Genomic DNA, 55,884 nt, shown 5'->3' with positions numbered 1-55,884 from the left:
TGTAGAAACAACATAAAGATGGGTCTCATTCACTAATAATTGTGTGGATTATTTCGTATTTGTACGCACTGTAGAACTTCTCACGAAAAATCTCTGCCTAATTCACAACACGTTCGTATCATAGACTGTAAAAAAAGATGGACGACATACCTTCACTCTCTTCCATTGTTGAAAGGTGAAGCCACCAATGTCCCAAAAGGCGCTGACATCTTGCGGTGATATGGGACCTGATTCTGTGCGGTAGTAAACGGGGGACCCGAGTCTGTGCAGTAGTGAGCGTGAAGAGTAGCCGCATTATCAAAGCCCTACCCACACTCCCCAGAACAACTCATTATGTCGGTGTGAAATAAACAGTTATGGAAATATAGAAATTAAAGTTGAAGCTCCAATCTCCTCCTGAAAATCCCCCAAAAAAGTACATACTTCGAAGTCACTACTTCGCTCTGAGAAGCTGTCAATCACAGCTGTTAATCATGACGTAACACTCCAGTTTTTATAGCATTAAATAACTAACTAAGACCAAACTTATTTCAAAGATCAAACACTTAACCGTACATAATCGTGATAAAAACTACCTAAAATGACAGAAAACATCTTTGGAATTTTTTTTATTTGAATTTGATTGTTTAGTTTGCGTTATGTCCCATTAGACTAAATGGAGAGCACAGGGTTTACGACCTATACTGGGATCAACCACATGGGGGTGATCTAGATGCTTTGGCTTCATTTTCAGGACATGTGCGGCACGCTTGGTTCGTACCAAGCGGCAACCTCCTTGGGTGCTTCTCATTTCTCATTTGTGCATTCTCGTTTCCTTTCCTCGCTTCCTTTCCTCGCGTCTCAGCTCCACCCACAGTAGGATGTGAGGGAAGGATGCAAGGAAAGAAAATGAAGACGGAGGAATCGAATGAAAGCTTTTTTATATATTGGAATACTTGATCACTCGAGTGTAACTTCACTGCATTATCAGCTGCACTCAAAGGATCTGCCCTTATGTTGTATTAGTTATTTTAGAAATAAAGCAAGATACCCTGTTGAAATATGTGAGATGTGTGGTTTATATAAACTACAAAGGTAAAGAATAAATTAAAATTATTGTGACCGATGTGAAGGGGGAGGAGAATTTATACGTGCGTCACGTTTAGTCAATAAAGCTCTTCCGCAAAGGATACACCTGTGTATCCTCGCTCATGACTCCCCAAGAAGCCTCCTCACTCCTCGATCCTCACCTCTTCGCAGTGCAATTAGAGAATTGAGATGTCCTTCAAGATGGCTGAGCTCGATCGGTTTCCGGGTCATAGGATAGAGCAGGGGTTTTCAAAGTGGGGGCCGCGGCCCCCTGGGGGGCCGCCAGGGGGCGCCAGGGGGGCCGCAGCAAGTTGGGGAAAAAAGCGGAAAAAAGTAAAAAAATATATATTTATAAAAAATATTAAATATTTGCTAATATGAGTATTGTTATGAAATAACATTATAATAATTTGTTGCATAGCCTATCTTAACATTATACTTTTAATGTTAATATTTTAGAGATGAACTGATTGATCGGCTAGTGACAAGAATTGGCCGATTTTCACGTGATTTTCAGTCTGACATATATGCCGATTCAAATGCACTCGGGCGCCGCATGAATAACATGATCGCGCAACATCAGCATCACACATGCACACAGAACGCACATGTAGGAAACCTTGTGAATTACGGTCGTTTCAGACCGCGAGCTAGCAGCGCGATTTTTTTTCCGGCGTGCATGTTCAGTGAGTGCATTCACACCGCGAGCAGGAGCAGCGCGTGAGCGTCAAGCAGGAGCGTCGCGTGAGCAGCAGTGAAGCGGAGGGTTTCGGCGCCGAGTCTATTTTTGCTGCGCTGCTCACGCTCAATTAAAGTGAAGGCACACTTTTGATGGACAAAATAAATATGATTTCACACAAAAAGTACCTAAAATGCACATATTGCATGTATAGTTAGTGTGTTTGAACAAGAACTGGAGTAGGATTTTTGCCTTCATTTTCTTTTCTGACATAGCCTACTAAAGAAAATGAAGACAAAAATATTTATAGAAAATGTATTAATTTAAACTTGTTTTTATTAATCAGTTTGGGTAAAAGTGGTGTTTTATTATATATAGGCTATATTGGGGCTGGAGGAATTAACGCGTTAATCTTTGCGATTAATTTGAAATGTTTAACGCATTAAAAAAATAACGCATTTAACGCAGCACTTTTTTTTTGCCTCGTTTTAATGATTTCCTGTTGCGGCTGCTATTAAAAAGCCGAAAATATGTGGATCGGGTTTCATTCTCGAGCAGCTTTAATGAGCGGGTCTTTTCCGCTCCGTGTGCGCCGCCGCACTCTCCGTTCCGTGTGTGTGTGTGTGTGTGTGTGTCGGCCATAGGTGTCGGCGCGCTGCGCGTTCTGCTCTGTCGTTCACGGCCCAAACGCTCCAATCATGTACCGATCACGCACTGGAAAAGCAAGTCCGCTCAAATAAGGTGAAATTTCTCTCTAGACTTCTGTTTGCTGCGCTGTTATTCATGCTGGGCAACAATGTTAAAGGGATAGCTCACCCAAAAATGAAAATTCTGTCATTTACTCTCCCTCAAGTTGTTCCAAACCTGTATGATTTCCTTTCTTCTGCTAAACACAAAAGAAGATATTTTAAAGAAGGTTTGTAACTAAACAGTTGCTGGTCCCCATTGACCATAGTATTTTTTTTTTCCTATATGGAAGTCAATGGGGTCCATCAGTCGTTTGGTTACCGACTTTCTTCAAAATATCTTCTTTTGTGTTCAGCAGAAGAAAGAAAGTCATAAAGGTTTGGAACAACTTGAGGAAGAGTAAATGAGGACAGAATTTTTAATTTTTGGGTGAACTATTCCTTTAAAATGACCTGCTCTGATCACATGCTATGTGTAATAATAGCTTTTTTAGGACTATAGTTTATTTTTATAATTAGTAAAAAAAAAAATTAAATTGATTATGTTGATTGATTATTGAAAAAGAATAATACATTGATATATTGATGTTTAATATTATTTTAATATAGGGCTATTTTCTGTTCCTTTTTTCTGGTGATTGTAAGTTTTAATTATTGATGATTACAAGCTTGGAGGAAATGCAATTAATTGCAATTAATTACAGCAAATTGTGCAAGTAATTAGTTAATTTTTTCTAATCGATTCCCAGCCCTAATATATATATATATATATCTGATGTTCACCTAGATGTTTTATTTATTTATTTCTACACGTGCCGTAGTATTGTCGATGGGTTCAATAACACATCCTGCAAAAGGGGGGCCTTGGCCAGAACCTAGTGGTATTTGGGGGGCCTTGGCATGGAAAAGTTTGGGAACCCCTGGGATAGAGGACGGAGGAGCGAGGAGATGAGAAGGGATATTGAGAAGCACCCCTTGTCTCTCTCTTGAAGCCAACACGGATGTGAATTGAACTGCAATTCATCGACCGTCCGCTTGAGACTGGATGCAAAAGTGAGTCAAATCTGTATCTCCCCCATGTTAAAATACCCAATTTTACAGCAGAAAAAAAATATGTTTACAGCCTGGTGCAAAAAGTTGTTTTGGTCTATATACCTAATTTTGCCCTTCAGGACAACTTTTCAGGACAAAGGTTTTTTTTTTTTATAACTCATCCGTTTAAATTATATTAAGCTTTAAAGTTCTGCATAATTAAGGGCGTGGCCACTTGAGTGACAGGTGGATTGCGGCTGTTGTCACTGCTAGCCGTTTGTCTGCTGTCTGTTAGCATCACGACACGTCACCTCAGTTAATCCCAGCCGCTGAATTTGGCATCTCTGCCGTGTTGTACTTATTTCGTACACGCATATTATAGTATCGAGAGAGTGTTGTTTTTCAGTTGTTTTCCACTGTGAACATGCACTCATGGATGTCTGACAATTCCGTTGCTTTTTGGAGTTGTTTTAAAAACGTCTATAGAGACTACACTTGTTCTGCGGTACCGTTGCTCTTATGGAACAGATGGACTATGTATGCTTATTTAACTTTTTAGTGTTAAATAAAAAGAACCGTCAGATGAAATCCTGCAGGTGTCAGTGTTTTCTCTCTGTCCATGCACACCCTTGAATGAGCGTGGTTTTCTAGTGAATTTACTTGAACTTCTTGGGTAATATCTATGGTTTAATCCATTTGAGAGGCGGCCAAAATCAGAATTTAAAATGGACTGAATAAAGGTCTCTACGAAACTGAACTTGATGTGCGATGCTGCGCTGGGTGACATGTATCCGCATTAATCACTGTCACACACGCTCAGATCAATAAGTTACTGCATAATACATTTTTAATTAGCAGAATAATAATGCATCACGATACACATCACGATACACATAGCCTAGTCTCACTTTTAGTTATGTCTTTTAACTATTATAGTATTTTGAAGGGCAAAAACATGAACTTTAACTATTGGCTTTATTTCTTCAAGTCAGCTGTCACTTTACTGCAAGGCCAGTAGCATAGCATTAGCTCCTATGCCTAAGCTAACTCAATCATGTAGAGCTAGGGGGCGTGGTTTCAGCACCAGGCTCCTCAGCTCCACACACGTCCCGCCTCTTTGCCCATTTTCTGTTATCTGGGAGTGACGCGCTGCCAAGATGTCGACGGACAGCTCCGCCCACTTTAGGCTTCAAAAACGCTCTTCAGAATCCTACAGGTGACGCCACGGACACTACGTCCATATTTTTTTATAGTCTATGGTTTGTACGCACATGAATTTGTTCTTAACCTTGTTGTGATATTAGTGAATTCGGAGTATTCTAAATGAGCGGCCACGTGCACGAGGTTACCCAGATAGCACACGTACGTCGGGCCGACGTTGGCCCGATGTACAAAGTTCCATCGGCACGATGTCGCTCAGAGATCGTTTGCTCATCGGCAATATGTCTCCTCGACGTCGGCCTTTGATCGCAAATGATCTCCGGCCGATGTTTGAACGATGCAAAGCTGTAAATCTTTTGGCAGCTCTGCATGGGTTTTATAGGACCTTTATTTATAGGTCGGACCTTTCGGGCTACTCTTTACATTAGACACCATGCGCTGCTTTCATTGACGCACGCACTTACGAACACACACACACACACACACACACACACACTCAGAGCGGAGATCGCGCTGCAACACTCACTCAGCAGCACATAAACTGTAGTCAACATTGCCCCGAGACTTAAATTGATAAAATAGCTTTGATACTGAACACATGCAACTTTCATCCCTCAAAATGGCCATATTCAAGAAAAAAAAGTGGAGTAGTTTTACACTTCCATCTTACCTCGCACTCTTTCAAAGTTAAACTGATGAAACACATGCTCTGCTTCTGTGAACAGTAAACCCCGCCTTCTATGATTTGATTGGCTATCTATTTGGATGGTCTCTGTAAGGTAGACCAGCCTAAAATGTAAGTTTTAAACCTTTTTGCCAACCTAAAAACAGAGCGGAGCAAGAATTTCCAATATTGAATTTCCAGTTTGGCTATTTCTAACTATTGACATACTATTGTTATTATTGACGTATAATTATACACTGCAAAAAATGCTTTTCTTACTTAGTATTTTTGTGTTGTTTCCAGTCCAAATATCTAAACATTCTTAAATCAAGAAAAATAACATAAGAAATTCTATTTTGTTTTCAGATAAACAAAGTAATTTAAGTAATTTTTGCTTAAAACAAGATAAATTATCTGCCAGTGGGGTAAGAAAAAATAATCTTGTTTTCCAATTGAATCAAGATTAATTTTTCTTACCCCACTGGCAGATAATTTAGCTTGTTTTAAGCAAAAAATTACTTAAATTACTCTGTTTATCTGAAAACAAAATAGAATTTCTTATGTCATTTTACTTCTCTAGTAAATGCTTCTTGATTTAAGAATTTTTTGTTATTTGGACTGGAAACAACACAAAAATACTAAGTAAGAAAAGCATGTTTTGCAGTGTAGGACTTGTCCCCCTCAATGTCTATGTACCAGTGGCGGCTGCTGGTCTTTCAAAGAGGGGAAGCTCATTTTCGGCCTACATCATAAAAATTATTAATTTATTTATACGTAAATTCTATGTTCCTTTTCAAGAAAATGCTCTGTGAAAAATGAATGTAATCATATAATAAAGGTATAAATAATAATATAATAAAGTATAATAATAATGTTACTAATAATAATATATATTTTTTATTATTTAAATAATTATTTTTGAATTATTACTAATAATAATAATATAAAAAATATAATAAGTAATAATATAATAAAGGTGTAAATGTATAATTGTGTGAAATGTATTATAAAAATTGGCTAGCAATTTCGACAAGCAAATACCAAGAAATAGATTTGAGCAGTTTATCTTTGAAAAATCCGCGATGGGACTGAGCTCGAACAGCTTCAACATCAGCGACTTTTTATTGTATGAAATCGCTGTCAATCAAAAGGAGACGCAGCCTTTCGACAGACCCTCCAATCATCATGCGGAAGCCCGGAGTCCAGGCCAGCCCACTCCCCGTTCACCCCCAGAGAAGCTGAGCTTCCATGGGCGGGACATAATCGCAGCATTTATCCAATGACCGTCTAGTTTCGAAGCGCTGAAAAAAACTGTTCGAAGCAGCCCCATTGAAGTCAATGGAAGCTGGGCTTCAACAGGGAAATGCACTGTGACGCTACGGGAATGTATGAGAAGGAAATCGAGTCAGCCGACCTGTAACTGATTCTGAACGAACTCGTCTTTGAGACGAACGTTTTCTAACGCATTTTAGTCAATAATATGTTAATACAATAGTACATATTTGACCATTCATTTTTTGACATTATAAGGGAAGCCGAGCTTCCCTTGCAGTCTTAAAGAAATCGCCACTGCTATGTACATATACAGCCCTGGAGTTACTTGACTATCCAATATGAAAAAAGTAGGCTATACTGACATTGAAAAATATCTTCTTAATTTTGTGTGTAACTGTCTCTAGTATAATGAACAGACACAATTCAAGTTAAGACATTTTAATGACACCAGAAAGAACTCCAGGAGAAAAGGGATCAAAAAGGAACAGCAACAATGTAGAGAAGGATTCTTCCTGGCAACCTGTAACAGAGTGAAAAACAATGAGAAAAAGCAGTTAGGACTAAAGCTAAGAATAAAATTGTCATTACACTGGATAATATAATTAAAAATCTAACAACAATCAAAGGTACATCAGCTGGCAAACCATTTAATAGTTTAATAGGTTTAATAGTCTATTTAAAGGGAATGATTGTTGTGGGGAGTTTGCTCAAACTATGGCAGCGATACAGCGAATAGTTGTGCTAAAAGACGGCGCCGTCCGCGGAGTGCTTTCAAAGGCCAGTGAAAGCAGACTGTCAGTTAAATTGTAAGTAGATGCTAACTGTTTCTCATGGGTTCGTATGGTATTTTAAACATTTACAGGGGTAAGTCTGTGATTTTATTGCCATCCGAATCCATAATGTCAGTGTTTATTTTCACCCAACCCGCGTACATTTCTTAATTGCTTTTATAAAGAACACCGCTTTCTCAGTTAACGCAGTGAAGCAGCCCCTGCACAAGTGAATAATTGATTCTCGAGCCATCGATATCAGCAGATTCAGCAGCATCGCCACGGGTAGCACTGGGTAACGTCACACGTAAGAAGGAATATCTTTAGCAGCTTTCTAAGGTATACACGCCGGAACACGCCTATAAATGGTATACCTTTAGTTAAAGGGACACTTCACCCATTTGCATTAAGCTTTGCATTGTTAGAAACCCAGTCATACTATTGAATGGTCGTGCAACACTCTCTCATTTTCCCCTGAGACGGGAGAAATCTGTTATTTACCTCTTACACTTCCTCCTACAATGACGCAAAAATCGTCATTTTGCGTCATTGTAGGAGGAAGTGTTAGAGGGGGGGATTTCTGTTAAGACTACAGACACTAGTTTCTCATCTTTCCCAGGGTGGGGCGCGCTCACGCTACAGACCTATTACAGATCATTGGGTGGGACTTTACTCTCTGAAACTGAAAGCAATATCCTCCATCTTGTTTGAAGCTAAGCTAACAGGCGCTGTGGAGACAGATGTAAAGTTATGACAATAGCGGAGGAGAGTGCTCAATATGATATAGAAGAAGAGGATTTCGGAAGTCTGATGCTTGAATCAGGTGTTTGTGGCTACCTTTACAAGCCGCATTATAGCGAAGAGCAGCCGAGGCAGAAGACCTGCCTGCCGCGGACGAGGAGCCCGGACTGGCTCGAGTTAGGGCGGACTGGTGGCGCCGGTGATCTCACAATGCAGCTACGAACCGCTACGAACACAGAGATAGAGTCCGCCTGCGGCAAAGAATTTCAACGATGACAATTTCTCCTGGACGAAATCTCTGAATCAGACGAGGACACGGACGTTTGTGTTGAGAACTAGTTTCGCACCGCATATGTTCTGACTGAACATCCAGGCACCATGCAATAATTCACCTTTTCGAAAGAAATACAAACGAGGAGTAATGCACTATATGAGTTCGCCAACTAACTAGACATTTTGTGTGAATGTGAAATGAATTTCAAGCTCTGGTAGTAGCTAGCCTTGTAGACGGAAGAGTGATTTCTCTTATAGGCAGATATGCGCTTTCTGGATTAGTGGGAGTGGCTTGCGGAGCTGTGCAATGTGGTGCATTGTGGGAGTTGTTGTCTTTCATACAAATGCGTTCTGAAGTTATTTTTTGTCTTTTCTCGGTCACGAAGGCACCAAATTCAAAAATTATTTTACATTTCGACTACATATATGACCCACTTTAAATAAAAAACAATGTTCAAATGGGTGAAATGACCCTTTAAGTTATACCTTAAGAGTCTTCGTAGCATGCTAAGAGACAACGCTATCGGGAAACCCAACCCAGGTGTTTATGAATGAGACACTGAATTAATTGGTTTTAAAAGTGTTTGAATTAATGATTCAATTGAGTATCTTTTTTTTAAATAGACTGAAACATGTTATTCTGATGTATGTTATCGTGGTCTCCATTTTAAACAAAACAAAAATGATTTTAAACCAAATAGATTCTCAGTTTATCCTGAATTAGGAGCCGTTCACATATCGCGTTTAAAAACGTGTGGAAAGCGCTCTCTCCTTTCTACAAGCTCTTGCGCTCCCATGGCGTCTGTCGTTGCTATGCAACCATGAACTGCGCTCTCCATGATGACGAGGAAGTATCAGCAAAGGATTAATTGATTTCTAGCCCTTGCATTAGCTTTACTACTAGATATATTTATGGAGATGAGAAATAAAAACTCGCCCTGTACAGCTATGATCGGCTGTTCGGCCGAGTTTTCCATGTTGTTACGGAAAGGCCAAAGCTGATCGGTTGGTTTTTGTCACATGACCTGCGGTGCGCTTGTGGCATTCTGAAAAGTTGAGATGTTTTCATCTCGCTGTGGCATATGCGTGCCTGGAAAAACGAGCACGCCGCATCGCATGCGCGTCACTTCTATTATGGTATTACACTTTTACTATGGTTTGTTTGGGTTCATTCCAAATATCAACAGTTTCCAACAGCGTTTTTGAAATATTGCTTACCCCACCTTAATATCTGGCAGTTTTTTTATGTCCATCTATAGTTGCCATCATCTGAAGTCTTCACAAGTGAGGCTGGATCCAAACTGGAGCTGCTATAATCTCTAGTGAACTTGCTGAGCATCCTGAGATAGAAACAGGGAAGCAACAGGAGAAAGATTAGCATAGCTGCAGTTCATATTATTTCAGGCAAAAGATGATCATGTGCACTTTTTACTATTTCATCACATATTAACTGTAAAACAAGATTATGAGATGTGTTAATTGAATGCTTGGCTAAAGCAGGGCTCCAGACTAACTTTTTTTATTAGGAGCGCTGTAGCCCCTGACTTAAAATTTTAGGAGCGCAAGCAGAAAATTTAGGGGCACATCTTAAATCACCTTGCAATGCAATTATTCACATTTTCCCCCAAAATAACTGTATTACTGACAAATGCTTTGATAATAAATAGCCTTAACGTACAGAAATTACAATGTGCAGTTTTATTTTAAGTTCACAGGGCTCCAGACTAACATTTGAGGGCAGCGGCACTAAGTTCTACAGAAAGTATTTGGTAGCACTGTGGGATGACAAAGCACTGAGCTTAATTTGAGGTGTATAGATAAAGTTAACTTTAATTATTATCATTCATAATGTCTTAATATTAATTCAAAAGCAAAATGAGTGACAAAATATATATTAGGGAGTGAAAATAGCCAGTAAGCGTCCTCTGCAGCTATGTTTACAATAGTAATTTAATCTTTATCTTTTTTTTTTTTTTAAATAAGTGTGAGTTTCCCTACTTCTTGAAACTTTTAGTTTTATAAATAGGTCTTTAAAGGATGAACAAAAAATGTTTGGTCAACACATTATTAAAAATAACATTTAAATATGATAATATAGTTTTGAAGTGCTGGAAAAATATGTGTAGGCTACTGTTATAACCACAGTATACCATAGTTACAGTTAGTGTTACTACAGTAAATCCAAGGTGATTGTTGCTAATCTGTGGACCTAAAGCCTTCAATAACTTGTTCGCTCATTGCACATGTTTCTCCTGGTTTCCACGTCAGCGCTGTTTGATCTTATATGGTTTATAACAGAGAATTCTGCGTCAAATCTGAATGTTTCTCACTGGATCTCGCAGCAATGTTATTAATTCTGTCGCGAACTCAATGGATTTCTTCACTGGATCTCCACGATGTAACTGTTTCGCGTGATCGCGATTGGCCCGCGACTGGCGAGGAGCTCTGCGCTGTCTATTATTGGTTCGAACTATTAAACGGTCTGTGAAGCAGAATGAGTGCTGAGTAGCGCAGTTTTTTCCACTTTCATTTCGTTTTTATTTATTAACATGTCACGGCATACTCTATGCTTGAGGCTGAGATTGAGTGTTTAAACTGCGAAGTGCCTGCACTGTCTGCAAACTTCGTTTTCCCCGCAGTTCTGGGGTAGCCACTGCAACATTCGCAGCTCATGGAGTTCATCTCCTTACAGTACCTCAACCAGCTGAATTCTCGTAGCCAGTCTTCCCGAAAATAGTGGGTTCAGGCCTTTATCACCTTACAAACCTCTGACTCTGAATCATCATCATCCGATTGTGTCTGTCCGTGACATTGATATTTGTCTCCGTCTCCTTCCCACGGACGTTTACGCGCGCTCGATTATCTCTAGGACCCTCCCCCTCCACACATTAGCCAGTTACAGTGGCCATTCCCTATTCTTCTCACACTCATTGGCCTGCCACACATTCCAGATTCATTGACGCGCCCCTTCCACGTTTAACGTGAAAAAATAAAAAAATAAATTACTGGTCGCACATGTGCGACTGGGTGTAAAATTCAGTCGCACACTCTCAAATTTTGGTCGCAAAATGCGACCATTTGGTCGCAGTCTGGAGCCCTGTAAAGAGTTGTGTCTTTAGTCTAGATTTAAATTGGGAGAGTGTGTCTGAGCCCCGAACATTATCAGGAAGGTTATTTATGAAAGTAAAAGAGTAGCAAAACTCAAGAGCATAAAGATGTGAATTTGAGAACTTGTCCCCTGTAAAATACAAGTCCAAAGTTGAATTTAGAGATTTGCACTTGCAGAACGTGACTTAACGCATAGACAGTGATATTAAAATAAATAAATGATAACTCTGTAAACACCATACTAATTAAAAATAGACTACTATGTACAGTTAAGCGTTTTCCTCACATAGAAAACTGGTAGAAAACACTTAAAGGTTGCATGGTATGAAAATTTCACTTTATGAGGTTTTTTAACATTAATATGAGTTCCCCTAGCCTGCCTATGGTCCCCCAGTGGCTAGAAATTGTGATAGGTGTAAAACAAGCCCTGGGTATTCTGCTACGCCTTTGAGAAAATGAAAGCTGGTAATAATCATACATTTTTCTTGAGCGTCAAATCATCAAATTAGAATGATTTCTGAAAGATCATATGAAGCTGTGATGCTGAAAATTCAGTTTTGATCACAGGAATTAATTACATTTTACAATATATTCACATAGAAAACAGTTATTTAAAATTTGTTATATTATTTCACAATATTATTGTTTTTAATGCTGTCTTGGTGAACATAAGAGACTTCTTTCAAAACATAATTTTTTTACCAACACAATTAGTGTATGTTTGACATTAGTGTATGTTTGAAGTTTTACTTACTAATCATATGGTTCATAGCGCCTTAGAGATGATGATCAGCCCAACTCTGCTACGGTGGAGGCAAGGGCATCAACATTGAAGGATCTAGGAACACAACACACCATTTGTCACAGAGCCAACAATATTATTATATAATGGCAGGTTTATTACAAGTAAGAAGCTATAGCTAAGCTATATTATATATAAGCTACAGCAGAGGTGAAATGCTTTTCTGAGATGAGTTTCTGAATCTATTTGACCTGCATCTGGGCATGGAGTACCTACGGCCTGAGGGAAGTAGCTTGAACTGGCAGGACAAAGGATGACTAGGGTCAGCTGCAATCATAGACTGTAAAAAAATATGGACGTAGTGTCCGTGACGTCACCCGTAGGTTTCTGAAGAGCATTTTTGAAGCCTAAAGTGGGCGGAGCCATCCGTCGCCATCTTGGCCTTGCGTCACTCCCGGATAACAGAAAATAGGCAAACAGGCGGGGCGTGAGTGGAGCTGAGGAGCCTGGCCTGGCCATAGATATGAGCCTGGCTATCTGAAATCACCTAGCTCGACGTGATCGAGTTAGCTGATGATGTAAAGCCAATTAAAAGTTCCTGTTTTTGCCCTTCGAAATATTATAATAGTTAAATACATGGCTACAAGTGAGACTGTGTATTACTTCGAGAGTGTTTGTGTGTGACAGTGATATTTATGTGCATAACGTTACATGTCAGTCACTCTTTCATGGTCCGTCAGCGCGGCATCGCTCAAGTTCGTAGAGAGCTTATTCAGTCCATTTTAAATTCTGATTTTGGCCGCCTCTCAAATGGGTTAAACCGTTAAACCATAGATATATTGCCTTTGAAGTGCAAGTAAATGCGCTAGAAAATCCGCGCTCATTCATGGATCGATGTGCATTTATTGCACGGACGGAGAAAGCGCCGACGCCTGCATGATTTCATCTGACGGTCACGGTACATAAGCATATTATAATCCATCTGTTCCGTGAGAGCAGAACAAACGAGCCTTTATTGACGTTTTAAATTTGAAAACCCCAAAAAGCAACGGAATTGTCTGACATCCATTAGTGCATGTTCACAGAGGAAAACAACTGAAATACAGCGCTGGTTGTTCTCTCAAACGATACTCGACGACAACGACTGAATCCAAAGACGTGGGCTTTGTACCCAAGTATTAAATTGTATGAAATAATCCCGAAAAAAAGCACAAACACCGCAGAGAAGGCAAGTTCAGCAGCTAACATTTGCTGAGGTGAAGTGACGGCTAGTAACAGCAGACAAACAGCTAGCATTGACATCAGCGGGAATCCACCTGTCACTCAAGTGGCCACACCCTTAAATTTAAATATTAATCAACTAAACGGATGAGTTATAAATAAATTCACCCCCCTCACAGTTGTTATGAAGGGCAAAATTAGCTGTATAGACCAAAGCCACAGAGAGAACCAGGCTGTAAACATGTTTTTTTTCTGCTGTAAAGTTGGTAATTTTAACATGAGGGAGATACAGATTTGACTCACTTCTGCAGCCAGGCCAAGCGGCCAGTTAATGAATTGCAGTTTAACTCACTTCCGTGTTGGTTTCAAGAGAGAGACGGGGAGGTTGCCGCTTGGCTGCAATAGATAGTGCCTTCTTTGCCACTCTGTTGGAGTAGCTGCTAAATGTGTGAGAGAGGGGGAAAGTTAAAGCCTGCAATCTTGCTACACGTCCTAACTCTCTAATCGTTTTTTGTAGGAACCAAACCAGCAGATAAAACAGAAGGTTAAAACAGACTGAATAAAACAAGAATAAAACATTCTCATCAAAGTGGGGTCAATGTTAAAATTCCTCAGTCTACGGTAAAAATACATTCGCTGCTGGGCTTTGGCACAAACAGCATCAGTGTGTGATTCAAAACATAGCTTACTATCAATTATTGTGCCAAGGTTGTATTCTTGTATTATCTCAATAGGTTATGATAGTAAGGGGAAGAGGGGGCCTCTGTTTCCTAAAATCAGTAATTAATTCTTTAGTTTTGGATTTCCTAACGTTACCTACCTACCTGTATTTCCTACTTCTCCAGCAGTAGCTTTCTTCAGAAATGTTGAAGTCGTGGAGCTTTCCCTCTGTTATGGGTTATTTTGTTGCTGCTGAAATCACAGAACATTTTTTTTAATCAATATTTGTTTACCATTGATCTAGTTTCAACCATGTAACTTGTGTAAGTGTAAGTTCTCCATGTAAGTGACGTCACCGATTACATACGTTTATGTTTACGTTTGTGTAAAATAAATTAGCTCACTTCCAAGTAAAACCTTTACAAAACCTCTCATATACACATAAGAGGTGATTAAAAGCCCAAACTTTCATAAACAAAAGCTCAACCGAGTTAACGTTAACTTAGCTTAACCAGAGACAATTTATATGGCTTAACTTAGCTGCTAACGTTACCTTCTCTGAAAACGGTTGAGATGCTAACGGACTTTTTCCGAAGACACAAAGCCATGTCTATAAAAGTAAATATTCAACATAAGCGTATCAATTACAAGTAAGAGAAGTGTCAAGAACAGTTGTGTGTATTATCCGTGTGATTTTAGAGACTTATATCACCTGAAAGCAGTGAATTTGAAAACAACAGCGAGAGAGGGAGTTTTCCTGCTTACCAGTCGCAGTGGTCCCGCGGCGTTTCCATGGCAACTCTGCGCCGCGGCCGCTCCAGTGTTTGAAAGCGACTTGAAAGTTCACAAGCACAACGCGACATCGGCCTCCCGTATAGTGGGCCGACCTAAAGCCGACGTAACGGAGCTGGGAAATAGAGCACTGACTGACAAGAGATCTGCCTACGCCTGGCCGACGCCTTTGCGATGTTATAGGGAGGGAGGCCGACGCTCGATGTTGGGCCAACGTCGGCCCGACGTACGTGTGCTATCTGGGTAGTCATTTGCATAAAACACACCCAAACCATCTCCATATAAGGGCTTCCCGCAAACGCTTTCCTTACAGCCTTTTGTCACTCTCATCAAATTTGCCGCTGTTTGCAAAGTCGGCAATTAAAAATATTATTCCGGGAGTAAATCCGCTACATTGTTCCGCGAGTTGCGCCTAAAATTGCTATGATTGACAGTGATAACCGTAGCAACGGACTGGACAAAAATTTGTCAAAATAGACAAGTGTGCATTAAAGGGGAAATGAAGCAGTCAATCAAGTTTACATGATTTACAAGATGGATTTCCACTTTAATCAACAATTATATAAGAAACATGACAAATGTAAACATATAAAAGAAAAAAAAGAAAAACCGCTATATCTTTTGCTGCCAGGGCGCTGCCATTGTGTGCAGTATTCTAAAGTGTGACGTCACGGGGTTGGTTGGCTTTAATAAACCTGGCTGAATGTATTAATATCACGACGTCAAACTGTCTACACCACGGAGTTTTGACCGCGAACAACTAACGTTAGGTACAGTCATTATTAGCTAACAGCTGTAAGCATGAACTAGCTAACACTAACTTAGTGTTTAGCTAACTTTAGTGGAGTTTATTAGTACCAGACAAAAAGACGACGTCTAACGTTAACGTTACCCAGCTAACAATGACCTGGCGGTCCACCAGCGTTTTTTGGGCGGCACAAAGTCAGCGGCTTGACACGGTCGGACCTCCGGCGGTACACCATCGGCAACCCGACCAATCTGAAAATCCCGTCGGTCTGCCAGCGTTTTTTGGGTGGCACGCCACCAGCGGTTTTCCGCGGATGGGCCACCGTCGGCACATCAGTGGCAAGCCGATAGACGGTCCCAGGCCCGGCTCCACGGGGGGGCCAGGGTGGGCCTGGCCCACCCAATCAGAAGCTTGGCCCACCTTGGCCCCACACCACATAACAGCCAATCACAAAATTGTTCAATCTTCAATCGCTGCACAGTGCACACGCACCATGTTCCTATGCAGTGAAACATAACATCGCCGAGCAGAGAGGGCACTGACAACGCGCTGACCGACAGGACAGAGCAGGGTACTTTTAATATGAAACAAAGTCTCAACTTTCAAATTTGGTCATTTTTTTAACGCAATTTAAACAATAAATACCGTTTTGTGGCTTTTTAATGTGTCTGACAGATCGCTGTAGAGCCTCAGTTAAAGCTATAGCTTGGTGAACCGATCATCTCTTCCTTCTAGTTCATTTATAGTATTAAATAAACATAAATGAACATCAGAAAGAATGTTGTTTTAACCGCGGAAAGACGTCAGTAAACTCCGTTTTTCAAATTCAAATCCTCCGACGTTAATCTACTAACTCTCCTGACTGCTTTGTCGGACGCAGATGGCGGATTATAATTGGTCAGATCGCCTGTCAATCAAACTCCCTGCGAAGTTTGAATCTTCATGATGATTTGTAATCAAGAGTTACCACACTCTGTAGCCTAATAAAACACAACATGCACAGATTTCTCGTCCTGAGAGGAAAACCTTGTATTTTTAGCTCATGAAAAAGCAATAACACATGAACTAGACATGGGTGAGTTTGTAACAGAATTCTCTAAAATGGGTAGAAAGCTAATGTTGTAACTTAGTGATGAAGTAGATCTTTTTCAAGACCTGCCCCGTTTTCCTCAAATCTAAAGTTACTAAACTGATACAAGATCTGTCATGTGGTAAAAAATAATAAAAATAAAAATCTAAATATAGGCTACATAAGAATGTAAAAATAAAAATGTAAAAAATAACAATGGACACAAATCTGTAATGTTATACTACATTAACAGACGTGAGAATAATTCTTCAGAAAAACAGCATTTCAGATAAAATTAACATTTTTAGTTTGTAACAGTTTTCTAAAATGAGCAAAAAGCTGTTGCAAATAGTGATGTAAATAGTTATTTTAAACGACCTGTATGGGATCAAATTCCCGCCAAATATATAGCGGTCGCGTATAAAATAATAATAAGCGTGAATCAAAAATTAAAAAACACATGTAAAAATATATTGCACAAACTGAAAAAAAGAATGCAAAATGATCAGAATAGCAAACAACGTGGTCACGGATCAAAATATAATAAGCGTGAATAAAGAAATAACAAGCATGAATAACAACTTTAAACACATTAAAAGTTATTTTGCACAAAACTTAAACTTATGGTCATGCTTTGTTAAAAAGTATGGTTTTATTACTGTGTACTTTGTGCTTTCTTGCATTTTCTGCTCATATTTTACTCTTTTGAACGCTTGTGATGTTTTTCTCTTCGCTCTTCTTTCTATGTTCTGCACTTGCTCTTCCAAATGTTGCAGTTCGAGTTTCATGTAAATTAGGGCGGGCTTAAGCGTCACCATTGGTCCACTAGTTCTAGATTGACAGATACTACTCTAGCCAATCAATCGAAGAGGGGAGTTGACGTCACACTAATGCGACTCGTGGTACAAGCTGTTTATGTTTGTACAATTTCTTCAATTCCATTATAATATACTAAAATTTTATTTTTCTAATACTTTTATATACTGTTCAATTTCTTATTTGTGCTATAATAAATTAATTATTTTCGCTTGGCATACCAGCGTGATTGCGTCACCGCCATAGACTGTAAAAAAATAGGTCACCGCACACTTCAGTGGGTGGTGCGCGCCCGTGAAGCACTTCATTCTGAGTAAATATAACAACAAAGAAGCACTGCTGCACTCTCTTTTATTTCATTTTTCTTTAATCATTATACTCCTTTTCAGGAGTGCTACACTTACAAGGGAAGACGGCAGTTCAATTTAACTTTACAAAGACTTTCAAGCAGTAAAGCTATCTGAACTCTGGACATAAATAATTAAATTCATTTTTTTTTAGATACATGAGAATGTTAATGTGCACACTGGTAATTGGTGTTAAACAATATTACTTGGCTCATGATGTCAATATGTTAAGGCTGCTGTAAGCGAAACATCATTATGAAACACTACAATTCGTTGCAAAAAGTTAAAAACGGCCATTGTCTGAAGACTTTAGGACTTTGACCTGTCGCCGCTACGCATTGCCTACCTTTTTTATTAACCTCGCCAAATTTGACAAGATTATTGAAAATGATTGTGTTACAGAGAAGATATACAGAAACCAGTTGAATTTAATACAGTGATTTATTACAAACTTACTGTGTTTACTTACATAGCAACATAATTGCATATTACTTTAGAATTAATGTTTTAAATATAGCTTAAAATTTGAATACAGCAACATCTCCATCAGCGATAGGTAACGTTGTTTCTAGAGTGCCGCTGTCTTGCAGAGTTTAGCGTCAACTCCGATTAAAAACCTCACCTGTCTTAAATATCCTAAAGACGATGATTAGCTGGTTCAGGTGTGTTTGATTAGGGTTGAAGGGGCTAAACTCTGCACACAGGACCGACATTACACATCCTTGTTATTGATTAAATATGAAAGTAAAACGGCCAGTAGGTGGTGGCTGCTTGGAGAAGATCGACGCTCCCGGTGCCAGGTCAAGTGCATTAGAGGTGAATGATGGATCATCAGACAGGCATTAATGTAACGGGTCGTTGTTAGGATGACGAATTTAACTATACCATATTGCCAGGTATACGTATACCGGCAACAGTTTGAGTTGCAGGCACACATGCAGCTTAAAGGTGTCCTGTTGATGGTCGTCTTCCCCTGTATAACAAGTTTTTTTTTTTTTTTTTATAGTTTTTTTTTTTTTTTTTTTATTGAAATACAATAATAACAAAACATATTACATACAAGAGTACACATAACCATACATGTCCATACATGTCAGGGGTAGAGAATAAAAAAAGAAAGAAAAAAAAAATAGAAAGGCTTTTTACAAAAAAAGCTTGTACTTGTCAAACAGCTGTGTAGTTTTCACCCCTGTATAACAAGTAAGCATCAGTAGCCACAAGTCGCATTGGTGTGATGTCAACTCCCCTCTTCGATTGATTGGCTAGAGGAGTATCTGTCAATCTAGAACTAGTGGACCAATGGTGACGCTTAAGCCCGCCCTAATTTACATGAAACTCGAACTGCAACATTTGGAAGAGCAAGCGCAGAACATAGAAAGAAGAGCGAAGAGAAAAACACCACAAGCGTTCAAAAGAGTAAAATATGAGCAGAAAATGCAAGAAAGCACAAAGTACACAGTAATAAAACCATACTTTTTAACAAAGCATGACCATAAGTTTAAGTTTTGTGCAAAATAACTTTTAATGTGTTTAAAGTTTTTATTCATGCTTGTTATTTCTTTATTCACGCTTATTATATTTTGATCCATGACCACATTGTTTGCTATTCTGATCATTTTGCATTCTTTTTTTCAGTTTGTGCAATATATTTTTACATGTGTTTTTAAATTTTGATTCATGCTTATTATTTTTTTATACGCGACCGCTATATATTTGGCGGGAATTTGATCCCATAGACCTGTCCCTTTTTATCAAATCTAAAAATCTAAAGTTACTTAATTGATGTACAGGATCTGTTAAGGGGTAAAAAAAATATATATATATAATATAATATATATATATATTACAAACGCAACTTACTAATTAGGACTAAATTGAGCAAGTCATCGTGAAGATGCAAAAAACAACGCAAGTGCTCAAAATACAAAAAAAAAAAAGTTCAGGCATTGTTCAGAGTAGCATAAGCCCGACAAGCGAGGATTTAAAGGAAAAGGAAATCTCTCTCTCTCTCTCTCTCTCCCCCCCCCTCTCTCTCTCTCTCTCTCTCTCTCTATATATATATATATATATATATATTTATATATAAATAGCTATAGTGTTACTAAATACAAATAGTAAAAAAAAGAAAACTAAAAAAAATACACCCGGCCCACCTGGAACATCACTTGGCCCACCTTCCATCTCATATCTGGAGCCGGGCCTGGACGGTCCACGTTTTTCTGAGCACTTACATGACATCTTTAATTTATAAATGTATATTTGTTTTAATTTATTTTTACAGTTAAAAAGAATATGAAAGCACAAAATAAAAAAATGGTGAAACTGACCTAATAGCTGTAACTATATCAAAAGCAAGTGTTGGTGGTATAAAAAAAATACTGCCTATGAGCATTTTTAGCACGCGTTCAAATGAAATATGGGGCTTGAGTGTTCGTAAAAACAATTAAAAAAATCTGAAATTATAAAAAAGCCACAATTGTCCCACTATCACGTGCAGGAGTGGTAATTTGCACCTATGAATGGGTCATAGAACTTCAAAATGAGTTTTAAATTCATGATTTAATAATGAGATTTTTATTCAAGTAAGGTTCTAATTCTAAGATGTTTATGTTTGTAAATGCTGTGTGACTGTGACGCGTTATAATGTGCGTGCGCGTGAACACTCGAGTCGCCTTCAAACCATAGACTCAAACACTGGAGCGGAGATGAGTTGCCATGGAAACGGCGCGGCACCGCACTACCTCAACTGTCAGCAAAACTCCGTCTCTCGCTGTTGTTTTCACTGCTTTCAGGTGAGTTTAGCCTCTAAAATCACACAAATAATACACACAACTGTTCTTGACACTGCTCTTATTTATAATTGACACGCTTCTGTTGAATATTTACTTTATAGAAATGGTTTAGTGTCTTCGAAAAAGTCCGTTAGCATCTCAACCGTTTTCAGAAGAGGTAAGTTAACGTTAAGGTTAGGCTAACTTTATAGCTTGCTTTTGTTTATGAAAGTTTGGGCCTTTAATCACATCTTATGTGTAGATGAGAGGTTTTGATAGTTTTGTAAAGATTTTGCTTGGAAGTGAGCTAATTTATTTAAAATAAACGTACTGTTAATCGGTGACGTCACTTAAGTTAAGTTACATGGAGTGCTAAAATTAGCTGAAACTAGCTCAATGGTTAACAAATATTGATAAAAATTGTTCTGTGATTTCAGCAGCAACAAAATAATCCCTCTACAACAGAGGGAAGCTCCACGACTTCAACATTTCTGAAGAAAGCTGCTGCCAGAGAAGTGGGAGACACAGGTGAAGTGAGGAAGCTCTTTAAATAACTTCATCCATTTTCATATCTGGAGAAGATGTTATTTTTCCCAAAAATACTAGTTAATGTTATCACATTGGACTGAAACTTAGTGACTTTTTGTTCACAAAGGGTATAACTGCTTCTCAAATATTTGACAATTTTTGTTCTTTTTTACTACACATGTGGTGTTCCTGGTCAAAAATGACTGGCCTACAAAAATAGCTTATAAATCACTTGTTATGCTATATTATCACCCAATTTTGGATTCAATCTTTTGTCAACTTGTTCTCTTGCAATTAGGACTGGTTTTATATTTCTATTTGCATCTGATTAATCGTAGGCCTCATTTATCTGAGAGAAGGCATTTATGAATAATTTTGGAAATATTAAATAAAATATGAAAACATTTGCACTGTTATATCAAACTATTCTACTTTAATGTTTCACAAGGAAGTTTGATTTGTTTTGTGTGTCTATGAATGTCAGACGGATGAATTAATATTAGATGCAGGTCAGGGCAGGATCAAGTTTCTCTCTGTGAAAAAGAATGTGTGTAATACTCAAAATAGTTTGTGTGTTTTAATGTGTGTGTGTGTTTGGGTAGCGTCTGTATGCATTTGGGTAGTGTGTGTATGCATGTATCGACACATGCACAGGTCCAAGGGCTCGATGTTTGCAAGCACACATGCACATATGTGTACATGAACATAATGCACATGTTCATATTTTACTTAATATTTCCAAAATTATTCATAAATGCCTACTCTCAGATAAATGAGGCCTACCATTAATCAGATGCAAATAGAAATATAAAACCAGTCCTAACTGCAAGAGAACAAGTTGACAAAAGATTGAATCCAAAATTTGGTGATAATATAGCATAACAAGTGATTTATAAGCTATTTTTTGTAGGCCGGTCATTTTTGACCGGGAACACCACAAGTGTTATAGGGTTTTGAACACAACACAATGGGCCCTATCTTGCACCCAGCGCAATTGACTTTGTACGCCGACGCATGTTTCATTTCCCTCATTCCCTCATTTCATCTTTTCCCTCCACAGACGCACGTCGGTAAATTAGGGAATGAACTTGCGCTCCCAGGGGCGGTTCAGCGCAAAGAGGAGGCGTGTTCCGGCACAAACGTTCCCTCATGCTATTTTGCAGGTTTAGAAAACAATTCCGCCACTGACCGAAAAAAAATAGTTTAAAGTCAGTGGCGCGTTGCGCATGTTATTCATATGCTATTTTAAGGGCGCATGCTTGGCCGTAATCAATGAAACGTGAGCACAACGCGCACACACTTTGATTCTCTCATCTACACAGAAGCAGCAGTAAAGGAGCAGGGCTACATAAAGTCTATACTGGACTTCCCTTCATCTTTTACGCGCATTAATATCATCCTTATGGAAGAGTCCTGGTGGTAAGTTGGGGTTAGTCTTGAGCAGGAGTAAGTGCTGTGGGGTAAGAGCTTCCAGATCATTAATATCATTGGAAGGCATGGTAATAGGCCTACTATTCAGAATGGCTTCACATTCACAGAAGAACGTCTGAAGACCTTCCACATCCAAGTTTTGTTCTCTCAGTGTAGCACCCATGATTTTCCTGTTGGACCGGATGATTCTCTCCCACACCCCTCCATGGTGGGATCCGGATGGTGGATTGAATAACCGTCTAATGTCACGTTGGAGCAAGCTGTTCTCGATTTGTGAAGTATTCCACTCCTTTATTGCCTTTCTGAGCTCATGATCAGCTCCAACAAAGTTGGTCCCATTATCAGATCTCATCTCCTTCACCTGACCTCTTCTCGCAATGAAGCGACACAGAGCTTGAATAAAGGAGAATAAATTTATATTTGAATAAATATCACCCCATATCTTTTTACAGATGATCTTCCACGTTTAATGTTGAATGGCCCAAATAGATCCACTCCAGTTCTGGTGAAGGGTGGCTCGTCTGGTACAACTCTGTTTCTTGGTAAGTCCGCCATCATTTGTGTGCCTGATGCACCATGTTGTCTTTGACAGATAGTACACCGTGACAGCATTCTTCTGATTGACGAGGGAGCATCGAGAATCCAGTACTTTTGACGTACATGAGACAAGACATGATTACGTCCACTGTGTCCCAGCCGCTCATGCGAATCCTGGAGAATCAGATCAGCCACACGATGGTACTTAGGCAGGATCATCGGGTGCTTGGCTTTGGCTGGCATGGATGCTCGATTGAGCCTCCCTCCAACATGAAGGATTCCCTCTTCAAGTTGTGGATTCAGTCTGAAGATTCGACTACTCTTCTTCTAAGAGCAGATATCTCTTCCTGAAACCTACTTTGCTGACAATGGCTGATGATATCCGTCTCAGCTTGTCGCAGATTGTCCACGGTCAGGTAAGTCTGTTTGAGACTCTTTTTGTAGCTCAACATCTCCCTGTTCACCCGTTGTTGATCACTGGACAATCCATTCATCTCCTTTCTCTTCCTTGACAGGTTTACCAGGGTTCCCTTGAGTTGTATGAGCCTTCACAGCCTTCTTGAGGTGTATCCATGAAGAATAGTATTGAATTAGTTGTTGCATTGCATCAGTGCTTTCTTCTGCTGTTGTAGCATTCAGGGATGTGATTTTTCCGGATTAATCCGGAATTCCGGATTTTCCGACCTGAAAATGTGACCTACGTGAATCATGCAGATCTGTAAAAAAAATATCTCACAGCCGTCACCATGGTAACCTGGGACGGAACCACAATCGCCGTCCCCGCGCAACAGGGCCACACCGGGCGCTTTTTTCACGTCAGTTTGGGTGACAAATTCATCTGAAGCCTATTTCATAGGTTAATGTGAGGGACAGAAGTCTATTTACATCATTAAAGTTTACGAAAACTCGTTTTCCCTCCTCTGCGGCTGTCAATCATTCTCCATTCAGTATTCAAACAGCGCGCGCGCCTCTTCCGGTTACAGCAGCATGAGCATACATGCACGGTAAAACTCTCTCCAATATGATATTCACATTATAATGCTTGATCTGTAGAGAAAAGGCTGTGGATTTGCATAAAATGACTTTATTTTGTTGGAGTTTGTTGCTGTTTTTAAACGACTCGCTACCGTGTGCCTGTTAGATCACACATCACAAGGACTATGAATCGGCATCAAACGCACAATAACTGGAATTTAAAACTGTGAAGAAACAAATGATCAATAAACTGTTGGACAGATAGACACTAGGATTTGTGCGCTCGACATTTCTTCGCTTTGTGCCATGAACTTTTAAATGCGCACTTGTGCAGCGCAGCGCTGAACACTGTGACTCCATGTTGCTTTAAGCACATCATTCTGCACCCGCGATGCGCATACGCGCTTTGTGCGCTCTGTTTTGAAGCGTTTCATATTTTCCTGCTTTTTTGTCCTTAGCCAATCACATGCCTGAGCATTGACAAGTATGCCTTTCTTGACCTCAGGATCTTCAGCTGTGAGCTCTTCTAGGTGATCATGTTTGTCTGGCCATTCCCTTTCAGGTTTACTGAGGAAGACAGGCCCTGCAATCCAAACTTCGTTCTTCATGAAGACACTCACCTTTTGCCCCCTGGAGGCGCAATCAGCAGGATTCAACTGAGTGTTGATGTAGCTCCATTGCTGCACTTTTAATGCTTGCAAAATTATGGCAATCCTGTTCACCACAAATGTCTTAAATCTGATGTTCTCATTTGCTAAGTACTTGAGTACGGCAGTACTGTCCGTCCAAAACCTGGAATCTGACAGTGGCAACTGTAGTTCTTTCTTCAGCATGACATCCACCTTCACAGCTAAGGCAGCCGCCGTCAGCTCCATCCGCGGGATAGTTGGTGGTTTGAGAGGGGCAACCCTTGACTTTCCCAAGACAAATGAACAGCATATTTGGTTGCTACTGTTCTTCTGGACTAAGTAAGTAACAGTACCATAGCCTGTTTCGCACGCGTCACAAAAGTGATGCAGCCGAGCTTGCACTGTGTTCCCAAACTCAGGTGGTTTAAAGCACCGATCCACCTTAAAGTCAGTGAGCTGTTGAAGTTCTTCAGTCCACTCTGTCCATTGTTGTGCGAAATGTTCTGGCACATTGTCATCCCAGCCTGTTCTTAGTCTACACAATTCTTGCAGGATGTTTCTAGCAGGCAGTATGACTGGCGACAACATTCCCAGTGGGTCGTCGACTGAACACATCGTAGACAGGATTCCTCTCCTGGTAAGAGGCTTCTGCTCTATGTGCACGTGGAACTTGAACTGATCTGACCGGATACACCACTGTACTCCCAAAGCTCTCTTGATGGCGAGTGAATCCTGGTCAAGATCGAGATCTTTGACTTCTGTTGCCCGGTCCTCAAATTTTTAACAACACATTTCGATTGTTCGTCGTCCATTTTGTCAGTCTAAAACCTCCTGTTTGACAGATGGCCTTCAAGTCTTGGAGTAGTCTGACTGCTTCTTGTTCAGTGGCAACTGATCTCAAACAATCATCTAGATAAAAATGATTTAAGACTGTATCCACTACTGCTGCACCAAACATGTTCTTGTTGTCCTCGGCACACCTTCTCAATGCATTACAAAACACCTGTAAGCTCGATAAAGTCATCACCTTCTAGGCTACTCACTTCTAGGTCTGATACAGCTTTGCATGAGACTGTCTTTTGGTCTCCCATAGTAGTGAGTAGGATGTTCACATTTTTTCCTTGCAGGTGAAGGTCGTTCGCCAGCTTGTTAGTGCAGAAGGAGGCATTACTCCCTGGATCCATGAATGCATAAGTCAACACCTTGTTGCCTATCTTTGCCTTTACTCTCACAGGAACGATGGCGAGGACACTACCTGTACCCCCGACCCCAGTCTGAGAGCATGCTTCCCCTGCATCCACGAATCCACTGACAACGGTTTACTCTTTCTTTGGAGACTCCTCATTTTGCTTCTCCTGTGAAGCCTCTTCCTTTGGTAAGTCTTTAAATTTCTGCTTTATGTGTAAGAGCGTAGGGTGTGTCGCTGAACATATCTGACAGCTCTTCTTTTCTTCACAGGCATTACTCATGTGTCCTCCTATAAGACAACTGAAACCAAGTCCTTTGCTCTTAAGGAATTCAAGCTTTTCTTTGTGCAACTTTCTTTGGAGTTTCTTGCACTGTTCCATGGTATGATCTCCCAGACAGAAGATACAAGGTTTCATGAAGGCTTTGTCCATGTTTGTTCCCTTCTCCTGAGCTTTCTTGTTTCCAGCACCAGCAGCATCTTTCTCAGCGTTTTGTTCTTTTACTTCAGTGGCTAGTGTTGTGATATTTTTCTTTCCACTTGACCTTTCAGTCTGACGCTTTGTTTGTCCTGAGATTTCACCAAACACAGGGTGTGCTGCCATTTCAGCCTGTGTGTTGACAAATGACACTACGTCTTTGAACTTTGTCCGCCGATCTTGCTTTTTCTGAATGTCTATGGCGACACTCCTGAATCTCTCTCTCAGCCTGTGGGGGAGCTTTGAGATGATCATGCGCATGTTAGCAGCATTTTCCATCTCTTCTAAGTACTGCAGATCTGACATTGCATTATTGCAGTTTGTCAAAAAGAGGGCATATGCTTCAAGTGCCTTGGTGTCATCTGCTTTAATGGCAGGCCAGTTTAAAGCCTTGTCTAGATATGCCATGGATATCTTATATTAATCACCAAAGCGTTCCTTTAGAAGTCTCTTGGCTTCAGGGTAGCCCTGATCTGGATCCATATGAAAACAGCTGCGCACTAAGTCATTAGGCTGTCCATATGTGTGCTGTTCTAGATAGTAAAGCCGATCTTTGCTGTTTTCAGTCTTACTTTCTATGCGGTGCTCAAAGGCTCTCATGAAGAGACGGTTTTTTTTACAGGTTCCACTTGCAACAGTCATGCAGCAGCAACGATGAGCAATCCACTTAGCACTCACCAGCCATGAGCACAGCGCATGATAAGGCTAGTAGCCGAAAGTCGGCTAGTTTTTCCGATTTACAAAAAAGAATGTAAGCTGAAGTTAGAAGTTAGCAGTTAGCAGGTAAGAAAACCGTTCGCTTCCACAGCTCTCAACATCTGAATCACATAATGAGAATCAACGTAATGTAGCCGGAGTTTGGCCGGTACACTATTTTACCATATGTACTAAATCCTATAAGAACATGAATTCTAGTATGCTTTTAACCTTTTAAGTATTATTTAACATTTTAACCATTACATGAACTTCTAAATGAAATTATTTACCTTTTTAACATGAACTCTTATTCACATTACTATGAATTGTACTTTGGCCTCTACACTAATTAAGAAATAATTTTCTGTATATTCTTTCTCTTTTCTGCATTTCACCTCTGCTGTAGCTTCTTTCCTTTTATTAAAACCTGTCATTGTATAATAATATTGTAGGCTCTGTGACAAATGGTTTGTTGTGTTCCTAGATCCTTCCATGCTGATGTCCTGAACCGTAGCAGAGTTGAGCTGATCATCATCTCTAAGGCGCTATCAACCAGATGACTAGTAAGTAAAACCAAGCCAAAGAAAAATGTACACTTGTGGACAATAAAGGAACTAAACTAAAACTTCAAACATACTCTAATGTTGTTGCTAAAAATATATATTTGTTTTGTAAGAAGTATCTTATGCTCACCAAGACTGCATTTATTTAATTAAAAATACAGTAAAAACAATAATAATGTGAAATAATATTAAATATTAATAATATTAAAACATTTAAATAACTGTTTTCTATGGAGAAGCATCACATTATCCTTCAGAATTCATTCTAATATGATGATTTGATGAAACATTAATGATTATTATCAGTGTTGAAATCAGTTGTGCTGCTTCATATTTTTCATTTTCAGGATTATTTGATGAATAGAAAGAAAAAAAAGCATGTATTTGAAACAGAAATCTTTACTCTCAATTAAATGCATCCTTGCTGAATAAAATATGAATTTCTTAAAAAAAAAAAACTTTTGAGTTTAGTAGTGTAAACTACCATTTATATATGTTCGGTCTATTTAACAATTAATCCTGGAGAGAGAGAAAAGAAAATGGATTAAACTGTTACACTGGTTTTCACAGAAATATTAAGCAGCACAATTGTTTTCAACATTGATAATACTCAGAAATGTTTAGGACGTTTGCATTGTGAGAATGTATAGTATTCAAATATAAAAATGCTGACTTGTTAGGTCATGTTTTCTCATTAAAATCAGATGATTTCCTATTAATTCAGTAGAATGTAAGGGAATAACTCTAGAATAACCTTCCTGATAATGTTTGGGGCCCAGAAACATGATCCTAATTTAAATCTAGATTAAAGACACATCTCTGGAGCCAAGCATTCAATTTACACATCTCATAATCTTGCACAACAGTTAATGTGATGAAATAGTAAAAAGTGCACATGATCATCTTTTGCCTGAAATAATATGTACAGCAGATATGCTAATCTTGCTCCTGTTGCTTCCCTGTTTCTATCTCAGGATGCCCAGCAAGTTCACTAGAGATTACAGCAGCTCCAGTGTGGATCCAGCCTCACTTGTGAAGACTTCTAATGACACCAACACTCACAAAGACTTCAGATGATGGCAACTATAGATGGACACAAAACTGCCAGATATTATCCTTATATTGCATTGGCCCGGTTTCACACACAGGGCTTAGATTAAGCCAGGATTAGGCCTTAGTGAAATTAGGATATTTAAGTAGCTTTTTAAAATGTACTTTAGAAAAAAAAAGAAGGAAAAAAAAACATTACTGGTGTGCATCTTGAACCAAAACAATGGCACTGAAATATTTTAAGATATGTGAGTGCAAGTTGCTTCCAGTTAAGACAGTTCAAACATGCATTTTAGTCTGGGACTATCTTAAGCCTTTTCTGTGGAACCGGGGAAGGTTTGCATGACAGTTTTGCTGACAAATAAACAGGAATATCTCAGTACACGTAACTCAGAGAAACATTGTTCTAACATATTACCAACATTGCGGGTTGAAAATCTGCAAACTTACCCTTTAAAAATGTTGAAGGATAGCAATTAGGACTTTAAACTCATTATTTGTATTATTTTATGGACATTACTTTGTTGCCAGAAGATGCTCTCCAGTGAGTAGCAGTCGCCTCTGGCTGATTAAAGGATATTTTGCGATTGTATAACCTTGAACATGCATATTTGTAAAGCTGCTATGGAACGATTTGTATTGTGAAAAGCACTATATGGTTTTACTATGGTACAACTGTACCAACCATGTTATTATTTTTTATTTTTTTTTAAACCATGGTTCAAGTAGTAATATACATATGGTTATAGTCATGATTACCATAATTTTACTGCAATTACTACAGCAATATAATATTCAGCAATAATATTGCTGTAATAATTGCAGTAAAATTATGGTAATCATGACTATAACCATATGTTTTTAAACCTTTTTGTTGTGAAACCATGGTTCATTTTGTTAGCAACTATGGTTTTACTGCAAATGCTGTGGTAAAACCATGGTTCATTTTTATAAGGGTACAAATTATCCTACAATGTACTTGACTTAATAGTCACATTGGATAAAATAATCTGATAAATGTTATGCAAATGTATCCATTTCATCTGTTCACTGAAAATTAATTTAATAAAAACAAATTTGCAACTGCTATTGAGACTGGTGTACATTGCTTTTTTTTATTTTATTATCAAACTGTCTACACCACGGAGTTTTGACCGCGAACAACTAACGTTAGGTACAGTCATTATTAGCTAACAGCTGTAAGCATGAACTAGCTAACACTAACTTAGTGTTTAGCTAACTTTAGTGGAGTTTATTAGTACCAGACAAAAAGACGACGTCTAACGTTAACGTTATGTTAACAAACTGCACATGGAAACATTGTTCGCGATGTCTGCCATCATATTCATGTCTCTTGTCAACAACACCATGTAAGTTAGCATGTATTAATATATGCATTTGAGCCGATACGGCGTGGGAACCGAGCAGTGGTAAGTTACGTTGTTATGACGAACAGCCGGTGGTGGTTTTGGGCGAAGAACGGGTTGGTAAGTTGCAGCGCGTGTGGCTGTTGTAATGCGATGTCCACCGTGTCAGAGTCCATCTGCTGTATATAACATATGTTAGACTTCATTAGTTGTTCGCGAATCGCGGTCAAAACTCCGTGGTGTAGACAGTTTGACGTCGTGATATTAATACATTCAGCCAGGTTTATTAAAGCCAACCAACCCCGTGACGTCACACTTTAGAATACTGCACACAATGGCAGCGCCCTGGCAGCAAAAGATATAGCGGTTTTTCTTTTTTTTCTTTTATATGTTTACATTTGTCATGTTTCTTATATAATTGTTGATTAAAGTGGAAATCCATCTTGTAAATCATGTAAACTTGATTGACTGCTTCATTTCCCCTTTAAGTGCTGTAGTGTAAATAGACTAATGACTAGACCTGCAGCAACATAGATATTACATTTGTGCAACGTTTGGTGCAAAATGAAAATTCAGTTATTTAATTTACATTTGCCATTTCATACAAAAGTTTTAATATTTAAATTGAGTACATATTTTAACGCTTTATAAGTCGCAAAATTAAAATGAAAATGTATTACAGAAATGATTAGATATGTTGGCTGTTGCCAAAGAGTAAACTGCTATCGTCCCTCTGATCAGAGTGACTTTTACTCCTGATCAGAGTGACTTTTGACAAAGTTGCGCCTTACAAGGAGATAAGAATTAAACAAAGAACAGAACCTTGGATGACAGATAGCATTTTGAAGGATATTAAGGAACACAATGATAGTTTAAAAGCATTTATAAGGGATGGAAATAATAACTTCAAGAAATTTAAACATAAAAGAAATGAGGTAAGATGTAAGATTAAAGAGGCTAAAAAAAGATTAGTGAAGTAAAGCAGGATTCTCAAAAATTATGGCGAGTTTTAAATGATTTAGGGTATCGGAAAAGGGCTAAGAGTAAAGGTTCTAGAATTAGTCTTAAAGTTAATGGTCAATTGATGACAGAGCAGAAAGAGGAGGCAAATTGTTTTAATAGATTTTTTACTACTGTTGCTGACAATTTGATAAAGGAGCTACCAGCTCAAACCGGTTTATATAATGACAAATTAGTTAAGGAGTATTATGCTAATTGTGGTGTTTAGGAGGTTTTTCATTCAATAAAATAAATGAGACTACAGTTTATAAGAAATTAAGGGAACTGAAATGTAGTAAAGCAACAGGTTTAGATAATATTCCAGCAAGGTTTATTAAAGATTCAGCTAATTTTATAACCCCTGTGATTACTCACATTTTAAATCTCTCTATTGGCCAAGCAAGGTACCTGCTGAATTAAAACAAGCAAGAGTTTTTCCCCTACTCCCTAAAGGGAGTAGGTTTGAGTGTAACAATTATAGGCCTGTGTCAATTCTATCTTCCTTATCCAAAGTGTTTAAAAAGATTCTTTTTGATCAAATTGAAGAATATATTTCTAAATCTAATATTTTATATGAATTTCAGTCTGGCTTTAGGAGGATGCATTCCACTGAGACAACAATTTTGTATTTGACAGATTACATAAAGAAATAATTGGATAAAGGCAAATTAAGTGGGATGGTTTTGCTAGATTTACAGAAGGCTTTTGACACAGTTGACCATAATATTTTGCTTTCAAAATTATGGGTTTTTATTCTAAAGCATGTAAATGGATTAACTCCTATCTTTCAAATAGGTGTCAAATTTTAGATTTAAATGGAGTGTTTTCAGATAATTTGTCCACTTCTTGTGGAGTACCACAAGGTAGCGTATTGGGACCCAGGGTCCCGGACCCTTACTTTTTTTAATGTACATAAATGATCTAAAAATGGCCTGTTCTAGTCGTCACCTTTTATTATATGCTGATGATGTTACAATAATTGTTACTGATGAGAGGAAAGAAATAATAGAAAGTGAATTAAGTAGAGCGATTGCGGAAGTATCCAACTGTTTTTTTTTTTTTTTTTTTTTTTTTTAAATAAGCTGTTTTTACATTTAGGGAAAACTGAAGCTATTTTATTTGGTTCTGTGGCCAAATTGAGAAAATGTTCCAAATTAGAAGTAAGGGTTGGAGATTTGACTATTACTTCTAAACTGGAAGTGAAATACTTAGGATGTACTTCGGATAATAAATTGACAGGGGATAGTATGGCTGTTGTAGTTCATTCTAAAGTATGTAATCGAATAAAATTCTTAGCGAGACAGGCTGTTTATTTAGATAAACAAACTTTAAAAATGTTAGCTGGTGTATTAGTGCAAACACATTTTGATTATGCGCCAGCTTTCTGGTATAGTGGCTCTACAAAACGAATTAAAAGTAAATTACAGACTGCTCAGAATAAGTTGTGTAGAATTATTCTGAGGTTTCATCCACAAATGCAGTTGAATAGTAATCATTTTAGGGAAATAAGGTTTTTAAAAGTGGACAAAAGGGTCATTTTTCTTAAGTTGATGTTGGTGTATAAAATATTACAGAGAAATGTTCCAAAATACTTGTATGACTACTATGTTTTTGTAAGAGATTTTCATGTTTTTTCTACAAGAGCAAGGATAAATAATATATACTTATGTCGGTTTAAGAGTTTAATTGGGAAGAATTCTTTTTTGTATTCTAGCGCTGTTGCTTGGAATGAATTGCCTGATTGCTTAAAACAAATTCAAGAAGAAGGTCCTTTTAGAAGAGAAGTTAAGAAATGGCTTTTTTAACTATGTTTCTAGAAGTTTTCATGTGATATGTTGATGTGTGTTTGATTTTATTCCCATTATGAACTGCTCGTCCATTTTTTAATATAGAGGGCCACAATGGAAATAAGCCTGAGGCTTTATTGTGTATATCCTCGACATTTTTTTTTTAAATGTGTATGAATTGGTCTTTTGGGCACCGTCCCGGTGAACCCTTTCCAGAACTCCTTGGAGCAGAGCACTCGAGTCAAGTCAAGTCAAGTCATCTTCATTTATATAGCGCTTTTAACAATGTAGATTGTTTCAAAGCAGCTTTACAGAGATAAGCGTATAATTTAAGGTAACAGAGATCGTTTTGGCTTTATAGCAGAGTTAAGTTATTTTCCATCTAAAGTTAGTTTTGATTGATTCGCTTCCGTCGCAACGATCATTTGTTATTAAATTAGGGGCCGCTAAGACGACACCATTCCCTCTACACAGACTTTAAACGCGAACCTGTGAGAAACGCTGATGGCGTTCACATGCGCATTTAGAATGGGTTCTATAGTTATGTGCGTTTGAAAATACGCAGGTTTGGAATTCCCTACAAGCCAAGCCTAAACAAAGTACTTGTCTTTCCTTATAAATTTTGATAAAGAATTTTATTTTATTTTGTTGACTCGACCACGCCTGCACCATAGCGTCCAACCCCAGAGGGGCTGGATGGCTAAGAGAGAACACAGTGGATATTGTGATGTCTCCTTGAAAGCGAACAGGTCGACCTTGGCACGACCGAAGTTCTTCAATAGGAGCTCCACCACCTCGGGGTGGAGTCTCCATTCCCCGGGCCTCAGCCCCTGCCTCGGCAGGATGTCTGCCCCCTAATTTAGATACCCCGGGTTATAAATCGCCCTCAATCGCAGACCCCCCTGATGATTTATGTAAGAGACCTCTGTTGTGTTGTCTGACCGAACAAGCACATGATGGCCCCTCAGGTCTGGGAGGAAGTGTTTCAGAGCCTGGAACACTGCCAACCTTTCTAGGCAATTTATATGCCACGATAGATGATGGTCCTGTCACAGACCTCGCCCCCCCAACCCGTGAGGGAGGCATCCGTTGTTAGCGTGACGCGATGACAGGGAGCTCCCAGCACGGGCCCTTGGGACAGGAACCAAGGTTCTTTCCACATGACTAAGGCACGAAGGCATCGCCGCGTGACCTTGATCATGCGGAGAGGGTTTCCCCTCGGGGAGAACCCCTTGGTCCTGAGCCACCACTGCAACAGTCTCATGAACAACAGACCGCATGGTATAATGTTAGCTGCTTCTGCCATCAGACCTAACAGTCTCTGAAACTGCTTTACAGTGAGCGGCTGGCCTAGCTTCACTTGTTTCACGGCTAAGAGAATCGAAGCAATACGAGCAGGAGACAGGCGTGCCTGCATCGTTGTCGAATCCCATACCACACCCTGAAAAGTGGTCCTCTGTAGTGGCGATAGCACACTTTTCTTGGCATTCAACCTCAACCCCAACTTTTTGATGTGAGGGAGAACGACATCTCGATGCTGAACCTTCTGATGCTCCGATTGAGCTAGAATCATCCAATCGTCGATGTAGTTCAGTATACGAATGCCCTGGAGTCGCAGCGGAGCCAGAGCTGCCTCCTTACACTTTGTGAACGTGCAGGGTGGCAAGGAAGAACACAATATTGGTAAGCTTCGCCCCCGAAAGCAAACCTCAGGAACTTCCTGTGTTGTGGAAGGATGGATACATGGAAGCATGCGTCCTTTAGATCTATCGTGACAAACCAGTCCTCGGATCTGATTTGTGACACGATCTGCTTGAGAGTGAGCATTTTGAATTTGAGCTTCCCTACTGAGCCATTTAACAGGCGCAGATCTAAAATTAGACACAACCATCCATCCTTCTTTGGGACAATGAAGTACCGACTATAATATCCGGACTCCCTGCTGGGAGGAGGAACCCGTTTTACAGCCTCCTTTTGCAGAACAGCTTTTACCTCTTGTTCCATTACCAGAGCCTGCTCGGAGCCCATCACTGTGGGCAGGACCTCTCTGAATCGTGGTGGACGAGACCTGAACTGAATAGCGTAACCGTTTTCGATCGTCTGCAGGACCCACTGAGATATATTTGGAAGACTTTTCCACTCTGCCAGAAAATCTACTAAGGGTACCAGTCTCTCACGACTGGCCTCTGGAGTATTCCTAGCAACAGACACAGTGCCCTGTAACGGCGCACCGGCAGGGAACAACTGGTCTGACTGCTCTAGGCCCCTCCTCGGAGTGAGCGCCGCTTGGGAAAACACTCGCTGGGACCCTCAACGCCCCGGCATAAAGGCGAGATTGGCTATAATGAGATGAAATTAGTATTCTCTCGGTGGGGTCTACCCTCAGAAGCTCTACTACCCTCTTAGATGAAGCCTTCTTCGCAAAAATAATGGTCCTCAGATCCATTTTGCCCTTGGAAGACTTCGCCTGAGAGCGCCGCATTCCATTCTTTTTGTGGGGGAGCGCAAGACGCGACACTTTTTGCTGTGAGGAGCTGGTCGACGGCCGGGACTGCTCCCGCCCAGCAGTCCCAGAGACATGAACAAGGAGTGACAGGAATTTTTGGAACGCCGCCTCCTGCTTTTTTTCAACGAATAGGCCAGCAGGGTAAAGCGGGTCATCCAGAAGGAACGATTTTTCTCTTTCTTTCATTCCTGTGAGGCTCAGACAAAGATGTCCGTAGCCACCTGGGCTGCCATAGAACAGCCCACTGACTTGGCCGTCTCCTTGGTGGCACGGAGAGATAAAGCCTTCTGGCTTGGAGGGTAATGCCGGTGCTTTAAAGAATGGCTCGCAAGCGTCTCTTCAGCCCTGGGCATCACCCCATAAACTTGTGGTCTAGACCCATGTATATTGGAATATGTAGATGTTTGGGGACTAAACACACGGTACGAAACCGGCTTTTTCCAGGACTTCGACACCTCAGTGTGGCGGTCTGGAAAAAACGGCAAGCACCGGCGTGGAGGCTGCATGTGGGAAGGCAGAAAGCGTTCATCTAGTTTGCTTTTCTGCCTTGATTCTTGCTTATCCGCAGGCCACTTGATGCTTAATTTTTCTACAGCACAAGTCAAAACCTCCACTAGCTCCTCACATGCAGGAGACTGAAGTGACGAGTCTTCAGTATCTCCTGTACCGATACTAATAACATCCAGCTCCTCAGAACTGGATAATTGCAGTATCGGGGCCTCAGCCTGGGCGGAACCCTGAACTGAGGCACTGGAACAGGTGAAGGCTGAGATAGGGCTGGGCCCGTCTCAAACCCCGCTGTCAGATTCATTTGCGAACCCCACGTCTGCCTTGGCAGGAGTGGGACCTGAGCCTCAGGGAGCGCGAACCGAACCGCCCTCCTTGATGAGCAATTGGCGGTAGCGCAGGGTTCTTCAATGCTCACAATCAGGCCCCTCGAGAGTTGACTGGGCATGCTGCACTCCCAAACAATCAACACATAGTTTGTGTGTATCCCCACCCATGAGATATCGAGTGCAGGGATGTACACACTTCCTATATTGCTGTTTGCTCGCCATTTATATAGTTTTTTTTATATAATGAATATATGTGACAAAACTCCTGCCTAGTAGCAACCAAGGACAGACAAAAACACTTTTCATACAATGATTCACACAGTGTGCTTGCTGAAGGCACAGAAGCTAGCGCTGTTATGATTCAGGGGTGCTTTATAGTTTCCTGGTTGATGAAGTCACCTGCCTATGATGTTTGGACTGATTCCATTCGTGCTTCATGACGCAATCACACAGGGGCGTTCCCATGGCGTTTCGACGCAGCTTGAGTTCCCTTGAAATGGAATTCGATTTGTGGACGCATATGTTGCGCGACATGATCCAAACGCAATTGTATTTGTGTTTCCATTTTCTTTTCTGTGTATGTAGCGTGTTTATTTCTTTATAATATTGATAAAGTTCTCCATTATGTTTTTATATGTTACACAGAGATTTTAATAGGTATTAGTAACCCAGTTCTGGCAGCTTGAACGAAACAGATGTCAGTACTATAGTTTTATGGTTTTCTGCTCATTCAAAGAATTTAATATAAACTAGGATACTGTATTTTAAAGATAATTTTGTAAAATCCAAATAAGCATTACAGATCTTTATTGGCAAGGGTTTAAACAACATTTTCAATGCTTGTTCATTAAATAAACACATGGATGCAAATTTCAGATAGAGAAATGAGGATTTATTTAATATTTAAGAAAAGTGTGCTATTTGAGTTTTGTGCTTATGTCATTTCGCTGCGCATTTGTGGCGCAAACTGCCATTACTTCAGCACAACACCCACCTGAAACATAGAATACACAGTATCAGTTAATTAAATCACTTTTCCTTCAAAAGAACGAAGAAGAAAAAGAAATTTAAACTATCACAGAATGTTTGATTACCTTGTCTGGGGATATTTCAGGGCATCTCCAGTTGTAGAGGTAATACTGTTTGTGTACCTCTCCCATTCTGAACTTAAGTGGCTCCAAAAAAGCTTTATTATCCATTACATCCATTGCAGAGAACACATCAAACCCCCTCTGAACAGACAAACGGACAGCACAATAAGTCATGAGACCAGAACAAACTATTAAACAATTAAAAGAACCATAATGACTCTATAGGCCAGGGTAGTTTGGATGTGACAGATGGGCAGTAAATATCCTCATACGAGGCACAATCGATATATTCAGCTGTATTGTGTTGATATGTCCTTTGACTTACTGCTTTACAGATGATAAGGGTGTCCTCCATTAGCTGCAGCAGAGGGGTGGCTTTACTGATGCAGTAGAGAACACAGGCTGCCTTCAGCCCTTTATGCACAGGGTGGTTCAGAGCCGTAGAGGGAAGAGTGTAGAAACTCACCATGTCAGTTATTGTACCGGTCATGCTCTGCATAGAGACATATGAGTGGCATTAATGCATCACATGACAGCTACCATAGATGTCTGAATGAGAGAGTTGAAAGGTCCTTTTCATCATACTGACCTCCACAACATATGTGTCAATCACGCCATCTTGAGGCAGAAGCCAGTGCTCAACATCCTCCAGGGTCAGAACAGGAGAGAGATGAAAAGCCTTTAGATGTTCTCTCAGAAGGGCCTGAACCACTAGCAAATCCTGCGCAGTCATGGGGCGAAGGCCAGTAGTTTTTGTTGTCTGTTGTAATAGAAAATAATGAGAGAGATTATTAGTGTAGTTAAAAGATGTACATACTTTCTCTCACATCTTCAAAAGGACTCCAAAGACTCCAAAGTTCGCGTGCGCACGAGCGTTATAGCGTCATAAATACAAATGTGGAAATATGGATGATGTATATATCATTTATGTTGTAGTTTGACATGTTTTGAAGTGTATATTTTAGCAAAAATCTCAAGCAAGGTGCTATTAAAGACAAGACTTAGAGGCATATTTCAGTCACAATTCAAATAATTGTATTAACTTTGAATATAGGCCTACTTTTAATAAACTTTGTATTTGTATGTGTATTGATAAAAAATAAACAACAGGCTAATAATCTTCTGCTACTGAGATGAAGGAAACATTTTTTTAAAGAAGTAAAGTTCACAAGATTGCTATTTATCTTGATCAAACTGTTCCGTCATCAGCTCTTCATCAGTTCCGCACTGCAGAATAAAATAGTCATCCTCTGCTGCAGTTGTACGGATTCTTAACGCATTTATTGCAACTACATTTCATCTTTTTCTCATCAAACAACCAGATTAACGAATGGTTCGACACAACCCGTACCGAAGAGCCTAGACAGGTCTTTCTTCTGTATAGATATACTGTATACAGGGTAAATGACGACTGTTGGTCTACCATAATAATAAATTAAGATATAAATCAATATAATTCGTTGTAAATTAAATATTTTAAACAATAGCTACAAAAAGGTAATAATTGACTGTATAGTCCTAACGTTCATGCATGAACTGTCCTTCAGACTTACTGTCTAACAACCAGAGAACAGAGAACATCAGAGATATTAAAATACATACTCTTCTGAGTTTTATGATGTAGGCCTTTTTTTATTAAAATTTATCGGCCTATTAGGGTTGGGCGATGTCCCCTAAATTGGCAGTTGACGATGTTAACAGTAAAACATCGCGATGGACGATGATATCGTCGGGGGGGGGGGATCCTCTTAATGCTACGGAATAGTGCTGACCATCACAAAGAGAGAGAGAGAGAGGGAGAGAGACAGAGAGAGAATGCACATAGTAGCTACTTACATCTACTATGTTTACGGGAATACTCGACTTGGCATTTTGAAAATTTTCTGTGTTTATTTGGCAGTTTAGGCGCGCAACCGAAGACAAAGCGTTTGTCCGTGTTGTGCTCGGAGCGCGCACACAGCATCCGACTTATCGCACTTTTAATATTTCTTTTCAATATAAAGCACATCCTGCTCTTTTCTTTCTCATTCATTCATGTTTTGTTATTAATAACTTTAAACAGAATCGTCAACTGAAATCTGCACGGATTATCAACAATACGACACATTTATAATATAGCCTATAAAGTGTCTGCGGCAAAAGTGAAAGTACCAGCGGTCAGCGGGTGAAATGTTTCGAAATGTCTCTTTGCACAGCAAAGCACCCGTTTCAATAAAAGGATTTATTAAAGTTTATATAGCCTACTTTTACATTTTCGCTGCTGTTCTAAAATGATTTTCGCCATTAACGTTACCTTAAACAAGCTGCAGCTGCTTGAATCCCAGTGCAGGAGCTGTAGGTTACAATTGAATTTACCACAGAAACGTAAGCGGTTAGTTGATTGCTGTGGTGACTCGTGACACTCGCGAACAGCACTGAACACGCACTTTTGCCGGTACAAATTTGGGGGGGGGGCGTGGCATCACGATGGTGGCTCTCCATCGTGATGTCGGTCAGCCATCACGATGGACAATGATATCGTCCATCGGCACAACCCTACGGCCTATAATTTATATCTCAAGGATGCGCGCTTGTGAGTGGCGCACTCAGTCATGTTGAGAGGGAAACACGCATTATATTATTAGGCTAGTCTATTCAGAAATAGTGTAAAAGACCTGTAAATAAAATAAAACATTAACATTAGAAACACTATTAATAACATATAGGCTATGCGTATTTTACTTCCCCATAGCCAAATCCTTAAATGAATGGAATCAGAAAACAACAAGAAATGAAAAATAAGTAACCACTTATAATAATAATAATAATAATAATATTAATAAATGCATAGTAGTCTATAAAAATAGCCCATTTTGCCCTTTATTACAAACAACTTTTAGCCTATTTTAAACGCCAAGCCTAAACGAATTTATTTGAATCGAAACTGAAACTATACCGCAAAGTTGGGTTCGCGCATCTTTCGTTCGGTCCAAAGTTTAATACTGAACAGGAATTAATAATCATTTAATAATGAACCGGCTGTGATGTCAAGTTAATGCCCGAAGTGAACCGATGTTGTTAATAGCGCGATTCGCCGGCGCCATCACTTGAATTTGTTCCTCAGTTGGGGAAATAACTTAATACTTTATCGTTTCATACTCTGTCATTCGAAAGAGTAAAATGTATATTTTTATTTGTGTACATTCAAAATGAATACAAAATGTCATGCCTTTGAAAAAGAAAGAAAACAACATGATGCGGACGTGTAGAACTTTATCCAAGAGCTGTTGTAAAGCCTATAGCCTATAAACAATCTGTTGCAGTAATTTTCTATTATATACAAACGCTGCTTGCAACCATATTGTTAAAAGCGCTATATAAATGAAGGCGACTTCACTTGACCTGACTAGAAATCGAACAATTCAAGCTGTTTATTAAATTTTCTACCTCAGAACGAAAAACGTTTTAGAAATATTGTTTATAAAACGAAAAAGGAACTCTTTTATAATTTTCTACTTTAAATATTAAATAAAAAAAACTATACTGAACGAAAGACACAATGATTCAATTACACTAATTGCAGTTTGAATAAAAAAACAAACCTTTATCTAAAATTTATATTTTTATATTTTATATAAATTTAAAACATTGGCTTTTTCAGACTTTCTTCTGTGAACACAAAAATGTTTTGCAGAATGTTCATTGAACAGTCATCAGCTTTCTTTGTCATCATTCTTTTTTCGATTTCTAGTCAGGTCAAGTCAAGTCGACCTCATTTATATAGCGCTTTTAACAATATGGTTGCAGCTTTTGGATATAGAAAATTACTGTAACAGATTGTTTATAGGCTTTACAAAAGCTCTTGGATAAAGTTCTACACGTCCGCATCATGTTGTTTTCTTTCTTTTTCAAAGGCATGACATTTTGTAGTCATTTTGAATGTACACAAATAAAAATATACATTTTACTGTTTCGAATGACAGAGTATGAAACGATAAAGTATTAAGTTATTTCCCCAACTGAGGAACAAATTCAAGTGATGGCGCCGGCGAATCGCGCTATTAAAGGGTCATGAAACCCCCCTCTTTCAGCTCAAGTCTAGCTCACAATCTTTTTGAAAAATGCAACTTAAATGGGCGTGGTGGCTGTGAGAAGAAGGGAGGGGAGTGGGTGTGGTACGGCAGGGGAGAGGGGAGAGGGGGAAACTGTCATCGCAATGGCCCATGCATATCGACTGTCACTAAAAATCAGTGGTAAAACGTGAGGAAATGCTAAAAAAAAAAAAAAAAAAAAAATATATATATAGCTGGCAAAGTTGAAGTCTAATGAAATACACTGATGCCTTATTTTTGTCCTTTCAAAAGTAACTGAATGCCCTGCTACATTGCCTACATTAAGTCTAATTGTATTTAAAACATATAATGTTTATGTATAATTATGTCATTATAAAATATATATTTGTTTATACACACTATAAAGGCATATATTTGAAAATAATACATTTTCCGCTTAAAAAAAAAAAAACGTTCCGTGGGCTACATAGCCTAGATCTACGCGCCCCCTAAACCCACATAGTAAAGATGGACAGTGACAGAAATTTGCACGCATACGTTCCATACAATTGAGGTATTATCGAAATATCTAAATTTTAATAACAGGTGATTATTTAACAAAAGGCATGTAAAACGGTCAGGGTTACATTTTAGACACACACACACACACACACACACACACACACACACACACACGACACGACACACCTCTGAAGCGATAGAAAATCCTCGGAACCGCATCACTGGCAAGACGAAACCTGCATTGGTGTACAAGGCCGAAGTCCACCATTCTCCCGTTGAATGGTTGCTACACACACATATTTAGATGTGTCCGTGGGTGATGGCCGGAGTCCAGCTCGGGCAGCATCGCGGGGAAAGATGCACTGGAACTTTTGCACCACGAAAACAAACGCGGGTCCCATCATTGCCTCTCTCGTCAGCTACGCGATATCACAGTTTGATATGTCTTGTCTGTCATTGTAAAGTTCCCCGTGGTGTCATGAATAATTAAGAGAAAGTGTCTTCTCATTGGATAAGAAAACTCAGCACATGAATAATTATGAGACACGGATGAGTCATCAAAGTACTATAGTACTCTGCCACGTCACAGCCTGTGACGTGGACACGATGAAGATTTTAAAACCGGAAGACGAAAATAGCGGAAAAAAACTAAATTTTAACCATTTTCCCCCTACTATTAAATCTAACAGATGCTAACATTGTCTTCAGTGGTGTTCAACACACATACCTGTGTTAAAATCTCAGAAAATTTGGCTTAGGGTTTCATGACCCTTTAACAACATCGGTTCACTTCGGGCATTAACTTGACATCACAGCCGGTTCATTGTTAAATGATTATTAATTCCTGTTCAGTATTAAACTTTGGACCGAACGAATTATGCGCGAACCCAACTTTGCGGTATAGTTTCAGTTTCGATTCAAATAAATTCGTTTAGGCTTGGCGTTTAAAATAGGCTAAAAGTTGTTTGTAATAAAAGGAACAATGGGCTATTTTTATAGACTACTATGCATTTATTATTATTATTATTATTATTATTATTATTATTATTATTATAGGTGGTTACTTATTTTTCATTTCTTGTTTTCTGATTCCATTCATTTTAAGGATTTGGCTATGGGGAAGTAAAATACGCATAGCCTATATGTTATTAATAGTGTTTATAATGTTAATGTTGTATTTTATTTAGGTCTTTTACACTATTTCTGAATAGACTAGCCTAATAATATAATGCGTGTTTCCCTCTCAACATGACTGAGTGCGCCACGCACAAGCGCGCATCCTTGAGATATAAATTATAGGCCGATACATTTTAATAAAAAAAGGCCTACATCATAAAACTCAGAAGAGTGTGTATTTTAATATCTCTGATGTTCTCTGTTCTCTGGTTGTTAGACAGTAAATCTGAATGACAGTTCATGCATGAACGTTAGGACTATACAGTCAATTATTATCTTTTTGTAGCTATTGTTTAAAATATTTAATTTACAACGAATTATATTGATTTATATCTTAATTTATTATTATTATTATTATTATTATTATTATTATTTAAAACTTACTGGATGAGGGCGACCATGGTAGGCCAACAGTCGTCATTTACCCTGTATACAGTATATCTATACAGAAGAAAGACCTGTCTAGGCTCTTCGGTACGGGTTGTGTCGAACCATTCGTTAATCTGGGGTGCGTTCTCCGATAACGTTGTCTCTTAGCGCGCTACGAAGACTCAAAAGGTACACCTTAACTACAGGTATACCTTTCCTACGTGTGTTCTCCGAACTATACCTTAGGATGTTGCTTAAGGTAAACCTTCTTAAGTTCGACCTTAGCAGGCGCTGTCCATGGTGGAGGCGCTGAATAGGTTGATATCGATGCCTCGATGATCGATTGTGCGCTCTTTCCTTCACAGCGGTATAGGTAAAGTATTGAGAAAACAATGTTCTTTATAAAGAAGCGTTTTAGAAATAGTACAAACTGCATTTATCGGGGCTCATTGAAATATGTTCATGCAGAAATAAATACGAGTAGGCCTATGTGTTTATAATTTAGCAAGTGTGCAATCCCAAACCCTCACGGCCATAAGTGTGTTAATGTTCTCCACAACGTATGCTGATTATCCACCAGCCATGTAGTTGACATACACTAATTGGCTCCGCGGACGGCGCCGTCTTTGATTTAAAACAAGTACTCGCTGTCTCGCTGCCATAGCTATAAAGTTTGTGTAAACTCATCTTTCTTTATATAGACTCCTAAGCCTTTTCTGTCAAATGGTTCGCCAGCTGATGTGCCTTAGGATAGTAATTAAAAAAGCTAACAACCATTAGTGTATGGAAACTTTATTAATGAAAACACTTCCATACACTGGGTGTAGGATAACAACTTAAGTATTTTATGTGTAAAATTTTAAAGTAAAGTAAAAATGTAATTTTAATACTAAATCAGATTTTATAATGTTCATATAACATTTTCTATGTGTAATTAAACTGCGATGTAAAAAAGCTTTTTGCGTAGTGGTGGCCACTAGCGGTATGAACCGTCAGCAGCGATAAGGTATAGCTAAGAGCGCTCCAGACCAACCTTACGAACGTATGACTTACAGAAGGTATACTTAACTAAGAAGGTTTCGGAAACCACGTATTAACGATAAGGTACTTCTTAAGGTACAACTTAAGAACGACGTAGCGTTAAGGTAGTTTCGGAGAACGCACCCCAGGTTGTTTGATGAGAAAAAGATGAAATGTAGTTGCAATAAATGCGTTAAGAATCCGTACAACTGCAGCAGAGGATGACTATTTTATTCTGCAGTGCGGAACTGAGGAAGAGCTGATGACGGAACAGTTTGATCAAGATAAATAGCAATCTTGTGAACTTTACTTCTTTAAAAAAATGTTTCCTTCATCTCAGTAGCAGAAGATTATTAGCCTGTTGTTTATTTTTTATCAATACACATACAAATACAAAGTTTATTAAAAGTAGGCCTATATTCAAAGTTAATACAATTATTTGAATTGTGACTAAAATATGCCTCTAAGTCTTGTCTTTAATAGCACCTTGCTTGAGATTTTTGCTAAAATATACACTTCAAAACATGTCAAACAACAACATAAATGATATATACATCATCCATATTTCCACATTTGTATTAATGACGCTATAACGCAAACCGAAAGTTTCTCGTGCCCACGCGAAAGTTTCTCGTGCGCACGCGATAGTTTCTCCGTACGTAAGCCCCTGAGGGGACCTGTGCAAAAAATAATAATAATATAGACTTTCGCGTGCGCACGAGAAACTTTCGCGTGCGCACGAGGAACTATTGCGTGCGCACGAGAAACTTTCACGTGCTCACGCGTTGCAATTTCCGGTTTACGTTATAGCATCATTAATACAAATGTGGAAATATGGATGATGTATGTATCATTTATGTATGTATTACATTGCCAACATGGGGGAAACAAAATATTAACATAAAAAAGTACAAAATATTAAAGGGATAGTTAACATAAAAGGGATAGTTAACTTAAAGGGATAGTTGTGTTCCGAGGAACACAAAAGATGTTACGCAGAATATTAGGCATTGGCAGCCTCAGTATCCATTTACAACCATTGTATGAAAAATATGAAAGCAAATGATGACAAAGAAAGCTGATGACTGTTCAATGAACATTCTGCAAAACATTTTTGTGTTCACAGAAGAAAGTCTGAAAAAGACAGAATGTTTTAAATTTATATAAAATATAAAAATATACATTTTAGATAAAGGTTTTAATTTTTTTATTCAAACTGCAATTAGTAGTGTAATTGAATCAGTGTGTCTTTCGTTCAGTATAGTTTTTTTATTTAATATTTAAAGTAGAAAATTAGAAAAGAGTTCCTTTTTCGTTTTATAAACAATATTTCTAAAACGTTTTTCGTTCTGAGGTTGAAAATTTAATAAACAGCTTGAATTTTTCGATTTCTAGTCAAGTCAAGTGAAGTCACCTTCATTTATATAGCGCTTTTAACAATATGGTTGCAAAGCAGCTTTTGCATATAATAGAAAATTACTGTAACAGATTGTTTATAGGCTTTACAACAGCTCTTGGATAAAGTTCTACACGTCCGCATCATGTTGTTTTCTTTCTTTTTCAAAGGCATGACATTTTGTAGTCACTTTGAATGTACACAAATAAAGATATATATATATATATATATATATACTACTGTTTCGAATGACAGAGTATGAAACGATAAAGTATTAAGTTATTTCCCCAACTGAGGAACAAATCCAAGTGATGGCGCCGGCGAATCGCGCTATTAACAACATCGGTTCACTTCTGGCATTAACTTGACATCACAGCCGGTTCATTATTAAATGATTATTAATTCCTGTTCAGTATTAAACTTTGGACCGAACGAAAGATGCGCAAACCCAACTTTGCGGTATAGTTTCAGTTTCGATTCAAATAAATTCGTTTAGGCTTGGCGTTTAAAATAGGCTAAAGGTTGTTTGTAATAAAGGGCACAATGGGCTATTTTTATAGACTAGGCTACTATGTATTTTTTTATTTTATTTTTTTATTATAAGTGGTTACTTACTTTTCATTTCTTGTTGTTTTCTGATATCATTCATTTAAGGATTTGACTATGGGGAAGTAAAATACGCATAACCTATATGTTATTAATAGTGTTTATAATGTTAATGTTGTATTTTATTTACAGGTCTTTTACACTATTTCTGAATATAGACTAGCCTAATAATATAATGCGTGTTTCCCTCTCAACATGACTCAGTGCGCCACGCACAAGCGCGCATCCTTGAGATATAAATTATAGCCCGATACATTTTAATAAAAAAGGCCTACATCAGAAGAGTATGTATTTTAATATCTCTGATGTTCTCTGTTCTCTGGTTGTTAGAGAGTAAGTCTGAATGACAGTTCATGCATGAACGTTAGGACTATACAGTCAATTATTACCTTTTTGTATTGTTTAAAATATTTAATTTAAAACGAATTATATTGATTTATATCTTAATTTATTATTATTATTATTATTATTTTTATTATTTTAAACTTGCTGGACGAGGGCGACCATGCCCACTGCGCATAGACAGGTCGAAACGACGTATTTTCTACGTCGTTTTTGCACGTCCAATTTTGCTCCCCTTGAAGGTGCAGACTGTGACGCCAGATGACGTCTTTTTCCGACGTCTTCCGCACGTCTAATGTTGACGTCCGTCCAAAGTTCGTTTGTGGGAAGAAGGAAGGAGACGGGGTTGGCTTGCTGTGGATCGTGTGTTTTATTAGATACTGTGCGTCTTTTCCAAACAATAATCGCGCCCAGTGCGCTCAATCAAAACGCGCTCAAAGAAAAAAGACACACACACACACACACACACACACACACACACACACACACACACACACACACACACACACACACACACACACACACACACACACACACACACACACACACACACACACACACACACACACACACACACACACACACACACACACACACACACACACACACACACACACACACACACACACACACACACACACACACACACACACACACACACACACACCTTATTCTTGCTTTCCCTGGGAATCGAACTCGTGATCTTAGCATTACAAACGCCAATGCACTACTGTTTGAGCTACAGTAGCACACCTTTGTACGCCTCTCAAGGATGGAGCCCATAGGTTCAGTACACAGCAAAATGACATGACAAACTCTTTTTTTTTTTTAATGGCGTTCATTGCGTTAAAAAAAATAATCATGTAAATTTCCTGCACCTGTCATAGACGTCCAAATGACGTCCAAAAAAAATACCCAGTTCAAAGGTCCAATGTTGAACGTCAATATAGGCTAACGTCCAAGTTGGGTAATCTTTGGACGTCCAAATAGTGGACCTAGTTTGGACGTCGAAAAAAATTACCCAGTTCAAAGGTCCAATGTTGAACGTCAAAATGACGTCCAAGTTGGGTCATGGTTGGACGTCCAAATAGTGGACCTAGTTTGGACGTCGAATAGATTTCCAGAATTGGTCATGGACCGACGGACCCAATATAGACATGATCTGCACGTCTATCCGACGTCCAATGTTTAGTGGGTGGTAGGCCAACAGTCGTCATTTACCCTGTATTTACAGTATATCTATACAGAAGAAAGCCCTGTCTAGGCTCTTCTGTACGGGTTGTGTCGAACCATTCGTTAGTCTGGTTGTTTGATGAGAAAAAGATGAAATGTAGTTGCAATAAAACGCTTTAAGAATCCGTACAACTGCAGCAGAGGATGACTATTTTATTCTGCAGTGCGGAACTGAGGAAGAGCTGATGACGGAACAGTTTGATCAAGATAAATAGCAATCTTGTGAACTTTACTTCTTTAAAAAAAATGTTTCCTTCATCTCAGTAGCAGAATATTATTACTTGTTTATTTTTTTTATCAATACACATACAAATACAAAGTTTATTAAAAGTATATTCAAAGTTAATACAATTATTTGAATTGTGACTAAAATATGTCTCTAAGTCTTGTCTTTAATAGCACCTTGCTTGGGATTTTTGCTAAAATAGACACTTCAAAACATGTCAAACAACAACATAAATGATATATACATCATCCATATTTCCACATTTGTATTAATGACGCTATAACGCAAACCGAAAGTTTCTCGTGCGCACGAGAAACTATCGCGTGCGCACGCGAAAGTCTATATTATTATTTTTTTGCACAGGTCCCCTCAGGGGCTCCGTAGTTTTCAGACAGTTTAGGATTACTATGATTTTTGGAAAGATATTGATACTTCTATTCTTGTTAATCACTGTTTACACCTACTATATGCCTTATAGAGAAATTAATTTCAAATAATTCCATAACATTGTAAAACAATGTACTACTTTAAAAAATACTCAGTGACATAATACATCTATACTCAATGACAATCAGAATTTTAAATTAATTCAGGAATAATTAGCGACTCAGTAGGGCAGTCTGACCTCAGGAAGCCGATTTAGCTTGAGGGCACGCTGCAGGGTCATGTTACGAGTGAGAGAGAAGAAATTCAGCTCAATCAGCTTGCGTGGGTTCAGCGATCTGTGCCAGTACCTTTTAACAACCATAAAGAATAACATAATTTGGTTTTAAACAATACCACAAATAAAACAGTAGCGGTGGTCTGGGGGAGTAAGAGAAACATCCTGACAATTTCCATCATACCGGCAGGTTGCAATAGGCTTTGGTAGGACCGCACTGGTGCTGTAGACTGCTTGAGATATACCCTGCTGATGGACACGTCTGGTGATCTCCTTGATTAAGACTGGTGCCACTCTTTTTGAGCGAAGTTTTTTGTGCACGCAGAGGAAGTTAACTTCCACCATCTTTAGCTCTCTGTGGAGCATCTTTGTCATTTGTATAAACCAAAATTATTAAAATAATTTTAACCAACTGAAAAAAATTCTTCACTTACATGTCAAATACTTTCATAGTAGCAGGAATGGCATTTATGAATCCCACTAGTTTTTGACTGGAGTTTACTCTGATTGCACATTGCCACTGTGATTGCCCTCCAGGGGGGCATAGAGCCCTGCAATAAGTGCAAAAACAGAGAGAAATTATAAGATCAGTTGTTTGTGATCATATTGATGTAACTATTAAGAGATCAAACACACCAGAGCAAGAACTGTGGAGAGTAGTGCAGACGAAGTGTGTTGTCATCCTCCTCCGTGTAGTTTTCATTCAGCAAATCACAAAGTTCTCTCAGCTACAATTACATAGAGAAACATAAGGAGGAAACTAGTTACAGGGTTGAAGATAAAGATAATCGTTTATCTTTTACTGCAGTACCTGTAGTTCCCAACTGGTGCATGGGCAGAAATGCGAAAAATGGAAAGCAGAAATGCAAAAATCTATTTAAGCTTTATCCTATCTGTGCGGCGGTGTCATCAGACTGCTTCTCTTAAAACAGGTATTTTGAGCAGGAGAATGGAGTATACCAAAGAGCAAAAACATAATAAACAGTACCCTTATAAAAAATAAATGTTCTTAATTATATTGAATGTGCACTTACAATACTCTTAAAATCTTAAGATTATATTTTAAAAAGAACGTGTACTTATAGGCCTACACTTTCATATGTTTCTTAAAACACTTAAAGACACTTAACACTTTTACTTTTAAAAAGTCAAATAAAATAAAGGTCAAATTAAAAGTTTTACTTTACAGTACAATTTCAGTACCATAAAAACCTCATTCAGTAATATACTGTCACCATATTTCAAAGACACCAAGTAATTATGAAATTACATATAAAAGTGTACTAAATTTCTTCTTAAGTGAGTCAAAAAAGCACTCTTAATTTCACTGTATACTTTTAAACTAATACATTTTCCTTGAAATTTTAAATAACATGCAACATGTCCGGAAACATTCATTTTGCATATATTCTTTTAAAGTATATTACTTCTGTAATAATTACAGAGATAATATAATATTAATAATGAATAATTAGTAAGTGTTTTGACAAGGGTAGTCCTTATCATTTATTTACTTTTGGTACTTTTAAGTTTAATTTTAATTTTTTACTACATTAGAAAATGAAAAAGAGTACTTAAACTTTTATTTCATCAAGGCATCTATATTTTAGCTAAAGTGTACTTTGTCCATGCCAGGATTTCAATTACATTTTTGTTCACATCTGTTCAATAAATAATTTTTGGACTGTATTAGTTCAAAAAGACCTTTCTCTCACCTGTTCCTGATTGTCCAGGTCGAGCGTGTCCCAAATGAATTCCTGTGGCAGTGAGTACGACTCTTCTCGAACGCTGGGCATCTCTGACTTAATCGGTCCATATGATGTCACTTCCTCATCTAAAAGAGAATGAATGCCATTTGTAGAGATGCACACAGGTAATGTTGTTTCTAACTGTGCACTGTCCATCATACCTATCTTAGGGACTGGCTGGGTATCCCAAAAGCGGTATGTGTGCTTATGAGCCTCCAGTAGACTTTTTGGAGGCCCCTGACCAAAAGAAAACAGGTGCAGGGCTTTTTGAATCTCTTGTTGCTTCTCCTCAGGAAGAGAGTCCAGCTGGAAACAAATTGAAGTTATTTGAAACAGGTAAATATACTCATACATCTCATAAAAAAGATACACATAGACAGACATAGATTATTAGTTACCATTTCGAAAGGGTCCTGTGGCCCCTCTTTAGCCCATGTTTGGTCCTTGTGTTTCTTTGTCTTCTTCTTCTTGCCTTCAGCACCCCTGTTTTCCTCTAAGCTGTTTAAAAGCAGTACATTTCAAAATAAAATAGAATTGAGAGAGAGAGAGAACAATGAATAGATACAGCACTTACAGGCTTTTCTGCTTGGCCATGAAAGTGTTTTCGGGCATTGGAGCAGCCAGTGAAATGATCATTCAGCTCTGTAGTTGTGGGTGTTTGTGCTATAGGAACTTATCTTAATGTGCTGTTAGAGCAGGAGGGAGACACCCAACCTCCAACATGAGTATCTACCAATCAGCTGCCCTCCACACCCTCACACAATGATCACTTATCTTAGCGTAACACTTCAGGCTTGCTTTCAGAGCCACTACTAGTAATGTTTAAACCATTAGATTGCATAATTAAGGGTAATGTGTTAAAATACCTATAAACTTGTTTTCAACTAGATTTAATAGCCTTACTGGGGCAATATATGTTTCCCTTATCAATACTTTTATAAATTGAAAATACTTTGAAAATACTTTTATTGTGTTTTTCTTCATAACAAAATAATATGATTTTAAAGTTTTTTGTAAACTAAAAGGTTTAGTTTGCTATAATTTGTCAAGATGAGTAACATGTACTGCAATTCCAGTGGCTGCAGTTCCAGGACTGCATTTCTAAAACTCTATTGTAGTATGTACTAGCAGTATGTACTATTTTATAGCACTAACTATTCAACTCTGTATTTGTATTACTGATTTTCAGGAATGATTTATTGTTTAAAATTAAATTATTTAAATTTAATTAATTTAACCAACCCCTAACCATAACTGTTGGTAACCCTCTTGACATTTTTTCAATTTGTCATGTGTAGCCTGTTTTGGTTTTGTTTTCTCTGTGTTCTGTTCCCGTTTTGCCTGCCTGATTTGCGAGTTAGTTTCCATGCATGCAGGTTCTTTATCAGTCAACACCTATTCTGTTTCAGTTAATCAACCCCTGTGTATTTAAGCCCTCAGTTTCACGTGTTCCATTGTCCGTTCTCATCTAAGTTTATGTGGTTGTGTTTACTATAATCTCCAGTGATCTCTGGAAGATACTTTATACTTTTACTCCATCATCATCTCTACAACCAGCAAACCTGACAAAATTAGCTCCAATTTTATGGTTTTAAATTCAGTTTAAAATTTATATTTATATAAAAATATCCGTTTGTTTATTTTTTAATGCCAGAGGAAGGCGTTATTTGAACATCAAAACTTTTTTTAAATAACTGGAAGCGACTGACACTGGAAGCCTAGCACATTCAAGTATAAATTGCTCTTATATTGAAAATAAGGTTGAAAATAATATAAATTTTAAATTGTCAGCCAAAAACTAAAACATCTGTTTGGTTTTGATTATCATCTCTATCGCGGTCACACTGACATGACATTGCAGTTCTTCATCATGAAAGTTTATTGTTACGCATATCAAGATAAGGAAGGAAGAAGTCAGGGTCGGCTTTTACTGAGGCTCTTGCTTTTATTCACTTTCACAAACGAAAAACAAAGTCGCTTTGAGAGAAGCTCTCTGCGCTTCAAAAAACTCAGTCTCAGTGCACAATAGTTCCACACGCAACTCACCAGTCCAGAGCCTTCAGCAGGCATGAGTCCTCAGTCAGTCTCTCTCCGTCTGCTTCCTCTTTCCATGTGGCTTTTATGTGGTCTCTCCACGCCAATTATTGCAACAAGACACAAGTGTTTTTCAGTTTGCACTTGTAAGACTTGAGAAATTAGAAAATGCCAGGCAGTCTAGTTGAGGAACGACCTCTCCCTGAGAAGACAAAGGACCTTTCTGGAAATTAACATTTGAACTCTCTCTTGTGAAACTAGCATCACCATTCGAGACGCAAGTCTCACCTAAGCAATCCAAATCTACATCTTTTTCCCTTGACCCCCCATTCCCCCGTTCCCTCTCTCTCTCATGCTGAGATCACCTAAAATAACTAAATTCACCCAAAAATCTATATGGTTTAATGTGAACAATTATCATACAGTATTATACATGTTTGGTATCATTTGAAATGTCTCAGTGTGACTGGTACAAATGTCTCATTCCCAAAGAGGTAAACCAAAAGGTAATAAGTTATTAAGAGTTTTAGGGATAACTTGTACACAAAGGAGGTTGTGTCTTCCAGGCAAATGGCATTATTCTCCCAAAAGGTGTAAACTCTGAATGCAAATTTCCATCGTTAGCAAATGTTTCCATGTGAAAGCTATGTAATGACATGCAACAAGAGGCTCAGCACGATTCTGTAACCCAGACCAGCCTGTGATGTGAAGTGTATGCAAAACACTTTGCATCATGTATTTTATAATGTCAAGGTTCGCATCTTCTCTCTTTATTCCAGAGCATTTGATGTTTTGTATCTATTATCTTTGAACTGATTATGAAATTGGCATGATACATTTACCTGACATAATAAATTGTAAACATTTGATTTTATTCTAACTGACTCTATTTTCAGTAAAGAGTTAAAAAGAATAGTCAAACATTCGCTCACATTTAATGATGCACAGATATCAATAAAACCTTTTCATTTATGGAGTCAGATGAAATAACGAGGTAATACATATGAAAAAAAATATTTCATTTAATCAGATTACTTGGCCAAGAGGAAAGACAGTAACGCACAAAAACCTTCACCCGTACCATTGTAAAACCACCATTGGACCTTTAGTCGGGCTTACACACTTGACCTACTTATGCACCACTCGTCTACCGTCTACCGGGGAGAGAAAAATCAGGGGAGTGTAATAACTGCCTGCCACAGAGCAGCCTTTACCTGGGTGAAAGCCTGCTGACACAGCTCCGTCCACTGGGCCAGATCTGGTGCTTCATTTATAGTGAGGTCAGTAAGGTCTGCATAATTAGGCACAAACCTTCTGTAATGTCCTGCCAGCCTCAGGAAGTGCCTCACCTACTTTTGGATCTTGGGGACGCACTTGTCGTGAATCCAGATACCTGACCTCCACACGCCCAACAGCACACTTCTTTGGTTTGGCTGTCAGTCCGGCCACTCTCAGCGCTCTCAGGACAGCACGCAGATGCTCCATATGACGCTGCCAGGCATTACTATTGATGATAATGTCATTCAGATAGGAAGCGGTATATGCAGCATGCGGCCAGAGAATCCTGTCCACGAGACGCTGGAAAGTGGCCGGTACCCCGAACAATCCGAAAGAAAGCATAACAAATTTGTGCAATCCAAATGGCATTGTGAAGGCTGTTTTTTTTTCTTCTTTGGAGTTAGGCTATAAAGGGGTCTGCCAATACCCAGTTGTTAAATCCAGTGTTGAATAAAATTGAGCTGCACCAAGCCGATAAAGCAGTTCGTCAACCGTTGGATATCCATCGAATTTCGACACAGCATTCACCTTGCGATAATCCACACAGAATCGTACAGAGCCGTCAGAATTTACACAGGGAGAGAATGTACTTGCATTGCTTCCTACGTCTAGCTCTAAATTACTGGCCAAGTGGACCAAAATTCTACTTGTAATCTAGCTATATCAGTGAGTTGTAAGGGCGAGATTTGATCTCCTCCTGGGGCCAGAGCGAGAGATTTAACTTTGGTGAACTTTTGGTCCACTTGGCCAGTAATTTAGAGCTAGACGTAGGAAGCAATGCAAGTACATTCTCTCCCTGTGTAAATTCATGTAATCTGGTTCCCCTGTTGTACAGCCGGCTCTGTTTGTCCTGGGCTTGTAACAAATTCTTCATAGAAAGAAGCACCAAAGCGTGGAGTTTTCTTCTTAAGTCCAGCACAGTATACGGAATTTCATTTCGGCTATCTGAAGGTCCGTCCTCCCAAATTTCTCTCAGCACATCTAAAACCCCACGGGGTTGACTTCCATAAAGAAGCTCGAAGGGGGAAAACCCTGTGGAGGCTTGCGGGACCTTTCAGACATTTGTCCCCATTTGACATTTTTGCCGTCTTTGTGAACGCACTTCTGAATCATGGTTTTTAACGTGTGATTAAATCGTTCCACCAGGTCGTTTGTTTGTGAGTGATAGACGCTGGTGCAAATCGATTTAATGCCCAATAATTCGTAAAGTTTGCGTAATGTTCGTGACATAAACGCCGTGCCTTGATCAGTGAGAATCTCTGTCGGGATTTCCACTCTGGTGATTCCCACTCGTAAAACAGTGCATCCGCAATGCTTTTTGCTGAAATGCTGAGCACCACTGCCTTTGGGTATCATGTTGCATAGTCCACCAGCACTAATGCAAAGCGATGCCCACGTCCAGATCGATCTAATGGCCCGTTGAGGTCCATACCAATTCTCTCAAAGGGGAACTGCATTAGAGGAAGAGGGTGCAAAGGTGCTTTTGGGGAGGCCGGTAGATTTACCAGCTGACATTCACGACAAGCCATGCATCATCTGCGCACATTCTCGTGATTGCCTGGCCAATAGTATTATTCAATAGTTATTCAAATTCGGGGACAAAATCATAGTATAAAGGTTGCAGTTAACCCACACAAGTTTCTTACTTGTGTAAGAGGAAGACGTTATTCGAACATATTATTTGCCAATCCATGTTATATTAATGGAGTGTTCCATTTTTCCTTGGAAGTGGGAAATTCCTCGTTCCCAGTAGGAACTTTTAACTGGAATGCCCCCTCAAGTCAGAGTTATGACTGGGAAGTGCAACAACCCTGACTTCAGAATCCAATATGGCCACTCATTGCATAAACTGTAGTGAAACAGTAGTTCTCTTACGAGAGGTTCTCTCGTATTGCGTAAGTAGCTTACGCATCGGGAAAGTCTTCTTTCTTCGAGATCTGAAGCCAAAAAATTATCCTTA

The 55,884-nt window shown here is 38.8% G+C and overlaps 1 protein-coding gene and 2 long non-coding RNA genes across 4 annotated transcripts; 1 reads left to right on the top strand and 2 right to left on the bottom strand.

Annotated features, from left to right (window-relative positions):
- Positions 1 to 6,478: 6,478 nt before the first annotated feature.
- Positions 6,479 to 15,064, bottom strand: LOC308706620. Its single transcript, XR_014032055.1, has 6 exons — positions 14,846 to 15,064; positions 14,245 to 14,332; positions 13,773 to 13,860; positions 12,212 to 12,295; positions 9,573 to 9,689; positions 6,479 to 7,085 (listed from the first exon to the last, which is right to left on the bottom strand). It is a non-coding gene; the product is annotated as an uncharacterized lncRNA (long non-coding RNA).
- Positions 15,065 to 23,000: 7,936 nt separating this feature from the next.
- On the top strand, positions 23,001 to 28,783 carry LOC308706585. Its single transcript, XR_014032050.1, has 3 exons — positions 23,001 to 23,124; positions 27,568 to 27,646; positions 28,621 to 28,783. It is a non-coding gene; the product is annotated as an uncharacterized lncRNA (long non-coding RNA).
- An 8,199-nt stretch (positions 28,784 to 36,982) lies between these two features.
- Positions 36,983 to 51,297, bottom strand: nmt1b (N-myristoyltransferase 1b). 2 transcript variants are annotated; one of them, XM_081392256.1, is made up of 12 exons: positions 51,187 to 51,297; positions 51,011 to 51,110; positions 50,774 to 50,918; positions 50,580 to 50,698; positions 49,501 to 49,592; positions 49,299 to 49,415; positions 49,049 to 49,219; positions 48,829 to 48,937; positions 37,872 to 38,042; positions 37,608 to 37,775; positions 37,286 to 37,423; positions 36,983 to 37,185 (listed from the first exon to the last, which is right to left on the bottom strand). In XM_081392256.1, exons 1-12 carry the CDS (start codon positions 51,246 to 51,248, stop codon positions 37,165 to 37,167), a joined length of 1,413 nt encoding a protein of 470 aa, XP_081248382.1. In that variant the 5' UTR covers positions 51,249 to 51,297; the 3' UTR covers positions 36,983 to 37,164. The 2 variants fall into 2 exon arrangements, with proteins under 2 accessions (XP_081248382.1, XP_081248383.1); XM_081392257.1 differs by lacking the exon at positions 49,049 to 49,219.
- Positions 51,298 to 55,884: the final 4,587 nt, after the last annotated feature.

Source organism: Scardinius erythrophthalmus (genome assembly GCF_964197995.2).
Source record: "Scardinius erythrophthalmus genome assembly, chromosome: 18".
NCBI classification, from domain to species: Eukaryota; Metazoa; Chordata; class Actinopteri; order Cypriniformes; family Leuciscidae; genus Scardinius; species Scardinius erythrophthalmus.
The sequence above is the reverse complement of the archived record's forward strand: the minus strand, read 5'-3'. Positions and strand labels throughout refer to the sequence as shown.

Bases quoted from the DNA above. Each gene is read 5' to 3' on its own strand.
- nmt1b (XM_081392256.1), bottom strand. From the start codon at position 51,248: ATGATCATTTCACTGGCTGCTCCAATGCCCGAAAACACTTTCATGGCC. The intron at 38,043-48,828 runs GTCAGACTGCCC...CTATTACAACAG, and splicing joins AGCTAAATCGGCTTCCTGAG to ACAACAAAAACTACTGGCCT. The intron at 37,186-37,285 runs GTAATCAAACAT...TCTATGTTTCAG, and splicing joins CTGAAATATCCCCAGACAAG to GTGGGTGTTGTGCTGAAGTA.